The 72,089-nt window shown below is 39.4% G+C and overlaps 1 protein-coding gene across 3 annotated transcripts; it reads right to left on the reverse strand.

Annotated features, from left to right (window-relative positions):
- Positions 1 to 1,225: 1,225 nt before the first annotated feature.
- SYK (spleen associated tyrosine kinase) lies at positions 1,226 to 60,140 on the reverse strand. 3 transcript variants are annotated; one of them, XM_063320948.1, is made up of 14 exons: positions 60,010 to 60,140; positions 35,437 to 35,889; positions 33,857 to 34,017; positions 22,584 to 22,722; positions 21,056 to 21,137; positions 19,991 to 20,040; positions 16,440 to 16,508; positions 9,650 to 9,674; positions 8,810 to 8,987; positions 7,329 to 7,538; positions 6,706 to 6,895; positions 5,184 to 5,324; positions 4,839 to 4,951; positions 1,226 to 3,278 (listed from the first exon to the last, which is right to left on the reverse strand). In XM_063320948.1, the coding sequence occupies exons 2-14, from the start codon at positions 35,848 to 35,850 to the stop codon at positions 3,206 to 3,208; spliced, it is 1,845 nt and encodes a 614-aa protein (XP_063177018.1). In that variant the 5' UTR covers positions 35,851 to 35,889; positions 60,010 to 60,140; the 3' UTR covers positions 1,226 to 3,205. The 3 variants fall into 3 exon arrangements, with proteins under 3 accessions (XP_063177018.1, XP_063177017.1, XP_063177019.1); XM_063320947.1 differs by having other exon boundaries at positions 9,650 to 9,740; XM_063320949.1 differs by lacking the exon at positions 16,440 to 16,508 and having other exon boundaries at positions 9,650 to 9,740.
- Between the last annotated feature and the right edge of the window lie 11,949 nt (positions 60,141 to 72,089).

Raw genomic sequence — 72,089 nt, forward strand, 5'->3', positions numbered from 1 at the left:
TTTTAAGAAGCGCGAGTGGGTCTTTATGGGAAAAAGCGTGCTCTGTGTGTCCTCCTGTGCTCTGAAAAAAATCCATGATTTGGTAGATTTGAGCCCTAACCAAAGCTGTAATTACCTTATGTTTTCCTTCACTGAAAAACCCGTTCAATGTGTTCTCATCTGCTCCTTCTTCCCTGAGTTACTCACACCAGCCTCCCTTCCTCCATGCTGCAGTTTGCTACCCCTTAACTCTGCTGTGACAATTACTTGTTGGGCTACACTGCCAAGTGGCATTTCTGATATGAGTCAATCTAAAAATAAAGACAACAAAATCCCAACAGCTGAAAGACAAAAGCCCCTTCATATCAGTTGATTGTGCAGTCCCGCAAGTGGGAATGTGTCACAATTAGGCTAGATTTGCTACGCAGGAAAACAACCACAGCAGTACAGTGTCAGTCAGTCACCGACTGGTCCCCTCCAAGGTAAGAGTTGTCTAGGTTTCATCCTTTGTTGTTTATTATTCATATTCACATTCAGTCCCATCTAGTCTTTGCTTTCCTGAGGACCTGAGCCTGCAGCAAAAGCTAAATGAAAGACTAAGATCTCCCTGTTGTTATTTCAGAATACCTAGAACAGTTGCTTCCACCTTTGAGGGAGGCTCCATGTGGTATAATGTGACTAAAATCCTGCATAGCTGATACCTGTAGTCCAGAAATCCTTGGATAGCTGATAAGATGCACTGACTCCTGACACCTCTAACCTTCCAGATCCAGCACAGTATTGTTGAAAACCAGCATCTTGGAAAGGCTTAGGGCTAATAACAACATGCCTGCTTTGGGACATTTTCCTGCTAGTCCTGAGTAGCTCCCAAAGCAGTCCAGGCTTCAGTGGGCTAATTTGTTGTGTCAGGTACCTTTCAGTGTCAACAGGAGAATCTCAATCTTCCACAACAATTGCAGTAATTCAGTAAATATACACCCTCTGCACAGCATCAGCATTTTTTATAAAACACTTGAATATTAAGGATTCTTGTTAAAATGACATATTTTGTAAACCAGCATCTTTAATTTCAATTTTAAAACCTAATCCATTTATTTCACAATACTTTATGTTCTTATTGTAAACTTTTAGTACATAATAGTGAAGTTAAAAATAATCGAGTAACACCAGAAAGTGACATTCACTCAGAAGAGAGGGTAAGAAATATTTCTCCAGTTTTGTTGCATCAGGTAACACTTTTTTGAGAGAGAGAGAGAGAGAGAGAGAGAGAGATAAATCTCTCAGGGAAATTCAGTACTGCCACCTACTGGCTAGTAAAGATTTGTGCAATTTGTTTATTACTAATATCCCCATGAATGTACTAATTGCACACATAGAGCTAACAATTTCTCTGCAAGAGGATTAAAGCGACAAAACATCTACATATAACTATGGCTAACTTCTACACAAGATGTTTTTGTAGAAAAATGTTTCTTACAAACAGAAAATAGGTCATCTTTAATATTGGTCACATTTGAAACATGGTCTATTGCACTCAGTATCTTTCAGTAGCAAGTGGTTTCTGAAGTGTCTTGCATTGGACACCCAAGATTAAACTACCAAAAATCACCAGGTATTTTTTGAAAAATAGACCATAAGCTTAGTAAAAAGAAAAAAAAATACAGTAACTCCTACATTTGTTTATAGTCATCTCTTACGAAAATTACTTCACACTTTCTCACTGTAATTGCCCACACAGTTTCTTTGCTAGAGAAAAAAATATTACTGCACCTCTAAGAGTACCCTGTTCACACAATTAAACACATATATTCTAACCAGCTGTATGCAATAAATATATCTAACTCTAAATCTTGTTCTTTACATTCTTCTAAAATCTCTATATCTAGTAGATGCAATGTATGTAGACTCCTGAGATATATGTAAATGCCAGTAAAGTATCTGCTTGTGAGAATAAGTAATAGAAATTCAGAGCTCTATATTATTTAAAATGAGACTGGACAAACAAAGCATAAGAGTAAAACCAGAATATTTGCTATTGCTATACTTGCACATTAATGGACATCCACAGTGCATTACAGAAGAGTGACAAGACAAATAGCTTTTCCTGAGATGCTCACAGGGATTAATAACAGTACAAAACCTAGCATTTAGGAGTGGACAAGAGTGAACTCAGTGTCCATATGCCTATTTTAAAATATTTGAGATAGGGGTGAAATTTAGCTTTAGAGACGATAAGGTGTGGTGAATACTAACACTGCTTTTCAAGAAAGGTTTGAAAAAAGGTAGAAATGATTGCTGCTCAAAACACAACACAAGGAGCTTTGGTATACCCAAAGAGACACGTGGAAAAGATATCTCTCGAGAAGGCTGAAACACCACAGAGAAAGAAAGGTGCTGCTCCATCACCTTTCACTGTACAGCTGTCTTTTCAGGAATGCAGTGATGGAATTTGTGTTGAAACCAGAAGCATTGTCTTAGGTGCTGATACGTTTTGTTCCAAGATGAGAGAAAGCCCCTGAGTTCCCAGGTTTCAACAGGAAAAAAAATAACTCCCTGAGGGACAGCTGGGCTTCCACATGAGATGAGGAATGAGAGAAGTTGGTCACATTTAAAGGAGATGATGATGTTAGAAATTCACACCTCCCAGTTCCTCTCTGCCTACATTACTACTGAGAAGAATACGATTTGGTTTTAAGGGGGCTTGGGGGTAAAATCAAACATGCTGTCAGTCAAAGCGACTGACACACTTTCACAGTGAATTTCCTTCACTGTGAGAAATATTTATGCTATTCTTCCTTGGGGAGGGGGGAAGGCTGGAACAACTCTTAATGTATTTGAGGGCTAAGAATATTAATAACAAGAACCTAAATCCCAATTCAAATACTAGAGATGAAGAGGGCTGAAAGACTTTAAATCGATCTTACATGACCACAAAATGTAATGCCAATAAAGCTGTAACTAAAATGAAATGGAATGTAGCAAAAGTATAAGCATCTGCTCTGACGTCCTTGCTGCTCACTTTGGGGCCTTTCCACTTTCAACACTCTATTTTGGGGCTGGATATTGCACAGAAGGCAAGAAAAGGCAATCCTACAGACACAGAGCTTAGCTCTGAGCTTTGCAGGGTGAAAGCGGCAGTACACAAATCAAAGTCTCGGTTTCAGAAACTGAACTGCTTCTCAGAGGGTGCTGGCTGGAGTCACGCAAGCTGCTGTTCTTCATGCTGTTAGTGGGAAATGTCGTAATAGTAGTTACGTAATCTCAGCTCGACCACAACAAATCCTGGTCGGTCATCAACACTGTGAAAAGACGAAAAATATCACCGTGTAGAAAGGAGACAGCTGTAAAAGCGCGTGAGCCTTGTAATGTTTGGGAGTTTACCTCAGTGATAGTTAATTTAAAGCTGTTCACGATATTTTAAGGCTACCAAAATGATGATAGAAATTTATACCAAGTGGCAAATGTTACTACAGAGCATGCAGTCAGTGGATTTACTATCATGCCTATTACTTTGTGGTTAGTGAAGGTACTACAAGAAAGAAATGGTAAATCAGCTCAATTTCATTTTCTACTTCAGTAATAATCTAGATAAAAGAATACTTACAATACAGTGCAATATCTGCCTTATAATTGGTACTACAGGCATACAGAATCACTTAGCACCACTGAGAGGAGCCTAGGCACGCACTATAAGGCTGTCTTTCTTTCCCCTATACTTGCAACTCTGTTGATTTAGGAGAACACAATAAAACTGACAACAAGCCCTTACAATAATACATTACATACTGAGACAGTTACACTGCCACTTGAGCCTTCTTTTTAATTTTTTTTCTTTTTCCTTCCACTACTAAAGATATTTGAGTACAAATAAAAAGCAGCATGCGTTATATGTTTGTTAATCATAATTCAAAAAATGAACCCTTTCACTCTAGAACTGTTACGGCATTCTTTGAGTCAAACCAAAAGATGAAATTATTTTATGGCTCCACGTTCTTTCTAGAATACTAGGTGCAATAAAACTAACAAAGAAGCAAGTACCTAGAAGTGAAGTACCACAGCTCCTTAAATGGAATCCAGAGACCTTTGTTGGACACACATATTATTCAGATAGCGAACTGGAAGAATAAGTGACTTTGGGTGCTTTATGGAGATCTTCCTCCAGCTAAAAGTAACTTCAATGAAACAGTTTAAAATGATAAATCGTGAAACATTTTAAATATTTTTTTGCAATATCCTAATTGAAAAAGAGTTATCAGGTAGGCTTTTTTTCTTTTCTTCTCTATATTTCATAATTCTAACTTCTGATTTATTATTGATCGGAAAAAATGTTTCTGACATATTAGGTATGATCTGAAAAGATGTTTTACCTCTCATTAATAGGAAGTCAATGTAGATCCAATTGGAGTATATTTGTAAATGAGAGAAGAGAAAAACAGGTCCAAGCAAGTAATTATTGAGGAATGGAAAGAATAATTTGGCAATATGACTTTGAAATTTCAGTAAAGTCTTGAAAATGAAAATTAAATAAAATATAACCCAAAATGAAACAAAAATATTTGCTTAATTTCAAAATTTCTTTTCAAAATACATCACACTGACCTTCTTCTGGAATTACTTCTTTTTTATGATACTCTATTTTTTGTACATAACTGTTCCAGCAAAATGAGCTGCACACAATCAGCTTCTTGTAGTACACTCAATAATTTTCACTTGAAAGTGCAACTGAATCTATAGTTTGGAGGTTGTTTGTAAGCTAAAGACCAGCTGAAATGACGTATTTTGTAATACCCTTTCTGGCTATTAACTAATTAGATTAAAATATACTTATATTAAAAGAGAGAGCATCACATCACACTCACTTGTATGTCCAACACAATTTCATTAGATCGTAGACTTCTGTTGGACAGACTTCAGGACGTTCCATTCGTTCTCCTCTTTCAATCATCTGTGCAACTTCACCGCCTTTCATTCCCTGGAACAGGGTGACCAGAACAGTCATCATCAATCATCAGTTGCAAATGATTACAGCATACATGCCAGTAGAAAACAAATAGAGGCTTGGAGTTGATTTTTGGACTATCCTTTGAGTCGTTTGTTGCAACAGATGGGGTGCTAAGGCCTGCCCTTTGTAGGCAGGAAAAGACATTGGTTAAAATTTGCTCTGAATTTTTGCAGAAAAAAAAAAGCTAGATAGAAATACTCACCTTATATGGTTTTTGACCATAAGAGAAAGCTTCCCACATTAAAACCCCAAAGCTCCAGACATCACTTTTGCTAGAAAATTTGTAGAAATTCATGCATTCTGGAGCATACCACTTGACTGGCCATTTTCCATGACTTTGTGCCTAAAATAAAGTCATAACAGAAAGGAAAAAAAGCAGGCTAGAGACAGCGCTAAGTAGTAAACAACATCAGAATTGATATAAACCAAGTTAACTTAAGTCTGCACACATTTGTACTAAGTACTGTAACATTTCTTATGCAGTTGGGATTAGAGACAGAGTGGGTAGCAGCTTCTTCAAAAGCTTTACAAAATTGTTCCTAATTTTCCACTTTCAAAATAATGCACTGAAATGAGATCTATGGTAAAGCAAAGCTTAGCTAAAAGACCCGGAGTCATGTTTTTAATGTCATTTAATTTAAAGTTGCTCTTTAAAAGTAAGATTTTTTCATCTAGGCTCTCCACAGCAGGGAAGAGATACCCACCCAGCTGCACTGAGTCTCATTATTACTTGATTTCAAGGTACAGCGATGGCCTTGTGGCAAACTGCAGTTTGATTAAATTATGCCATAACACTGTGTTTCGACAATGCAAGTGTCAAGTTATCCCAGCACAGTGCTAGATGTAGTGAAAGAACCCCACTGCATTTTGTGGAGTTGTAAAGGGAATGGGCCTTTGATACCAGGTTTCACACCTCTGACAAGAAGCTCTGGCTAGCTAGTGGCAGTGATTTAAGATGTTACAGTCCTTTCTGGCAGCAGTTACTATTCCCATAGGAAGGTCATCAGAAGGGAGTATGTGCTTGCCCCTCTTCTGCAGTGTTTCATGGTCTGACTTATTAGTTTTGAACAGCCAATGAAAGGGAACAGGCAGAAAGAAGAAATAATTTGAACTGTAAAAGCAATAGATCAGAAAAAAAGCTGCAGATGTGATTAGAGCCTTTGTCTCCCATGGATGTTTTTACGTTATTAAATGTGGCAGTTATTTCAGTCCTTTTAGCTGTACAGAGATCCAATGAATTTAAAACCAAGCTAAAAAAATTCTGCTTTGATCAAATGATTATTTACCAATTATATTCTTTCAAAAAACTTCCCAAATTCCGTTCTGTTCGACAACAATACAGTGTGCCAGACTAAATTTTCCTTGGACATGGTGAAAACCATAAGTCCCCAAAAATTCCCACCTGCAACAAAGACATTTTCCCCCTTGTATATAAGGAGGTATCTCACTCCCACCATAAATTTCAACCTTCTAATGACAAGTTTATCAAAAGTAAATGAAAGAAGTAAGCAAATAAAAGAAGGGAGCTTTTTTGTGCCTACACATGTCTTGATGTTGATCACACATTTTGAAAATCAGTGACCTTACTATCAGGCTGTAAAATAATGCATGATACATACTATTTCTAATTTTCAACTTCTAAAAATAACTGCACTTCAACTGAAAAATAACCTTATTAAGCTATAATGCTACTATGCGACTTTCATGTCTTGTGCAAACCTTACCTTATAATAATTTTCATCAGCACTAAGAGCTTTAGAAAGTCCGAAGTCGCTAATTTTGGCATAATGTTGGGTGACTAATAGCACATTCCTTGCAGCCAGATCCCTATGAACAAAGTTATTTTCCTCCAGGTATTTCATCCCCATGGAAACCTGATGTACCAGCTCTGTTATATTCTTCTCTGTGACATGTCTGAAAATCATAATTGAATTTTTAAGAGGTCAAAAGTTCATTTTCATGACTTTTCATGGAGTTCAAGTACAAAACTTTACTCTGAACTTCCCCACATTGTACTAGGAACCTGACCCACTTATGTTTAGCTAAGCTTTAATTAGAACAGGCAGCATAAGAATGTGCTGAGCAAGATGATGTGTAATCATATCAACAAATGAGCAGTTGAAGGACATATGAAAATTCTTTCATTTATACAAAATGCACTTATTTACCAGAAATATTTGACAGTTAAGAGTCATGTACAAGATAATCATGTCCCAGTGAAGAGTAACTACAATCAATATTACATTAACAACATGTCAGTTTAAAATTGCCCTTAAAAAAAAAAAAAAAAAAGGACCTCTATCACCTTTGGATAAACCCTATGAAATAGAATCAAAAACTTACATACCTGTTTTTTTGCAAAAATTTGTTCAATGGCCCAAGTTCAGCCATTTCCATTACTAACATCCAGGCCTCAGCTTCACATATGCCTATCATTCGGACAATATATGGGTTATCCAGTTGCTGCATTACATTTGCTTCTCTCAGTAATTCATCCTTTATGGCTGGATCGTTACTCTCATTCTTAAGAATTTTTACAGCCACTGGCTTGGCACCCCTATAAAAAAGAATTCAGTTTTGGGATTAGTTGCTGAAAAATCTGTGTGCAAATGTACAAAATCTTCAGCTAATGTTTCTGTGCACATAGTACAAACTGTGACAAAAGACAGAATTGACACTCAGAGGGGAAAAAACACAACTGTAACAGGAACATCTCTCTATGAAACGCTCAGAAGACAACTAAGCAAAAGAGAATGGAAAGAACCTGAGAAAATTATAAATAGTCATAAAAATGTCTTCACAAGTCTGAAAACAAATGTACTAGACAAAATTTTCTTACCCATTCTGGCAAGAATGCCAAAAAGCTTTTCTGACAAGAAAAGCTATAAAGGCCTTTCTAAGCCCTGGGGCGTTTTGGGTGTAAGACTAGAATACAACATTGCAAGGCCTCACGGTAGTGCTCTGAAATCCTGAGAAACTAAGCCTACTCCTGCAACCTTCAGCTCATACAGCTGAGTGAAAGAGTGACTGATGAGATCAACAGAGCTCAAGTGTGAAACAAGATTAGCAAATACATAAGCTGGGACCAGAACCCTTTAAATCCCTGCAGACCATACTGGAAAAAGAAAAACCCTTCCCAGCTCTGAAACCCTTGGTTAAAGAAATGCCTCAAGCTTCAAGCGGTGAAAGTATACACATAATCAGCCTAGCCACTTAAATAACATACTGATAACATTTTACTGTGAAAATGCACGAACAGTCAGGTGCTCCTACTTTTGCCAGTATAAACAGGGTCTGTTCCTCTTGCAATTACATGATAAAAAAGGTCACAGCATATTCTGTGTTCTTGAAAATCAACATTGCAGCTTCATGAAACAGGTATTTGTCACACTTCTTTTAGGATAAACTCTCTTTTCTACAAGTAAACTGTCCATGGTACTATGCTATTTCTCAAAAAGAGTTTGTGCAGATGGGAAATACTGAGTGGAATGACTGCCCATACAAACTATGAAGGAAGGCAGCGGATTTCCCACTCTACTATCCCTGACAGAGAAAAAACAGCCATAAGGGGCACTTTCCCACTTTACAGACAAAAAATAACAGCTGGGAGGTGACTATGCCTGGAGGCAGAGGTGTCTGCAAACAGAGGAAAAGAAAATGATTGTATAGAAAATGAGTGTATGTACAAAGAGAGAAAACAGTGAATATTAGCCCAAATGACTTAGAGTCTGTCAACCCAAATGACATGCAAAAATTACTGCTGCTCTGAAAAATAAAGGCTAGAGTTTTTACATATTAGACTCCATGAATATAGAAGGAATCGCTTACTTTTTCATCTTATAGAACCCTTTCTTTACAGTACCAAAGTTGCCAGAGCCAAGTTCTCCTTCCTCCAAGGTTAACAATTTCCTGTCAAGAGTGACATTTTTTGGTTTCATTTCATCTGGATCAGCATATGGACTTTCATAGACCTCGGTATCCATGGGTAAGGCATCTATTTGATCACCTGCAGTTCAATCAATGAGAAAATTAGACATTATGTGAGACTTTTTTGCTGCCATAGCTACTATATTCACCCTTTCTATGTTCAGGAACATCAGTGTGTTTCACTTATGAGGGCGTTATAAAAAAACCACATGCAATCCAGCTACAGGCACTTTAGAACACCCCAAAACAGAGTGAACTCCACCTGGTGACATGCTCTAACTACTGAGCACCTGCGTAATGAGAAACCAGGAGGTTCCTTGACAGAAGGAGGGTTAAAGGCTTCTCCTTAGTTAACTCAGACAATTCTTCAACTCAGAATGCTGCCTTATATGTAGTTTATTCTTAGGCACTCGCCTTTAATTTCATTTTACAGAAAGCCCAAGCGTCAGCTTGGCACTGTGGATGCAGCAGGGCACACTTCTTTTTATGAAGTGCAAGGATGCAGCTTTTTAAGTCAAGGAAGTAATAATCTTTTACTTCAACATGGAAAAAGGGATTTCTGCTAAATGGCTTTTATTACAGATGGTGATTTCCCAGCTAACAGACTTGAGCTATGATAGTGGCTATACCAATACGCAACATGGTGTGAAATATATGCAAGAAAAAAAGAAATATGGGTTGAGGAGAAATCTCTGGCATAAAGAAGGAAATTGTTTTAACGACGTAAATTACACTGCCTACCGTTTTCTGCTCCTGTAAGACCTCTCTTCCTTTGCAGCACATAAGGATTAAAAGGTGCTTCATCAGGTGGGTGGCCAATAGATGGCTGAAGCTGTAGCACATGGAGTTTTAATATTTAACAATGAATAGATAAGTTAAAAGCACTTTTTTTCTCTGAGAATTATAGCGTAATGATTGCAAGAGACACACAGGTGAGAATCAGAAAGCAAGAAAGGGATCCAACAAAGTATTTTTATTCTGAAGGTTATTGCTTGAGTAAATATGCAGGCCAAATGAAACATACACTGCTAAAGCATAAAAAGTTATTACAAATATTTCAGAGCATTTGATCTGAGAGAATTAACTGGAATGGGTCATGCACAAATCTTATTCTGCAGATACTAATTTTACATGCTTTTTTCAAATCTGCTTTGTAACACAAGTAGTCTATAAGGATTTCTCTTTAATCTGTCCTTCCTCCCTCTGCAATTTCTCTCTCTCCATATCTAGGCCATAGAGAAATTCCTAGCACAAATGAAAACAAAAAATACTTCCCTGTTTTTCTTGTGGATGTTATAGAGTGACTCCATTTGGAAGAAACTGGGGTAAAAAGTAATTATTTTAATAGGCTTGTGTAAAGTCATAGACAAACATCATGGACCAGATACTAGGCCTGTCTGCCTGCTCTGAGGAGGGAGAAAATGACCTAATTCTTACTTGAAGATCTGGTTGAAATACAATCCCTCTGCCTTTACTTTTTGTCAGAAGAATATTATGGAGCACACAGACCACCCCAGCAGAAACATGGTGTGTTCTGGAGCTCCTTGGCTGAAGGATGAGGCTGGCACAATAAAGTATAGATGAGAGAAATTTATGATCTGCTCTCTTCTGTCTGTGAACTGTCAGGAACAGAGAATTACAGAACTTTTTTCTGCAGTTTAGTCCCCTTTTCTTTCTCAATGTAGAAATTTTTCTACTCATGAGTGACCTCAGCCTCCTGAGAGAGTGTTTTAAAACCAGAAATTCAAACATCAACATGATTCGGTCAGCTCAAATAGGAAACAAAGGTATATTGTACTTGCAAAACACTGGATAGGGCTATTTTGCAAATATTTGAGTATATAATTCTTCTTTTTAATAACTGAAGCTTTCAGTGGCATAAGTTTCTGCCTGAAACACTTGCGGTTTTTAAGTAAAGAGAAACAGCTTGAGAAATGTCCAGGAATGAATTACTGGGTGCAATAGAAGTTTTACCACTTGGGAACTGCATTTTGTAGGGCAGATGCCTGACCTGGGTGGTACAGACCTTTAAACTGTAATGAAGTGATATGCCCAGCTGGATGAAGCAGAAAAGGTTTCACTACATAGATTTTACAGCAAACCCTGACTAGGAGGCCAACACTTGTCAACATCGTGAACTAGTGGGGTGAGCATGGTGGCCTCAAGGATGGTAAGGGTAATCTTTCTGACTTGAGTCGCCCATTCTTGTGGAACAGCGTTGAAAGATCATTTGCTGTCAGGGCAAGCCACAAGAGCCCTGAGACAGTTCTGAGATAGGTCAGGGACCAAAGTGACCTGCCAATCTCAAGAACAAGGAGACAAATGTAATGACTTCAAACTGGAAGAAGGTAGAATTAGATTAGCTATTAGGAAGAAATTTTTCACTGTGAGGGTGGTGAGGCACTGGAACAGGTTGCCCAGGGAAGTTGTGGAGGCCCCATCCCTGGAAGTTTTCAAGGTCAGGTTGGATGGGGCTTTGAGCAACCTCATCTAGTGGAAGGCATCCCTGCCCATGGCAAGGGTTTGGAACTAGATGATATTTAAGGTCCCTTCCAACCTAAGCCATTCTATGATTCTATGAAATGAATGGTATAAAACAAGATCCTCAGCTCTAGTTTTGTTTTTCTAGCCTGGCACACCTTGTCAGGTCTGCAAGTTAAGAACTGTATTTCCAAGACCCATATCATTCTATTTTACACACAGGCCATTCACTAACTCAAAAAAAACCCCCACTAAGATTGGATCTCAATTCAAAACCTCTTAAGTGATGGGCTGGCAGTTTCACTGTGAACACTTATGACAGTCTTTTCCTATACTATGTCACAATGTATAGGGAAATGCTTATGTTCAGTCAACAATATTACTCATCTGTTGCAAAGCAAAAACAAATCAGATGGAATTACAGTTACTGAGACCACTGTAATTTTAGTTTTTTATATTTCACATATCTTGTATTGCTTCAGAACACATCAAGGCTTCGTAGGGTTTTTCATCTTATTGCTAGTTACTATGACCCATTAAGTATTACTGAGAATTGATTATAGTTCCACTGGATAGCTTCCTTGATGTATCCTTCCTTCCTACGTTAGGAATATTTATACTTCAAAAGGGAGATCATTTTACATTTCAGAAGGTAATTGGAATCAATTAACTGAGTGGATACAAAGCAATATGGACTGAAATTAATACCTGTTTCTAGACAGATACAAGTACAAAGGAAGCAGGTGCAAATTGCCACATTGCATGTATTTTATGGAAGTGTCTGGTTAACACTTCTTGGCAAAGGGGTCAAAAAGGAGAATGTGAAAAAAAAAGAGAAAAATATGGTGACTACGTAAGAAAGGGACTGAGATTCTGAGTCTTCGGTGGCAGTTTCCAGGATACTGGAAGGAAAGTTGTGAAATGCTTAGGAATGATAGAATCACAGTTTCAAAGGGTATCTTTTGCATACTTTCCCCTTAAAATAATCTTTCTGATAGAAATGCAAAGTGTTCAGAAAATGACACCTAGAAGAGACTGCATTGCTCTGGGGCACCTTTGCTTTTTGAAAGCTTTGATAGGATTATCAATTATCCTCTGTTCATTGTGGGGAGTACCTCAACTGTGCACCGAAAAGCGTGATGGGAGTATCTGAAACAGTCAGGTGCTGTATAGAGTTTGTGTAGTTGCTGTTACATAATGAGGTATATAAAGCCCACCAAAAGGTACATCTTCAACAGATCTTCCTCATTTTTAGATGAGTAAATAGATTGCGTTCCTCATCATAACCCAAGCTTACAAGGAATGAGATACAAGCTCTTTGTGAAAGGCCTTTGAAAATTATAAGCTAAATATTTCAAAAGAACTTGAACTTATGAACTTATGAACTTGAAGAAATGATGCTTTTTCGATGGAAATATAGCCCTGCAGGCTGAGTCATAATGATGGAAGTTACCAACTCCACCGCAACACCTTGTATAGGTCTGATAAGTAACTTCATTTGATTGCTGTTGAACAGGGCAAAACCACTTAAGAAGTACTCAGCCAGTACTGCATAACCCTGCAAATTTTAAAAAACTTGGAGGGTATAAGGTCTCCTGTGACTAGTATTAGTTGCAGACTAGACAAGTAGTTAAATACCCCTGATCCTAGGTCTCATGGTACGAACTGGCATACTTTGGACTGGCCAAACAGAACTCATGTACACCAAATTCATAAATCTTAAGAATACATTCACTAGAGCAGAACAGCTGCTAAAAATATAGCTCTGGCCATGACATAGCTGACTCCTCAAATGGGACATATAGAGACATTTCTGCTCTTTGCAATTCAAGAACAAAACAGAAGAATCAGAAAGGACTGGATGCTCTTGCTCAGGAACTGCATTAAAAAAAAAAAAAAAGAGTGCATCACTCCTGTGCTTGTGAATAAAACTCCGCAGCTGTGGAGTGACACAGTGACACCAAATCTAACAAAGCAGGTTCTCTTTCTCAGAGAGCTGCTCATGTTTAAGATGAGTGATAATGTCTTACATATGATTCGTGTTAGCTGAGTTAACTCATATGCAGGTATGCGTGGAATGATATTCCCCATTGTTGCAGTTTGATTAAAATGCTTAACAATAGTTTTTTCATTAATATTTCTGGTTGAATTGCAATTTGATTTTTCACAGGCACATTTTCAGCTCATATCAGTAATCTGGGAATATTGTGCAGCATTCAGAAAACCTTATAAGTTTTTCTTTAGTCCTGCCAGTTATGGATTTGTGGCATGTGGCAATGCCTTTGAATAGGATTTTCTAGCAGAAAGATAGAAGTTGGAAGTTTGGTTAGAGGTTTTCTCTTGAAGTCATGCGAGGCTGACTAGAAATGGTGCACGAGGCATGTACCATTGCATGTACAGTGGTCTGGGTAACAGGACAATAAAATTTCCCTTTTATTTAATTGTTGTTTAAATCCAGAGTCCTTTCTGCCTTACACTTTAAGCCCAGCAATTTTAATCTGCAGATAGTTTTCTGACAAAGGGAGGTTTATCTCAATACAACCATGGTATAGGGTAGGAGATTACTCCTTGTATTCTTACAAGATGCAGAGAATGGGCAAAATGACCATGGACCATACAAGAAAAGAGACCACTAGAGGAGCCTCTTAAAAATGGCACATACTATCTGACACCTTGTGGTATGTACGCTTGTAAACTATGGGGCAGACTGTCATTTTATGCTCTCATACTAAAAAGGTGTTGTAAGCCTGTCTTGTTTTCACATCAACTTAGTTTTTTTCTTCCGCTAGGATTTGATTTTCATTGGTTAAACTTCTCAAGTACCCATAGTTAAGCTAATCTAGATGTGCCGTTCTTCCCCTTATTAGGGACTGGCTGTACTTGTGTGGCAGTTTTATTGTAATATAGCCACATCCACAATGAGAAGAAAGCAGGAGGCAGGGAGTTTGCATTGACCCAAAGATAACTTTCTAGTAAAAGGAATACCACTTTTCTATGCATGGATAAGGCCTTAATAGGATAACTCCTAAGCAGGTTTGATAGCATCTAGTTGATGCAATGAGAACAGGACCCACTTACTGTTTGCTTTAAAATAGGAAAGAAAAGGCTATAACCTCTCTAAGTTTGATTTCTATAGTAAAGATTATAATTTTATGGTAAAGGATATATTTATGAAGGTAATTAGTACAGCAAGTGTGATTTCTTTTCAGATTAATAATTCTGATTTTCAAAAACGCAAACGTATATGTAAGACTATAAAGTCGTCTTATTTTGCTAAATCAAACTGAATAGCAAAACACTGCATGACAAAGACCTTACTAGCCAAACCCTCAATGAGCTTTGGCTAAGATATCGTAGTCTCCACTAGGTGGCAGGAGTTCATTTAAAGTGTCGTCTAAATTGCCAATTTTACATTAGTGAGTATAACAGCTTGAAAAATTTTGATTGAGTCTAAAATTACATCCAAATAACCAGTTTATGAAAATTAGAAGACCCCATAATTTTCAAGACTGAATAAATATAATAGTGTAAATTTTCTGTTTTACAGTCTGAAAGTTTTTGACGTAAGAGAAGTAACTGCCTAATTAAGCAGGTCTAAAGTAAACTCTATATGTTGGAATTAATGGATCGCAAATCTTGGAAATGTTCAGAGCAGGACTTTTGTTTAGAGTCTAACATTTGGCAGGATGATGAAATTTGTGGGTTTGAGTATTCAGTGTTAAGTATACGTAAATGGTGATCACACCAGAATTCTGAAATTATTTTGCTTAAGTGATTGGTCTTTCTCTGCCAATATGCTTCAGTCTGTACTCTGTGTATGTTCCCCAGAAGGCAGGAAACAGGTATTTGACTGCAAAAAGCAACCAGAAAGAAGCATGGGTTTTACCAAGTGAACAGACAACAGAGTGACCAAAGCCACGTCTAGAGAATTCAGACCCCACAACTCACTTTCCTGAACGAAACCAAAATACTTCTTTTGTCTAATGTGTGATAGTACGGCATTTTTTTTCAGATGGCTTTAGAACATGCCCTGACACTGTATATGTATTTGTACAAGATTATACACACTAAAAATGAGACGTGGGTCCTGTAAGGGTATACAGATGATAACAGCTATTGGTACTTCCATCTAAAAGTGAACTGAAGTTATAAAAAATGAATAATTATTATTTAACAGGATTATAAAATGCAGTATATGTCAAACACTGTTTTTCAGTCTGAACAGCAGTGTACCTCTAGGGCTTTTTATGCCTGCTCATTTTTGTTGAAGAACAACTAGAAATAAATAAATAAATGAAAAGAGAGACTCATGAGTGGAACAGGGACACACATGTTATTCTCAGCATGCAAACAAAGATCCTAACCACATGCTTCACAATACGTCAATTACTGGACAGCATAATTTCCTGGCCATGCAGCAACATTTTCATTAGTACAGGGCTGGATTCCCCTTGACACCTTGACATCTTACCCTCTTTCCCATTCAGCTTGGCCTTGTGACATCTTACATTCACCTAAATGTAATTAACGTCAATGCCTAACAAGATTTGTGCATACAGATTCCATCAGAATATATTATGTGTCTGTTTTTAACAAATTGTTCCCTAAATATGCTCAGTAATAGCATTGTGTAAGCAAGCTAATATTCTTATTAGGAATGATACTTCAGAGTAGAAATATCATTTTGTTCTGCTGTAAGTGACTGTTTTTTGAAAAACATTTTATCACAACTTATTTGCACGCATGTTGAAATCCGCACTAATATTTTAGGATGTGAGAAATTACTTAAAAATAGTCCCTCAATTTTAAAAAAATTCTTTAAAACCATTGCTTTAGTTATAAAATCAAGGCCATAATTGTGCAGATAATTAGGAAAGAAGCAGAAAGCTTATAAAATCTGCAAAATATGATTGTTAGTAGCTGAAACACACGTTTAGTAACAGCAAGCCAAAAGGGGGATGGGGTGGGGGATGGGTGGGGGAGGAGTGAAATTAGTCAAGTGTAAGTCCTTTTAATTCAGTCAATAACCTAAAAAGACTATATGAGGCACCTTTTTGCTGCCAGCCTTTGGAAAGGTGTACGATTTGAGTCTTGAGATAATTCCACCTCCTGCCCAACTCTAGAAACCACAATGTCAAAGAGGAACAGTAAATGTGTCAGAAAAATAGTTTTTTACAAAACAGATGTATACAAGAACAAAACACTCCCAACCTTTCTCTTGTGTGTGCCTGCAAGTACACATATGATGCATCAAACAAGTATCATATAGAAAATATTAGTACTAAATTTTCTTTCAACTATATTACTATCAAACCATCTTCAATCTGTAGATAGACCTTAAGACAGTTTTTAAATTCAAGCTCATTGGCCTTTCCCGAGATCTTTTACACAGTATGTTTCTCCTGCCTCAGTTGTTGAACTTCAGCCACCCCACAACATATCTAGCAATGTCAATTAGTTGATAATGTCAGTGTCTTGAAGTATGACAAATGTATCAAGCAAGATTTGAAAAACACCTTGGTCTTACAACAAACAATGTGGTTACTAAAGCAAAAAAGCACACAAACTGCTATTAATTCCAAAGAAAAATGAACAGGCTTTAGATTTTACATGTACACTTATGTTCTGTATTAAAGATACTTTAAAAAAAATGCAAATATGTTTTACAATAATATATTAATTTAATTAAATGTGACCAATTACCATTTCTAGGTGTTACTGAGAGATTACACCTGCCTAATCAAAACTGTGATGCAATACCTATTGACCAAGTGTTTAGGCTGATATTGAGGTTGAAATAATAGTCTGAGCCACGTTCTCAGGCACTTTAAAAAGTGTTTGAACTGACTTACAGTTAGATGTTCTGAACTTTTAAATAGTAACCTATTTGGATATCTTTTTTTTTTCTGAAAAGATAGCTTTTCTAATTTATAGGATTGATATTTTTCTTTTAAAAAAAAATTGATTTCACATAAAAAGGTATCTTTTGTTTTAAAATACCACAGATAGCCATGCTGTCCTTATTGCTGCTGGAAGAACAAAAAAAAAAAAAAAACAAACCCCAAAAAATTGGTCTGGATGGGAACATCAGTATTAAATTGTCCCTCAGAACAGGCCATTCCCCTCCTTTCTTCAGCTGTTAATAATGTCCTGTCCCACTACTGTCTCTCTTTTGCTTCTTTATTCTAAGCCATCTTTTCTCACAAGTCATGATCATTACTGCTGTCTTGCTCTAGATTATCTCCTGTTGGACAACATTATTTGATGCAGTGCCAGAAACTGGTGAAAGTATTCCAGCTGAGACTTTACCAGACTTGAACAAGCTGGAAACACTCTTGATGTTTCCCTTTCTTCTACCAGCATGATGGTTGCTGGTCCTTGTTCCTGTTCTGATCCATTACAGGCACCACATCCTCTGAAACTCCTCGCCATCCTGTGTTCTACAGCTGACTATTAGAAGTGCAATATCTTGCACTGATTTCTATTGAATTTCACCTTGTTCTTTCCAGGACATTTCTCCAGTTAATCACAATCATTTTGAGTCCCAATTCAAACATTCACAATCCCAATTCACATACTTAGGCAATCCATTTTTTAAAATAAAAAAGATGCAGAACTTCAGAAAAGTCAGAAACTCTTAAACTTGAATCTTAATTATGTTGGTGTAGATAATGTGAAGATACGTTACACATCTTCTACACAAGACTGTGATGGTATTTGTTCTTTTCAGGTTGCATTTTTGGTTTTGCAATCTGAATTCATTGTATTTCAGGCTTTGCGTACAAAAAAAGCTACATGAGTGGTCTTTAGTGAATTACAGCTTTTTCACAAAGATATTAATGTATGAGAACATGGCAATATTAACTAAATTCTTTGAGCTCCATAAATAGTAATATTAATTTAAAATTTTTCATTTTCAGTTTTTATGTTTATACTACAGGAAAGTAACTTAGCAGGCTTGTTTTATAAGACTCCTAAAGAAAATACAAAATTCACATTTCAGTGTTAAGAAGTTCAGAATGTCAAACATATTGTAGCTTTAAACAACATTTTAGGAGAATATTTGCAAAATATGCACTCAACGCATCTCACTCATAAGTTCAGTGCTTTTCCATCTATCCATTATGACCAGTCTTAAATGTAACTACTACTGATCAATCCTGAAAACAGTAATGGTTGTATGTAAAACGTGCAAGTGAACAACTGTCTAGCTACTTACTAGACAAGTACATGTTCAAGGGTGGAATTAATCTCATCTAACTATGGCTATCTAAAAGCAAGGCATATAGTCTTGACTAATCGCATAGGCCCCTTCTGAGAGGAAAGACATAGGCACATATTGGTGGAAAGTCATTCCACCATTTTTAGGCAGAAGTGACACGTGGATGGTATGTGTCTCTGTCTTGCTTCAAAATTCCACAAAAGTCAGCCTTTGTGATTTGCTGAATGACTGAATGACGGGCTCTTCATCTGAGTTCACTAATATTAGGCAAGATTAATCATACCCTGTTAGCATGACTGAATCTTTCACCTGTAAAGCATCATGAACAACTAGGGTGGTATTACTGCAATGCATTGACGAAAAGAGAAGAGGTGGGCCTATTTGCTTTCATTGCACAGTCCTAAACTTCAGTCATCTTAGTCAGATATATTTTTGTTTTGTTACTACTTCTTTGATAAGTTAAATACCTAAAAGTAAGATTTCTTGAATTTGCATTAATATAAACTTAAACCACAGAATCTTCTATGGATAAACTCAAACCTATGTAGTATTCCCACATTGAATGTGCTTGCTCCACCACTATAACAGTGTGTATTCCAGATAACATACAAGTGGTTTCATGTGCTTAAACTTCATGGTTGTCCTTGTAAATGGGATAGGTCCAAACTTCAGGACAACGTTTTTAAAAAACCCAATGGTACCGATTTTCATTGCATCATTTTCAATGATTTAAAAGAGAACCTGATTTTCAGAAAGTGGTGGTATGAGAATGGTTGTTCACGGACCCACAGGGACTCAACAGTACTGAAATAAATGTAATTGCCTATTTGAACAAAAATATTTTTTTCTATAACATGGGACTGCATCAAGATAATGACCTAGATGATTAGGCTCTCCAGGGAGTGGTGAAACAGCTAAATTAAACTCCCTATTTCAGATGAGATCAACTACAGCTGAATGAGATGGTGTTACGTATCACACCTCAGGTGGCTCCTCTAATCAATGGACTCTAAGAACATAGGCAATTATAATCACAGATGTGCTTGCTCACTTTTCATGGAGTTGATGAAAGAACTTCCCCTAATTTACTGCTCAAGGAATCAAACCCTTGTGCAAAGCCTGATGTTAACTGCACACACCAAATACGAAAATAAATGGAACCTCCATTTCTGCTTCAGTCAGCAGATTCTCCAAGTGGACAATGTAAATAAAGTAGTATCTCTCCTCCTAGTGTTGATACAGTCACTACAGAACATGACCATCAATGAGGCTAGAAAAATAAATTCACTGCAAATTCCAAGCATTAGAATTCCTAGACCAGTATGTGACTGTAAGCCTTCTCAAATGGATGCTACTGTTATGTCACCACCTACTCTTACCTTAGAAGGGGTTCCAGGAAGAGGAGGACGAATGTTAAAAACAACATTATCTGTAAAAGAACGAATTGTAGAAGGATACTGAGCAAGGTGAGAAGTATACTGTAAGAACACAAAATTTAACACAGGGGACCAACTTCCTAGCTTTTAAATCATATTGCGGTGTTTCTCCTGGCCCACCTTCTTTGCTTTTGTCTCTAATGTGCCTCTAATGTGGCTCTGGTACTTGCTGCCACAGAGACAAAAGTATGTGCACTGCCTAAATGATTCAAAGGAGTGGATAAAGTACAGGCATATCCTTTCACCATGGCACTGGTACACAGTTAGATTGACAGAAGGTGGCCTTAGAGAAAGAACACCACTTCTGCAATAGCACGAGTTAGACAAGGACCAGGCAGAAGCATCTCTTTTCCCCTAGCAGTCAAGGCAAGAGAGAGGACAAGGCCTCAACAGTATTTAACATGACATTAAAAAAGAAACAGGCCCAAGAGCATACTGGATCTCAGAACACTCCCCTTCCCCTGCCTTGCCTCAGGTTATCAAGGAATGCCTCTCTGACTCCCATTTTCAGCATCAGGTGTAGCAAATCCCTTGTTCTGCCCTGCTCTCCCCAAACTCCTCATCTACCAGCACCTCACCTGCTGAGTGCACCTCTTGCTACACCTCACCCGAATGCCTGTAGCAGTGCAGCTGATGTGCTGGCCTCAGCTTGGAATAAGGACCCTTGAAGGAGTGCCGGGATGACCACCTTGTCAGCAAGTGTGGGCCAGGTAACACACACTGACACTTTGAGTGGCAAAGCACATTTTTGATCTGACATTAATTTAGAGCAAGCAATAACTGGAGTTGGTAGCATCCCTTAAGCTGCAGGGTCTGCCTCCATCAAGCCTGGTCTGGCTGATCTCAACTCATTTGAAAAATTGGAAATGTAACATTTAGTCTTTTTTTTTAACCAACTTTAATCTACTGTAATCTGCACCCACCTACATGGCAGGTGGAAAAAATAGACACTTCTTTATCATCGTTAGCATGGCTATTTATAGATGCAAAATAATAGGAATAACTCACCATTTTCTGAGCCAAGTTGTGGACAGGGAATGGTAAGAACTCTTAATAGTCCATCTGGTTTGTATGAATAATGCTCAACTAACTACCAGAATAAGAGGGGGAAAAAAAAAAGGGAGAAGGAGATAAAAAGAAGAGAAAAAGATATGAAAAGGTAAGGGAGGCATAATAAAATATATTGTCTCTTTAAAATTGTGTGCATATGTACAATAACTGGTATATATTACAGCAAAGTAACAGGGTATACAGGGGATCTTTACTGCACATGTTCTTACCCCATCTTTACTTCTCTTTAGCATGTTTCTGAAGAAGCCTTGTGGATGAATCTGGAACCTGATCCAGTAGCTGGATTTGTAAGACTCAGTACCCCATGCCTGGTTCTGCTGCTAACCAGCCTTGTAACTCTGAGCAAACAACTTCTTTTTATATCTCTGAGTTCCCACCTTCTTTATTTATTTGTTTGTTTGTTTGTTTATTCAAGATGGGCATAACAGTGCACGAATTGTCCTGATACGCAATGCTTTCTTTGGACCTCAAAGCCACAGAGGGATGTTAATAAATGCATAGCACAAATAGTTGTGGCCATTTGTGTTCCTGGATTGTCCTCTCCATGCCATTTTATTACAGGTTTGTTACTGCTATTTTGGCTTTGGTGCATTTGGGTAGAAGGGCGGGGCTCTGTGAGTGAAAGGGTTGCAGACATATTAAAAAAGCTTGTAAAACAGCATAACAGCTCTTAAACTTCCAGTGGCTCCAAAAAAAAAATATGCAGGACATTTACTGGAAAGGCTCAGAATTAATATATGCAAGTAAAGACACATATTTTATATTTGTGACTCATTTTACTTGTTTTAATAGAATTTTCAGCAAGAAGACATAACAGATTTCTGCAAGGTTTTCAATTACCTTAGCATTTTCAATTTATGCAGTCATTTCTCCAGTATTCAGTTTTATTATTGACTATGGCACAGCCAACTATGCAACTATGCATTCCTTAATTGCTTAATCTTCACCAGTGTTCAGACACATTTTGGTGGTAACCCTCATCCAACTATGTTTCTTCAGTCTTGAAGGTAGAGAATTTCAAATCTAAAGAATGCAGTATGTGTACAGCATCTTAAACCATCCCCTTTGTGCTTCCTAGAATTCTGTTTATTGCTGTCATAAAGGACATCAGCAAAAGACTATATCTTGCATTGCTATTACTGAATATGGTCACTTAACAAATGCAAACAGCCTTCCATTCTAGAGAACCTTCAGCTAACTGAATAATAATTACATCAATTTTGACTTGGCGAAGCTACAACATCAACATTTAAAAATGATTAAACTGTACACTTATTTAGCTTTCTACATTAACATATGTTTTCTTGATGTATGGAAACCACATAAAAACAGAAATATATGAAAAATAATCCGCCAAAACAAGCTGCTGTTCAGCTAAAGACTGTTGTCACACAGCGAAGTAAAGCAAGCTGCCTTAGTCAGTTATATGGAAACATGATATCCAAGTGATTGAAATTTAACAGACCTGCCAGAGGGTGTCAAATCTTTTTCCTTCTGGTATGGAGAGCTTTCCTGTCTTATCTCTGTCAATACGGTAATGCAGTACTTTTCCATCATTCAGCAGACACAGGGCATAGGAACCATTGCTATCCCTTTCGCGGATACTGTAGGAATAAGAGAGATTTTCAGGGTTACTCTTTACTAGGAATGAGCATTTGGGTTGAAATTTGTTTTCAAATCAGCATTTCTTTAAGCTTTTGAATTAAAAACAAGGCAAAATCAGCACTGCATGTTCTGAAGACATTTTGTTAAACGTCTCATTTATTTCTTATTTATTTCTATTATCTTTTCAGATAGAATTCCCTCGAGTTCCTTTCCCCCCTTCTCCCCCCCCCAAAAAAGGCAACAGATAACAACAGAAAATCCACAATGTGGAGCTCTCTGCCACAGAACAGTGTGCAGTGCACAAAGTGCTCTCTGAGCAAAGAAGCGTTTGAAGGCTTGTATGCTGCAGGCCTACAAAGCCCGTGGAACTCCGAGGCCAGGATCCAGCATATACAAGCAGCTACACTTCAACCTCCTCTCCAGCTGACCTAGAATTACAAACAAAAGGTAAGTGCCTTCGTTAAAGCAAGTTTTCTCTCTTATATCTTGTATTTTGAAATAAAGAGATGACAGTAAGGACAGAAGATAAAATACTAAAAGAACGTGAAATACAAATAAAGGGAGAATCTTTGTGCACTGAAACAGATTGTTGTTTGGCTGGGAATTTAAAGTAAATAATCCATTTCTGTAATCATCAATTCTTATAATTTCTGTAAATACACTAACACTTTGTTGCAGATTTCACATACAATTTACATTAAATTTCACATGGTATTGGGGTATATATCTAGTCTTAACTTCACCAGGGAGAGAATATGGAATGTAATAAGAAACATTGTCTAAAATTCACAGGTAACCAGGATGATCTCCTCCTTCCAGGAGGTCTGCAAGCAACATCTATGATGCCTGTAAAGTGTTGCAGGGTTGTTCTACATGTATTCAAGGTAGCTCACACTGAGATCAGCATCTTCTGGTGACTGGACCCAAAGTAGATAGGAATTTGCTACTAGCTCCATCATAGCTGGTCTAGTATTTCTGAGGTTGGAAAACAGGCTTTTTCTTGTAGTTTGAGTTGCCCATGTTCACTTGCTGCTGACAATGAGACAGCAATAGAGCTACATTAAAATTTTCACAGAATCATAGAATCGCTAGGTTGGAAGGGACCTCTCAGATCATTGAGTCCAACCATCAACCTAACTCTTGACAAAAAACATCACTAAACCATATCTCTAAGCACTATGCCTACCCATCTTTTAAATACCTCCAGGGATGGTGCCTCAACCACTTCCCTGGGCAGCCCGTTCCAATGCTTAAAAGCCCTTTCAGTGTAAAAAATTTTCCAAATATCCAGTCTAAACCTCCCCTGGTGCAACTTGAGGCCATCTCCTCTTGTCCTGTCACCTGTTACTTGGGAGAAGAGACCGACCCCCACCTTGCTATAACCTCCTTTCAGGTAGCTCTAGAGAGCGATAAGGTCTCCCCTCACCCTCCTATTCTCTAGGATAAACAACCCCAGTTCCCTCAGCCGCTCCTCATATGACTTATTCTCCAGACCCCTCACCAGCTTCGTTGTCCTTCTCTGGACCCACTCCAGCACCTCAATGTCTTTTTTGTGGTGAGGGGCCCAAAACTGGACACAGTACTCGAGGTGGGGCCTCACCAGTGCTGAGTACAGGGGGACGATCACTTCCCTAGTCCTACTCACTATGCTCTTCCTGATACAGGCCAGGATGCTGTTGGCCTTCTTGGCCACCTGGGCACACTGCTGCCTCATATTCAGCTGGCAGTTGACCAATGCCCGCAGGTCCTTTTCTGCCAGGCAGCTCTCCAGCCACTCTTCCCCAATCCTGTAGTGCTGCATGGGGTTGTTGTGGCCCAAGTGCAGGACCCAGCACTTGGCCTTGTTGAACTTCATACCATTGGCCTTGGCCCATCGATCCAGCCTGTCCAGACCCCTCTGCAATGCCTTTGTACCCTCAAGCAGGTCGACACTCCCACCTAGTTTGGTGTCATCTGCAAACTTACTGAGGGTGCACTCAATCCCCTTGTCCAGATCATTGATAGAGATATTAAAGAGAACTGGCCCCAATACTGAGCCCTGGGGAACACCAGTCATGACCGGCCGCCAACTGGATTTAAATCCATTCACCACCACTCCCTGGGCCCAACCCTCCAGCCAGTTTTTAACCAAGCGTACAGTACTTCTGTCCAAGCCATGGGCAGCCAGTTTCTCCAGGAGGATGCTGTGGGAGACTGTATCAAAGCCCTTACTAAAGTTCAGGTAAACAACATCCACAGCCTTTCCCTCACCCACCAAGTGGGTCTCTTTGTCATACCAAAACCTCAAATTCAGCAACACAGAAACATTTCTTGTTCCAGTCTGCACAGAAATCTACTCAATCCCCCTTGAATTTTCCAAAAGCCCTGAAAAGAAATATAGTAGGATATGCTCACTAAGGTGTTGGGAAGCTTCACTGATGCAACACTAGTACTTGCTGTCACATCCCAGAAGATTGCAGAGGCAATTCTGCTCCTCATCTGACACACAGAAGGCTGAACTAAAACTGTTTTGTCTGGACTACTCATGCAACGATTTTTTCAAGCAGAGTGATTCTTGTTGCCTAAGATGTAAATGGGACACTGGCTAAAGGAAAAGGGAAGTAGGGTCAATTTTTTTTTCTGAAACCAAAGCAACTTGCCTAGTGTCTCTAAAGCAACTTGAAACACATTGTGGTTTTTCATGACATGCAGGTATTTTCTCAGCATGGTGATTTCCTGTGCTGACTGACCAGTGGAAAGCAACAGGTTCTGCTAAAATGAAGACTTTTCTCTTCCTCTGACTTGCTCTTAGCAAATAAGGCTTGGAAATATATTTTCAGAATAGAACACATTGTTTCTGAAACGTGAATGGTATTTCATTGCATTCAGACTTCTGTTCAGAATACAGCACAAGTAAGATTATAAAAATGCAATGGATTGTTTGCCAGTAACAAATGTCCTTCCTGTTTCACATGTGGAAATGGCAGTGCCAATGCAATTAGCTCTTCTGAAACTGATTCTCATTTGCAAGAGTTGTTTCTATCACAAAAGGCATCATAAACATTTCTTGAGAGAACAGGCATCAATGGCAGAAAAGAGTCCTGATTTCTAAGGATTTCTAAGGATCTACACAGCGCTATATCAGTATCCAGTACAGGATTTAGGCAGAGATCAGGTTTATAATGTTGTAGTTGCATTTCTGAGCTCTTCCTTCCCCCAACCCAACAGCTACGTAACTCTGAAGATATCTGCAGATCACAGTCATGGCAACTTCTGTCAGACAGCTGTATTACTGCATGTGAAAAAAATCTCCATTCTAATGTTTATGATGGACCAGGTCCAGAGGGAGACTCGTTCTCTTGGGGTTATGGTCCAGGTGTTTTAAACTGTAGCCAGTCAACTCCAGCACAATTTGTACTCCTACAAAACACAACAACAGGAAGTTCTGCTATCTTCTAAAACTTCTGAAGAGCAGAAGTATCAAGAGCATTGAAGCAACAACTAAATGATAGCCTAAGTCTTAGTTTTGGCACCCAGATCCCTTACTGGTCCAAAAAGGGCTCTCTCAGAACTTACCATCACAGTCCAAACGAAAAACTTTTACTGCCTCTGGTGACAAGGATTGTCACAGGTCATGTTTCACAATTTTGTTTTAGTTTTGTTGACTGTGGTAATGGCTGTCTACATTACGCTAAGCCTCCAGAACTCCAGCTGGGTACACAGTACCCAGTAGCTTACAGTTACTGTACAAAATGGAATCAAAGAAAAAGGCTGCTCAAACTGAAAGATTATAACCTAAAACCTCTTCAAATAGAAATCAAGGTTTTCACATCTTCTTGATGGTGATGCCTGTTCTACCTGGGGTCATCACATCAGGCTTGGGGGTTCTTTTCGTATATGTAACTTTCCTTCTATGAAAAATAACAATTTTCTGAAAGTTGAGAAAAAAATCTAAAATTCCAAATGCAATATCTGCTTCAATGTGTTCTGAAATAACTCACAACATTTACTGTTCTTCAATACAAACTGATTACAAAAAAAAAAATTTGAAAAAGCCATATTTTTTTAAAAAGCATTTTGTCAAGGAAGGAATCCAGCAGTGAAATATCACCTGGTCTTCCATTTCATACCATTGAAGAGAATTACAGATCTACAGAATAAAAACATAAAGATAATAAACACCTGTAAATAAGCAATATTGTGCTTTCATCCACTGAGATTAATCAGAAACATGAACAATAGATTTTCTACGATATACATTTTAAAATGGCAATTTTAGCAGGAACTGAGAAGCTCAAATTGTTACGTGATGCAATGTAAAGAAGGTTTAGCTATTGGTTTTAATTTTCATGTAATCTATGTTTCATGATTTTTTTATGGTTTTGTGAATTTAACCCAAATAGCAACCAATAACTATTTGGAGTATCACTACAGCCTGTGTAAATAGCTATCCATCTCCCTTTATAAAGTCTCTATTTTTGCTTGGAAGCAAAAAGAACAATGATGTCCCATTTTTTTTCTGCTTCTAAGTGAAAAGTCAAACTTCCTTTCTTTCTAAAGGAAAATGTCCCTGAAGGTAAAAAAAAAGAAATTGCTATTACAACATGCCTCATTGACTTTGTAGGAAAAGAAGAAGTCACAGTATTCTATGGTGGACAATAATGAAGGAAATAAACTAGAAAAATATTTGCTTTAGGAATGGTGTGAAATTATTCTTACTCCTAAATCCAAGGGCTTGTTAAAGTTTGTTCTTGGGCTTGCTTTGCCTTCTCAGTGATAACAGCTTCCTTGATGCCAGAGATAACAGACATTCCCCACTGCTGAGCAAGCTCCAGCCATTCCCTGATTGTCTGCCCTTATGGTCATCTCTCTTGTAATGTTATTAACAACGTGGCTATTCATTATCACTTCAAATACCTGCAGCACAGTGCGCACGTTCCAAATTTGAGGACAATAAGGAATTAACTTGGTGCTTGATTAACTGCAATCTTCATTTACATCATTTCTTCTCCTCTGTTAAGTACCATATTCAAAGCTGTTTCAGAAATGTCAGCGCACTACGGAATTTAGGAGCTAGCTCTGCCACACACTATTGCTAGTTACAATGGAACCTAAAACTTGATTTCCTGACAAGGCTATTGTGGTGTGCTGCACAGTTACGAAACACCCTTGCGAGAAGGATTGCATCAGTACAGTTTATTTTGCTGGCATTGCCCTGCCAGCAAAATATACTATGCTCCACCAAAACCCTAACAAATAGCTTTGCTGTATAACTGCACCTGCAACAGGGGGTCTTCCGAGTACAGCTCTCTCAGTCAGGAATCACATCTTCACACCTCCCTGAGATGAAGACCCACTCTGCTGCTGAAGCACACAGCGTAAAGCTAGTCTTGAGAAGCCATAGCCCTGCTGCAGTGGTCTGCAAGTGGCACGTAACTTTGCACCTAACTGAACATCAGTAAACAGCTCTCCCAAATTGCTGTGGGCATCATCCAGGCTGCTGTAGAGAATACAGCCCCTCCAGAAACACGGCTCACTGTCTGTGTATCATTTATCTTGGAAAATTTTTATGGTGATCTAAGCTGAGCAACTGCCTGGTATTTTGAAGAGGAACTTCATAATTAATTAATATCGCTGAATTAAGGTCATGTTTAGTAGTATTGTTTTCACCTTGTCTGATGTCAACAATGACCTATTCCATTTATGGATACAAACATAATACTGATAGTTTTATTTAAAGAACACTCTACAAGGTCAGATAAATCACCTAGCTTAGTATGCACTCCAGTACTTGTAAATTTCCAGAGGAAGACAGTAAAATTAATATAAATATAGGCTGCTACATGTCACAGAAACACAAATTTCTGTGTCTCTTATGAACAACTACACTTCAAAACTTGTTATTTTGAAATGGCGTTACTAGTGGTAACTATTGTGACATACAAGAGACAGTTTAGTCTCTAGATGTCATAAGATGCCATGATGGGTAGTGCTGTGAGTCATTCTAACAGTCTAAATCAGCTTTGTCCTCTTTAGTATATCTTGTTGCATATTGAAGAAATTCTTATGATACTGAAATTACTTTTTACTTTCCTTTTACACAACTGTTCACATTTTATGTGAGCTAATATGGCTATGAACCCATACAAAAGGTTTATAGAGACTAAACTGTTAATTATGCAATGCCTTCATGTTCAATTTCCTTAATGTTGCATTTTTAAGTTTAACAGTATTTCTGAATATTGTTTATCTCCCTTCAGCTTCACAGTTTCTGGTTCTTAACGAATATGCAAGATCACATGTTCGTATAACTGAAGAGGTCACTACTGGTTACAAACCAAGACGTGCTCTTGAGCTACCACACACTTACCAGAGTTGTTTCTTATGTCAAACTGCAGAGAAAACTAACATTTCTTATACTGCTGGTTTGTCACTGTTAGCAATTTTTAAATTTATTTTTCAACTGGTCCACACATGCATGCACTCACATAGATAACATTAACAATATTATCAATATTATTATATATTACCAATATGAATATTACTACAATATTAATAACAGTATTAATAATATGAATAGTATTAATAGTATTATCTCTGACCATCTACACAATATTGATCATCAATATTCTACAATTATGCCCCGTACCAAGCAAAGTCTAGTGAAAAACCAGAAGTCTGGTAAGAACCACCATCCTAATACAGCATGAAAAGTAGTGTTAATGAAGCTAATCGGGGCTTGAGACTTAAATGAAGTTCTTCATTTTCAGTTGCTCTTCAGGTCATTCTAGAGATATCATATTTTCCTTCTATTACACTAGTAATGTGTTTTACTAGTGTACACTAGTAAATTACACTAGAAAACAGTGTTTTCTCCAAATTTTGTGGCTAGAGTGGCAATCTTTCATGAGTGTTCTTCCTGGAAAAGGTGGGTACTGCTTCCTATTTCACGTCATTTCATTACATTGCTTCTATAGTTGTCTTTGAAAACAAGCTATATAGCACTCACATACATATTTGTTGCATTGACTTTTCAGTCATGACAAAAACTTCAAAAAGACCTTTGAAAATTCCCTACTAAAACACCCACAGTTATCTCAGAACTTTTCCAGCAGCTTGGATAAGTTGTGGTGTTAGATTTATTATGCTATTTGTGACATTTTGAACTGCAATTAGGAAGTTTTTCAAATATTTCCATATTTATTATATTAAAAAAAATCTAGATTTGATAATCTTGTCGTGGTGCAAAGCAGTGCTAAAGAAATCCAGGCATTAGATGTGTTCTAAAAGAGGCTGCTGTACTGGATTTTGTTTCAACGTCGGCAGTTCAGACAGTTAGCAGATTTCTAGTATAATGAAGTTTGAGAGAGCCTTGTAAAAGAATACACAGAAATATTCCAGCCTTTGAAAATTTATTATTTTCTCCATAATAAACAAGATGATTTTTGTCATATACCAGCACCTACTTGTAGACAAGCCTTGGTGTACTTCATGTCCTCAAAAATCTAGCGTCCCTCTGTGTTCCCAGGCTCCAATGCCTAACTCAACAAACAAACTCCTCTTAGACACTGAATGTTTCCAAGTTTTACCTTTCAGTCAACTATCAGGCTTCAGTGTCTTGATCAATGTAAGAAAAACAGTCTCTAAGCAGCAACATTCACAAGCACAAATTCACAGTCCACAGGGGTACAGAAGATTCTGATATGCGCTGCTGCTGAGTAAGGAAAAAGCATGCGATGCCCATGCCTGAAATGTAAAATGGTGCACCACTCTATTTTGGTGCATTGCTCAACAATTTGGCTGCTACTGTTTTAGCTGTCTACCAAATATGAATGGTTTATTTCTCAACGCCTGCTGAGCAAGCCCATGTTAGGCAAACCACTGCAGAAACCAGAAAACCTTTCTGAATTAGACAGTTCTTTTGTTATTTGGTATAAGCCTCTAGGTCCACAGATCTGAGAGCTAGAAGAGCTCTAGAAGGAAAAATAACAGATTTCTGATATATATGAACAACACGTTATTTCTCTTGCTGCTCTGGCTGCTGAATTACGGGGCAGATGAAGATCTCACCCTGTTTCTTGTCTGGGAGCAGAAGAGTAAATGGCAGATAAGTGGTTACTGAGCTTTAAACCTGCCAGATAGGCAGTCTGTGCAAGAACAATTAATGCATCGGAAAGGACCCTACAGGTGCAGATGTAAACAGTGTTGTCCTTAATAAGAGGGATGCAAGCTCAACATACTATCAGTGATATTTCCATATAATTTAAGCTCCAGTGGCACTTCTTATGGTTTAAAGACAACCTTGAAGTTAGCATTTTCCCCTCTGTAAGTTTATCTACCTGATGTGAAAGCAGCCACCTGAGTTCCAGGAGAGCTATATAAGATATGTACCCACTGACACAACTAGTCCCACAGGAGGAGGTCTGACTGCTCCCTCCACAGCTCATCACGCGTGTCACTGCAAACAGAAATGCCTCCTAGCCCGAAATGCCTCCTAGGCCATCTCCAAGGGAAACAGGAAAATACTGGGGAACTGCTTCTATTTAAAGCTGTAGGAATGCTTATAGAAGATTAAACAGAGACCAGGGTCTATAATAGAGACTGAAACTGTTAAGTCTGCTAAAAAATTGCACACCCTCACTCCAAAGCCCATCCTTGTTGTTAAGAAATGTTAGCTAAGGGATTAATTTCTTTGAAGAAAAATTAGTTTCCTTTTTTTTTTCCCCAAAGAGAAGCACTTTGACCACATAGAAACCGATGTGTGCAAGAGGCAAACTGGAAAAGCTGCAAGCTTTAAGACTCAGCTAATATAACATTGATTTAGTAAGATATTAATACAGACAGTAATAAAGTTTTAAAAAAACTTGGTCATTAAAAGAAAGGGCTGCTGCTTTATTTCAGATTACACATCCACCTGCCCCTACATCTAAAAAGCAGGAAAAGAAGCTAGCAAAGTCACAGGGCAATGAAAACGAGATGTGGTGTGGTAATCCATAATGGCTGTACTGGTAATCTACGACAATGACTACGTTCATCAAATCGATGAAACCTTTCCTGTGCTATAGGAAGCAGCATTCAGAAAACACGAATCTGTGATAAGGAAAATTTTCGGCTCCTCAGACTTTCGTAACATTTTTTAGTTACAAATGTAACAAAAATTGTAACAAATTTATAACAATTTTTTTGTTACAAATGGCAACAGAACCAACTAGGTAAATGACCCTCTAGATGTGATCCCAACAACTCTGAAAATGTGAAGACTCATGGTGACTTGTGTCAGAGTGACCATGAAACAGAAAAAATTCAATGACTGAGGGAAGGTGATCTCAAGAAATGATGTCAGTACACCTGAAGTGTTTGTAGGTAATACCTGATAAGAATTAACTCTGCTGGGAATAAAGATTTCAAGGAGTTACTGGTTCCTGATGTTTAAGATTGAAACATGGAAACATATGAAGGTTGTATCTACATTAGTGATTAGTGTGGCACAATTACGGCAAATCAGTCAAGTGTAAGAGTTGGTACTGAAGAAGCATATCCATCCCACATTCACTCCTGGGGTTTTACTTTGGACTAGCTTTAAAAAAGTCAGACAGTTGAATGTTGAAGGAGGCTATGTAGGTAGTAGTTAGACCTTTAAGCTTCATTTTCTACCATTATATCAATACTTCTATTGGGGCGTGGGGGGGGGAACAGACGGACACAAAAAACGGCTCAGTGAAAACACTGATTTTTTTTCAAATGAGGATTTTGCCAAAGAAAAACTCTTTTTTTAGAAGGCTTTGGCTAGCTCTAATCCTCACGAGATGATGGCTGTTTGTCACTATCCTAAATAACACATTTGCACGCAGAAAACAAAAGATCATGACGCCAAGTAAACACAGACAGAGGCAGGCACAAAATGGCATTACCAAGGTAAAAGCAATTCTTTCTGTTGCTTAACTGCAAAGCAAAGCACCACCACCGCCCCTGGGAAAACTGACAGTTATGGATGCCTACAGTTGTTAACACACGCAGTTTGTTTGTATTTTTACCACTTTGGTAAGTCAGATTATGGGGTGCAGGTGGCCAGATTTTGGCACTGGGGCTGCAGAGGCTCTGTGAGGAGGCCAGGGGCTGGGCACGACTGGTTCCAGCTGGCCCCAGTGGACACCTCTGCAGGGCACCAACAAGCCCCCTCCACCTCCGTGAAAACATCCTTAAGAAAGAGCAGAAAAATGCATAGTATGTGGCAGCCAAGAGAAAAAAAAAAAAACAAACACAAAACAGAAGGAGCAGCGCAAACACCAACGGAGGAAGAGGAGGTGGGGAGGAGGCGCAAGTCCCCTGCAGCCAGTCCGTGGCAGAGGCCATGTTGGAGCAGGTGTCCACACTGCACTTCTCCAAGCGGGTGGATGTTTTCCTGTAGAGAGCCCACGTTGCAGCAGGGAACAGCATAAGGAGGAAGGAGCGGCAGAGAGAAGCTGTTACGGACTGGGTCCAGCCCTCATCCCTGACTCATCCTCCCCAGCGCTTGCTACTTGGTGGGGAGAGGAGTTGGGTGTGGAGGAGTGAAGTTGAGCCTGTGGAAGCCGGGGGTGTGGGTGTGTGAGGGAAAGGTGTTTTTTGACCTTTTTGTCTTTGTTTCTTACCATCCAACTCAATTTTTGTTGAGAATAAATTAAATTACTTTTCCCTTAAGTGGAGTCTGTTTTGCCCATGAGATTTAGTGGTATGTGATCTCCCTGTCTTTGTCTTGTCCCGTGAGCTTTTCCATCCTGTTTTCTGCTCCTGTTCTGTTGAGGAGGACAAGTGTAACACTGGCTAAGGTTAGCTTACCACTGTCACTTAGTACTGCTTATAAAACATAGTTAAATGAATTTTTCTTGGTATTGAGTTTTGCTGATGCTCCCTTCAGGATTAAACCTAGTACTTGATTAAAAACCAATGACCCACACTTTTGGTGTAGTTTCCCATCTTTAGTTAAGCAGAAACCTAATCTTGGAGACACTTACTTAGTACAGGAATGATTACGTCACATACAACATGGACTGGGCTGGGCTCTCTCATTGGGAATGAGCCACCTTTTTGGGCATACTCTCATTTGAGATTCATTCAAGGGAACTGTGTAGGAACACCGGTGGCAAACAGCAATACCACAGAAAAAGCACTCACAGAAATTTTCCATTGTTTTTTGACCCAATGAGGATACGGTGTTCTGACTCTTCCCGAGAGATCCTCCCATGGAACCACGGCATCTTCTCATGGGCTGTAGTGGCAATCAACTTCTCCAGCTGAGGCTTTTGACTAATGATAGCTTGTTCAAGAGCATGCCCCTAGAGTGATAAAAACACAGCAGGATAGTCAAACTGTCTTCTGCACTAAACACATGACAGGTAGACTCACAGTATTGGATAGCTTTTGGGACATCCAAAATCTGCACATATTTATTGTATGTGAAGAAAAGATCCAGTTGCTATAAAGACATTAAACCAGAAGCTAATGTATGGTAATCCAAACACCAAAAAGCTGGGATTCTTCCTTTACCTCTGAGAAACAGAAAGAAAAATAACGAGTGAATTAAGCCCTTAATATATCAGTACTTCAACTGAAAATTACATCATACTTTTATGCTAGTGAGACATAGCTAAATATACTTATTGTCACTCTGAGATGTCATAACATACCTCCATATTACATATCCTACAGTAGTTTAATGAAATAAACTGAACACACTTTGTACTGTTGCAGCATGTCTATGTTGAAGATATCAATGCATATTTCCCCAAAGCAGACAGGACAGTCCCAGTTTTAGAGTGAACTATCTTAATATTTTAGGTATAACACAACCTATCACTTCTAAATTTGGCCCAGAATCTGAGCACAAAACCCCTTACTTTCATCACCTTTCAACTTGAGTTCAACTTCCTCCTCGATTGGGCTCAGACTCATCAAAAAAACTACAAATCTCAGCACTTGTAGTAAATAGAGTGTAAGTTTCAGGCTTTTCTAGTTTGTGCATTGCTCCACATATTTTACAGAGCAGAACACAGAAGGCTACTTGTTAGTGCCAAGAGAGATGAAAAACTTAGTTTAACTCTATGACTTCATAATGGTAATTAATGGCTTCCCAAGGTGAAATAATATTCCTGTTGCAGCCTCCTACACTAGTTTTACCATGTTAAGACTGGCTTCTTCACAGTTATTCTAAGGTAAAAATCCAGCCTATCTTCCTCAGCATGGAACATTCCTGCTTGATATGTGCAGTACCGAAGACGTATAGACAGTGGTGTGCAGTTAAGAAACCAAGTTCTGTTATGGACATAATCTAAATAAGCATCACAAAAACAAGGCCAGCTAAGAGCTGTAGAGGTAAAACAAGTCACCATGTTGTCAAGCCTGCCAGTACATCAGTCCATAAAAATTGAGAATGAAAAGCAATCAAACAAACCATTTCTGTATCATATTCATTACACCTATTAATTTTTGATGCATGTGGAAATCTGATGACACAGGTCACTGCAGTGTAACACAAGGCTATGCTAGCCCAAGACACCACAAAAGTCTTGAGTTTTGTAAACATGTATGGCCAAGTCACTGCATGTATCAGGGGTGAAAAAATCCCCACTGTTCAAAACCAGGCAGCTATGATTCCATTATGAAAAAACACCACATAGCAGCAGCAACAGATGGAAAAAAACACTGCAATCTCTTTTTCTCAAAACCACTTTATGGAAAAATCAGCCCGGATTTACCTGCAAATTCCAAGTTTGTTTGACATACTCTCTGATGAGGTTCTCTTTTAAATCTTCAAAGGGTCCTGTTTTGGGTTCAACGCCTGGTGGTCGGTTGAAAGGTTTTCTCAGTAGACAGATAAGGCCATCTGCTTCCTCTGAGTGATAGCTAATGAGTTCAGCAGGACTGGCATGCGACTTGCCTCCTGCAATAGCATATGAGCCACTCAGCTCCCTCTCAATTGTATAATGATGAACCTTCCTTCCATGGGCCAAGGATAAGGCAAAGCCACCCAGGTAATTCCGGCTTTGGCGGAGCAAGTACAGTCCATCACTCACTCCTCCTTGCATCAGATACTCTTCGGCTTCTTCACGTGTAATATTGCCAAAGAAGTATGGCAAATGGTTAGCAGGATTTGCTGTGTTGGAAGCCATGTTTTTTCTTTTCCAAGTGGCAAATTTAGTCTTCTATATCTGAAAAACAAAGACAGAGACCTGAGTATCACTTGAAAAAAAAGAGGATAAACCAGTAACATGCCAGTTCACGTGGTATGTCGGTAATACATTTTAAAAGATACTTTGGTGTGCAGATCACATTTTTGTTTTTATCTTGTTAGAAGTTGTCTTTCTAAATCCAAATAGAAAGTTTTTCCCTGTTATGCATTAATATAAAAGTTCCTGTAACTGCAAAAGTTTCTTTAACCCTTTTCTTCTCTATATGGCTCCTTTGCCTAGCCATATAGAGGTCCTGACATTTTCACTTGCCTGAATGCCTCTATCCATCCTTTTGTACTGGCCTTGAGGTGTTTCCCAATAAAAGGAAGTAGGTAGGTAAGAAAGATTCAGGGAGAACAGTTTTTCATTCCAGTTTTTTGCCACCATAATTTTGCTTATACGATTAGCTTATGCCAGTATGTGGGCTGAGTATGGACAAAAGTCTTATATTAAAACAGTCAACATTCTTCTCCACAGAGATTTCAATGGAAAAAAAAAAGAAAGTGGTAATCTATTTTTGAACAGTTTTCATTTCAAACAGCTTATATTGAAATAACACAAAGGCGCACTACCAACACCGCCACAGAGGAGAATCAAGTTCATCATCTCTGAAGGATAATAGTGAATTTAACATACATGGCTTCAATTCTTTTATTCTTAATTTAACAATAAGAATAATCTCATATATATTGAATATATATATCTTTTATATGTATGAGATTATATATTATATATTATTTTTTGATACATTTTTAAAAAATTATGCACAAGGATTCTATAGAACTCTAGCTACAGGAATACTGTTCTTCTTGTCTCCTGTGTTCGCTGAGTTATCCCAGCCTCTATCCTACATTGTCAGCCCAGAAATTTATTTTCATTAAATCCCATGTCAGTTTTATGCTGCCTGGACAGCTAAGTATTGTGCTGGAATTACTTTTGTCTCTTTGAAGTAATTGAAGAGGAGATATCAGAATGCAAATGCTGAATTTTGTTTATTATTCATATTAGTAGCAATTAAATTACTATCTAATAGGTACTGGGAAGAATACCCCAGCTACCTGCGGATAATATTTAAGTGGATAGGAAGTGAATATGTTGACACCAATGAGACCATATTCTTGCAAGAGTATTTGCAAGCTTTTTTTGTCAGAGGAAGTGGTCCACCACTGCAATTACTTATATAAAGGTAATTTCCTCCAAACGCTTCCCCAATCCAATCACTATTTAATCAGGACTGGCCATAGACTGTTACATCTACAGTTTATGGGGCATAAGGAGGAAGCAACTCCATTTAGGAACAGCTCACATCTTCTTTCAATCTAGAAAGAAAAGAAAAATCCCACTAAATATTATTGCCTGCGCATCTGTAAAATGACTTCATCATCTGAAAAATTACTTTCAGAGAACACAGAAATGCTGAATCAAACTAGCACTAGGTGCTTATGTTTGTATTATTTGTGTGTTAGATTAAGATTATTCCTTAGGAAATTTCTCACAGCTTCACTGCCAAAATTTTTATTTCCTCGTCTTTTGAGTTCAGTTGTGACAATGACAGTGAAATACTCTCAAATATACAAAATAGGTGACAGCTTCTGTCATGTGTAGTGCATTATGCGGATTTTAGGCTAACTAGATAACACTACAAGTATATCAAAGGAAAAACACTGTTGTTTCTCTGTATTTACAGTATCCCTGCACATCTTGTATTCTTTTTTTTTCAATGCATATTTTCTTAGTAAAATGTATACATACTGAATATGAAACCCATGAACCCATGAACCTACAAAATACTGTTATCTGTATTTTTTTCAGGTTACTGCAGCTCTCTTTTCCCACCTTCCACTACCTTGCCTAGAAGCAGACAAAAGGATCAGAAGTACAGTTCCTGTTTCTATTGCTGTGCAGGATATAGTGTTTAACTGTGCCCTTCACAGTTAAACAAAGAGCATGATTTTAGGGAAGTCATGTAGCAGTCTACAGAATCATCATTAATTTCAGGATGTATGTGAACGGGGGTAAATGGACCTCTCAGCTTGCAGCTAGCCAAAGTAATTAACTGAGATACATGAGCACAGGTGGAAGACCTGTGTAAGAAGGGAGGGTCCATAGTGCAAAGCTGCAACCGAGGAATGGGCATCTAAAATTAGGGCCTTTTGGCACACAGTACTTCAGGCTGACACCTCCTCTGGCAGCTCTGCAGCAGGCAGAGCTGTGGTATGCCTACTGCTTAGTTCAGATATGACCTATCAGTGGACCATAGCTGATCTGCTGCTCTTCTGCTTGGGTCAAGAAACAGTAGAGAAAATCCTCTGCTGCTCTGTAAATATGTGAAGAAGATGAAGGAGACAGGGGTGGAACACACAAGTCAAATGAACAAGGCTCATATGGTATAGAAAACTAGACAGGACACAGTCAGGACAAACCACACGTGCAGATCTTCTGGTCTCTTCCCACCTTCCCAAAGAAGGGAGACATTAAAGCTGCACAGCTATTGCAGCCCTACAAAACAGAGCTGTGTGCAGCATGTTATTTATTACTCTTGTGGTTTGCACCCCAAAGTTACTGGTTTAAGATCACATACTATAGTCAATCTTTCTGGCATTTTTGTTGACAAAATTTCCCTCTACTTTCCCATTTACATGTCTCCATTCTGAGAATTCATGTTCTTGACCCAAATGATCTACTAATATATCTTTCGGTTATTAATTGCAAAAGAAAGCTGTAACTGAAGAGACAAAAGGTGGTAGTCCTCAGTAAGTAACCACCAAACACTGATTTGCATATAAAATACTATATGCAAAAATCATATGCAAGATCATGGAGCAGATCCTTCTGGAAACTATGCTAAGGCACATGGAAAATAAGGAGGTGATTGGTGACAGTCAACATGGCTTCACCAAAAGCAAGTCATGCCTGACAAATTTGGGGGCCTTCTATGATGTTGCCACAGCATTGGTAGCTAAGGGGAGAGCAACCGACATCATCTACCCGGACTTATGCAAAGCGTTTGACACTGTCCTACCTGACAACTTGGTCTCTAAATTGGAAAGGCATGGATTTGATGGATGGACGACTCCATGGATAAGGAACTGGCTAGATGGCTGCACTCAAAGGGTTGCTGTCAACAGCTCTATGTCCAAGTGGAAACCAGTGTTGAGTAGTGTTCCTCAGGGGTCAGTACTGGGACCGGTGCTGTTTAATATTTTTGTTGGAGACATGGACAGTGGGATTGAATGCACCCTCAGCAAGTTTGCTGATGACATCAAGCTGTGTGGGGCAGTCGACATGCTGAAGGGAAGGGATGCCATCCAGAGGGACCTGGACAGGCTTGAGAGGTGGGCCCGTGCAAACCTCATGAAGTTCAACCAGGCCAAGTGCAAGGTCCTGCACCTCGGTCATGACAATCCCATGCACAAATACAGGTTGGGCAGAGAATGGCTTGAGAGCAGCCCTGAGGAGAAGGACTTGGGGTGTTGGTGGATGAGAAGCTCAACATGAGCTGGCAATGTGCGCCTGCAGCCCAGAAAGCCAACAGCATCCTGGGCTGCATCAAAAGAAGCATGGCCAGCAGGTCGAGGGAGGTGATTCTCCCCCTCTACTTGTAGAAATCTAAGTACTGTTTTTGCAAAGGAACAACTTGGCCAGCCTGCAATGATGTAGCTAGAGAATGATTAACAACACAAAGGCTGATCAAGAGACATGCAAGAATGCTCATCCCTTAGACAAAGGTGAAACTAGTCTATGCCAGATCAGTAATTTAACGGGAGGATGAACATTTAACTGAGACCAGGTACCATGGGCAATAATACCAAAAAAGGGAAGAAATAAACAGGTAAAGTAAGGGGTTTAGGAGGGGTGATGGGGAGAAGTAAACAGAGGCGGAGTGAACAGAAATAGTTTTAGGCAAATCCGATAGGCTGTAAACCCTGGAGTACCTAGCCAGTGGGGAAACAGGGGAGGGAAATTTCTGCCTGGGATAGGAAATAAAAAGAAGTTATTTCGGGACCTCAGGTGTGCCTACCTGCTAAGTCACCCATTCTTGCAAGAATGTTTAAATACAATGTGCTTCGTATTGTTCGCTGCCTGAGCCGTGGTTATTGGATACGGAGCGTTTCTCACATACTCTGCTCTGGTGAGACCCCACCTGGAATACTGCGTCCAGCTGTGGAGTCTCAGCACAAGAAGGACAAGGACCTGTTGGGATGGGTCCAGAGGAGGGCCATGAAGATGATCAGAGGGCTGGAGCACTTCTCCTATAAGGACAGGCTGAGAGACTTGGGGTTGTTCAGCCTGGAGAAGGGAAGGTTCTGGAGAGACCTTATAGCAGCCTTCCAGTATTGGAAGGGGGCCTACAGGAAAGATGGAGAGGGACTTTTTAACAGGGAGTGGAGCAATAGGACAAGGGGTAATGGTTTTTAACTTGTCCTGGTTTGAGGTAAAACAGAACCAACTTTCTGTTCAGTAATTTTATTTCTTAGCTAGGCCTCTTCTACCTCTCTGAAATTAACAGCATGTTGTGTTGAAAGTGGTTCATTCAGAGTGATAAGACAGTTTGTGCCAAGCAATGGTATGCAGCGAGGCTCTTGATTATACTTATTGCTATAACAACCAAGGCCAGCTAATTTTGTTATTTACCCTGTTAGAGGGTTGGAAGTGGAAAAGTGCAGAGGGGTCCCACCTGCAGAGAGGAGCAGACAGGACAAGAGACCCAAAACTGACCAACAGGGTATTCCATCCCATCTGCCCCAGGCTCAGTATAAAAGCTGAGGGATCAAAGGGTCAACTCTCTCTCTTCCTTCAATGGCTGATGTCCGAGGAGGACCCTGTCTGTTCATCTGCCTTTGATCCCGATCGGTCTGTTCCTGACTCCAACTCTGGAACCCAGTTCCCACCCGTCGCTAGTCCAGTCCGGGACTTCCCCAGTACCTGGCGGTGACATCATCCTGGGAGCTTAATATGGTTTTGTATATACTGTATCTGTTTCATTATTTTCCTTTTTATTTCATTATTAATATTTCATTAAAGTAGTTTAGTTTCTTCTAAACTTGTAAATCTCTCTTTATGTCTCCCCCTCCTCCCAGTGCACAAGAAGCTGGGGAGGAGCACCTGTCACTGGACATTGGCCAATTTGGCCAAAACCACGACAAAACTGAAAGAGGGGAGAATTAGATTCGATATTAGGAAGAAATTCTTTACCATGGGGGTGGTGAGGCACTGGAACAAGTTTCCCAGAGAAGCTGTGGATGCCCCATCCCTTGAAATGTTCCAGGCCAGGCTGGATGGGGCTTTGAGCAACCTGGTCTAGTGGGAGCTGTCCCTGCCCATGTCAGGGGATTAGAACTAGATGATCTTTAAGGTCCCTTCTAACTGGAACCATTCTATGATTCTATGAAAATGACAATTTCAATTGCACCAGATGAAGACAAAGACACCTTTCCTTAAACAGAATGGCATTACTTCACTAACACAATGCATTGCCAGAAGAGTGTAATCAATAGTACAAGGTCCAGTTGGAGGCCAGTTAATAGTGTTGTAACCCAGGGTCAGTACCGGGGCTGATACTCTTTAAGATGTTCATTAAGGAGGTGGACAATGGGGAGAGTGCACCCTCAGCAAGTTCACAGACAATACATAAAGGGAGTAGTGACTGAAACACCATAGGGATGTGATGCCATATCATCATCCCACCTCTGGCAAAGTGTTCGTTGAAGGTAAGCCCCAAGTCTTCAATCTTACTTTCAGGAAGAATAGAAGAAAACATTTTCTGCTAGGTTTCCAGTAAGAGCTTAAATCATGTTACACCACAACTAATAAAAAAGAACAATAGCTATAATTTCTACTCTACATAAATCTTTGTGGTCCTCAACAGCAGAGGGAGCTGGGACACAGAGGGCACAGCTGCCAAATGGTAATCCTAAAACTGCAGGAGGTTTCCATTGGCATATTGGTAGGGAGGTTACCCTGGACACAGACACATTGGATGCATGGATGGTTCAATGATCCACACTGGCTCTTCACCAGCACTGTACAGCTAACTTGGAGAAAAGGCTAAAACAATCTCATACAATTCTTATGTCAAGAATACACTACAGTACTTGTTCAAAACACCTCAGTAATGTTGTAGTGAACAAAATTCAAGTAGAAAAATGACACCACACTCTATCAGTGGGAATTTATTTTTATGGAAGTATTTAATGGAAGTTCTTTTTCTCATAACTTCAGTTTCAGACTTAAGAAAATGTTAGGAACTTCATGTCTAAAAAGAATAAAGAATTTTAGAATGAAATTAAGAGCTAATAAAAGTGGGGTGGGGTGGGAGGGGAAACTCACATTCCCTGGCTACAAAAGATCCTTATGCAATGGCTACCGAAATGAAAATTCACTTTGACTTTGATGTGTTTCAGATCAAGGTACTCCCCAGTCTTAGATGAGTCTCAGTATTAACTATATGCTCTCCAGGACAAGTTGCCCAGACACAAGTTGTCTTTGGTGGTCTGCTTTTTGTGCAATCTTTTGTGCAAGTTTTTCCACTGATGACAATTCAGTATGTTTCCAAGTATTAAAATAAATGTTGAAAAAACTCATATATATTCATGAAGAAATCACAACATACACACAAAACAGAAGTGATAGGTATGCACAGCAATCGGACCAACAGCCTCTGAATAAAATCTCACTACTCTTTCCAAAAGATATTCCAAACCACTCTCCAAAGGGGGAGCATATATAGGCATACCAAATTAAATTGGACAACTCAGCTCTTATACAGAAAGCAGAGAAGGTGGTGCATCAGGACATTCACTGGGGTTTAAATGTTGACCTGGAAATCTGACTAAATGCCCAAAAAACTAGACAGTGCTGAGCTTCATGTTGCTGTTCTGGCAGTGCTGTCACCAAACTATTAGATTTGAAAATAGTTCAAGTATAACTGCAAAAGGTGTAGCCACACCGTTGGGGTGGATCGCAGTAAGGTTGAAGCTGGAATCTGCCCAGTCGGAACTGAGATACAGTGTGTTCCCAGAGGGTCCTCACCTGCATGTTCATCATTCAGACTGTGGGACAGGAACTGGTCCTCGTTACTTCTTGCTGGAGCTTGAATTTTAGTGACCTTCATCTGTCTGACCTGCTAACACACCATGGTGTTGGCCTGGACTCTCTTACTATCCACTGGCTGCAGTTCTACACACAGTTCTTCAATTTCCTTTAAAGCCCATTATGATACATTTTACACTGGAAGGAAGTAATCTGTTGTCCTGAACAGTCAGGTTCAACTCTGCAAGTGAAAGAGTACTGGTTTTGACAAATTCAGTCTTTATACATTCCTTTCCAGTAGATGAGTTATGGATGTTATGTCTGGATTGAATTGTTAACTTTGTTAATACAGTTAGATTTTTGTGTATTTGAGTCAGAACTGCACTCTTAACTAAAGCAAGGCACTCAGAATGCCACCATCATACACAGGTATAGCACTGCTGAAATAAAATACACAAATTTAACTGCTGCTAAAGATTCTTCTTTTAAGGGTTGCTTGCTTCTATTTGAGTGACCTAGGTTAGTTGTGTTTGTTTTTTTCAAGTTGTATTTAAACATGGCAAAGGAACAGAAATAAAATATTTTTTAAAAAGGGTTTAATTAAAATTCCACAAAGATATTGGCTGCTGTAGAAGCCATTGAGATGAATTCTGTAGTTATTTAATGACATAGATTGGGTTCTGTCCTCCACTTCATACTCTTTGGCACAAAACCAAAATCTTTCATCCTGAAAAAGTATCATCCCCGTTGGTAAATGTGCAAAGCAGAGTGAGTGACTCAGCACTATGTCAACATAGGGGTAAAGACATTGGGCAAGTGGTTCAACCATTCATCACTCATCAGTTACACTGCTCCATTGGACCTATTTTTTAAAAGCAGACACTGTCTAGAAGCTTGCAAAAAAGCAAAGACTATTTTTCCTTTCGATCCTCTTTTCTTTTTCATCTCTAACTCCTACAAATGAAGACCATGCAAAGCTCTCCTTGAAACAGCAAATTGCTCTGTGAACAAGGCCTAGTTTCCTATGAATTCATACACTGCAGTCTTCAAGTAATAAGACAGGGTCCTCCTATTAGACTTGCACTTGCTCCATCTTCCAAAATTCTCACAAGCACAAACTCGAGTACCCTCAGCTTCCTTCTCATCCATTAACTACTGGACAGCAGGAAAACACATGGTGCAGCTACTGCTTGCAGGGTTATAAAAACAGGCATATGTTGAGCTTATGCTTTCATGCAATGGAGGTACTGTGTTGGCTTGCTCTCCTCTGGGCACATTTATTTATTTCCATTTATGATTGATCAGACTATCCATGAGACCCTCTCTCCTCAGAGAAATTAGGCCAAAAGTAAAAAGCTATCAGGAAGAGCCTGATGGTGACGGCATGAGCCAGTTTCTATAGAAAACCGGGAAAAATAGTTGAAATATCATCTAACAGTTCACAGGGAATTCAGAATTCTCTCAAGTACAAGAAATACCACAAAAGCCAAAGTAGACTCTGGCCCCCAGGAGGACAATGGTACAGATGGTCAGATAAAAACATTTTGAAGAAACAGTAGATATGAAGGAGTCTTGAATGGTAAAAAGTAGATGTCTGTGATAGGTCTGTATTTAGGCATCTTGGATTCCTTATTGACGCTATTGCCTCTTTTAGCAGCAGCCATGGGCAATATACTCCACAATCCCCAGTTTGTGAAGAGTCTTCATTCCAGCACAGATAACGACTTGGCTGCAGCAACTTGCATAGTTGCAGGACCAACTTGCCTATGATGTACCAGAATTGCTCAGAACAATTGTTCAAAAAGTCATCATTCTTTGGTTAATTTTAGTCACCACAAAACATTATAATACATCTCCTCTTTAAGGTGCTGGATGCTCTGAAGTAAGGGCATCATAAAGACTTCTTATAATTCTGAGATGAAGACTGTGGGCAATAATGCACTTCTGGCACCTCTATAAGGAGAGTAACATTTTCCTGATAGAAGCCTTGAACAACGCATTTAAAGAAACAGCAGTAAAAACGGCTGTTCCAGGTGCAAGATTAGTTTCTTTGACTTTCCTTACCACACCTACAAAATGACCGCCAAAAAGACCGCAACAAGCAATTATAAGAACAGTCATGCCAGCTCCTAGAAGCCTATCAACATGTTATGTGTGCTTCTCACTTGGGCCAAAATTGAGAGAAAAAGTAACACTTTGTAGGTTTAGTCATGCTGCCTATGCCCTAAATTAGAGTTACTCATATCTCAACGTCATGAGAACAATGTAAGTGCCACCTCTGGATTCCTCCCCTTCACCTGGCCACTTTAGGCATCTATCTGATGGTACCCAAGAGGACAGAAACTCTCAGGCATGCTCCATTGCTATTCCCAGGTCCTAGAATACAGGCAAATGTTCTATTGTCTTAAAAATAACCAGTAAGAGGCTTTTGGTTTATGATGATCTTGAGACACAGTGTTCATTAAAAAACTGCTCCATTTCACTGGCATTTGTTGAAGACTTATTTGGAGTTTGAGTTTACACAGATCAGAAAGTCCATGAACACAAGTCAGCTCATATGCAGGAGACTTAATCCTTATACTCCCTACAAAAGTTAAACTAAAAACATACAGCCTTCCAGAGAGAGCTAATATTTATGTATACAACTAAACAGGCAGCAAATATAGATAAAACTTCAAGTTCTTTCCCAAGTATTATCACTTCTTACAAAAAGGCAAGCGTACAGCCTTTTGACTGTTAATGAAAATATATGTCGTTACATGTCATATATAAAATTATCATATGCTACTCCTGTAAAATATCAATTAAAAGTTTGTGATTACATAATGAAAAACATCAAGGCAATATTTTGGAAGGTATGCTAGAAACTTCCACTGGCAATGCTCAGTATTGGTCTCCTCTAGCTGGGTAAGAACTGTATGGTTTCAGCTGCTGACCATTCTCACTCTGCTACTTCAACTTGAAGTTTTATCTGGAATGGGGCAAATTCAGTAGTCTGAATTTATGAAAATTTTCTTCTATAGAAATCCACATTTCACAGATCAGTCAGAACAACTCTCACATCTGATTTTGTTTTCTCATACTACTATGAGTTTATAGTCAACATCTTGGCTCAAGGCCAAGGAAAAAAAAATATATTTTCTTCACTTTTTTTAAAGGATGTTATGACACTACACCTAATGCCTTCCTCTGACAGATACATTTAAAAATGTTGTTCCTTTTTACAAGTTATAGTTCCTAAAACAGAGGAAAAAAAATCCAGTGGTTGCAATTTAGATGAAATGGCAGTGGCAGTGATGCGGGACTACCTCTTAATTCTTCAGAATGTAAAATGGAGAAGTTCAAAGCTCAAATAAATAAGAAGGCCTGCTCCACCAAGTTTATAAAATATGGAGATTTCTCAATTATCATGGAAAGAAAAACAGCAGGATCCTTATGATCTCTTAGATTGCACAAGCAGTTTATTTATAACTGCTTCAGACAACAAAGGCCTGATTTACTTGTGCAAAACAGGTTAATGTTGATGGATTTCAGGCAAGGTTTCTCCACCATGTCTAATATATGATGAATATTCAGTGTGTAGTAACATTAGGAGCTGTTTGGACTGATGAACATGTCCCATGGACATGCAAGCACAAAACATTAGATAATGATTACAAAATTCTTATCTATTTTGGAAGAATTCCTGAGTTTGAGATGGCCATTCTTTTTTGGTTGGACTTTTGAAATCTTGCCTTCCTTTTGGGAGTTTAATACCCTTCTAGGATCAGTAATAGAGTAGAAGAAAATGTATTTGGATTCACACTTTTCTTCTCCTCTATATTCCTCCAGGGACAAATAATGCTGAGCTTGTCAAGTCAGCACAGTCACAAATGTGAGGCTGTAAGATGGAAATTAAGTCCCCAAAGGGCTGAATGTAAGGGTTTACCCTTGAGAGGGCTGAAGGAAGTGCAGCTGATTACCTGAGAGATTCACTTGAGTGTCACAGTAAAAGAGGGTCTAAAGTGCAACTCTCCCCATAGCCATTAAATTTGACTTTTCAGGAAGCTACAAATGTACGCAAATATCACGGTTATCTTACATGAAATAAAAAAAATATTACGCAAATACATAGGAAAATTAGGTACCCACTTCCCCTCAGGTAGCTTCCTCATCAGTGTTGCAGACAGTGGGTGCCCCAGACATAATGCAAGAATTTAGCATCTCACACATGTCATGCATGTAGGGAAGTGGAACATTCTTACAAAACAGAGGAGTGTAACTCAGGAAAACTCATATGGGATGTGTTAGAAAGAATCTGTGCTGACCTTTCTGCTACCCTTAGCTTGCTTCTCCTTCATCTCTTATATTTAGACAACAATAAAGGTAGAATAATTGTTTTATTGAAAGGTTTGCATAGCAGTAAGCATAGTGTTATGGAGGTACTGATTTCCACTCTAACATAAAAAATTATAAATAAGAGTATGAATCTTTCTACACAGACCAAACAGGAATGTGTAAGGAGACTTCGGGATGGCTGATTGATTAGCTATTTAATGACTATTTAATGACTATTTAATGACTAAAAGGACTGAAGTGTGACAAAAGATTAAAAGCCATATAGTGATGAAACACTGTTCCAAATAAGCTCTTTATTTGAATAGTTAGTTTTTCTCCCTTCCCTTGTTTTTCAAAGTAGCATTCCATGAGGAATGTATGAAAGTAAAGGAGTAAAGTTTAGAGCAAGTGTCTTTTGCTTGCAAAAGACATAAGAAAGGCTCACTAGACAGTGCAGAATGATGAAAATATGCCAACCGTAACAATTTGTTCTACCACAGGGTGATATTTAAGCGCCCAACTTGTAACTTCAACAGTTCTCTGGTCATACACAGAAAAAAAATAATATTAAAACAATGATAATATGCACTTTTTTTCTAAAATTCTTGTTTAAATAAGAGTCTTGAATCAAGATGTGTGTCCCTGTGAACAGCACTACAATTTTTCATTCTAAGACTCTTTTCTACATTTCCACCTTATGTAACACACCTCAGAGCTGAAAGGAATTAAGCATGCATAGAATTAGAAATAAACATTTGGTGGTGACTTCCTGTAGTGTATTAAATATTTTGGTACTTTCAGGGTCTAGTATAATCTTAATGGTATACTCGAAACTCATGTAAATTCTGACCTAATTATCATCAAGGTATAAATTCATTATTATTGCCTCACATTTAATCAGATATTTACATTTTTATAGTATTTGAACACATAAAATGAATTTAAACAATTACTGTATTCTCATTTCTTGACCTTTAAAATCACCTTCCAGTCTGTCTTGGCAGCTGAATGGTGGTCTTAATTCAATTCATCAGATTACCTTTAAATGTCTTCTTTAGGTTCCTGCATAAACATGAACATTTTGTTTCTATCCCGAACTTAGGAGAAGAATTTTTATGAGAAAATTACATAGAAACAAAGGAAGAACACAGTAAATGCTTAAAAGTAAGCCATTAGGAAAGGAAACGAGGCAGAATACCACTTTCTCAAGTCAAACTAGAGCTTGATTGGGACACTAGGGCGAACCTTCTAACTGAAAGTTTTTCCTACTGAAAAAAATTTGAAATCTTGTGTAATTCAGCTGGTAACATTGAGGATTTTTACAACTTTTATAGAGAGTGACAATGTCACATTCATCATACTGAAAGAGATGTGTGTACTACCGTCTCAAAGGGAAAGGTGACATACATGGCATCACCAAGATGTCTCTTCCAGCGTGCTGATCTTCCTCAGAGAAGGGCCCTGGCTGTGTACTGATGCCAAAGGCAGCATGCTGCCAAAGGCAGCATGTCTCAGCCTCCCCCTACTGCATCTGAACCAGCTTACAGCCTACAGCAACCTTTCCATCACTCATGCTTGGTCCCCCTTCTCCGTGTGTTTTCTCTACCTTCTCCATGAGAAGTTTTCGTCATGCAATCAGTCTCTGATCTCTGCACACTTTTACCGACAATCTAAGCATTACACTGCGCTGTTTTTTTGCCTGCACTTCAGACTCTAAAACACATGTTCTTTCATCTCTAGAGGCTTTCCTGTTGTTCCACACACACCCAGGCAATGCTGATGGATACACAAAGTGTATCTGTCAGTTTTTAGACAAATTTCACTTTTATTATTTTGTCAACATTGGTCTCTCTCCTTAGCACTTTTATCAGACACACCTGTCTTGGGTGCCAAGTTCCATATTTTACTTTGTAGCAATTCAGCTTCAGAAGCATTTTCTTTCTTTCAGGTATTTCTAAGTTCTCACAATGCTTTTAGGATAAAGTGTTCCTGCTAGGATTTTTGAACACTGAGACGTATTCTTTAAGAGAACTGTCACTTAATTAAAGTCTGCCTGGGAACAAATAGGGGATGTGGTAGCTTTGGGCCCAGAAGACTTTTCTCCTGGCAAGTTCACAGCCTGGATAAATAACACCATCAGTGACCTGTGGGGCAAGTTTTGTGTATTCTTATGATTCTGAAAGTTAGTGGCCTTGCTAGCACCTTTCTCAGTTTAAGAGAGCAATATTTCATAGAATCATAGAATCTTCATGGTTGGAAAGGGCCTTTGAGATCATCGAGTCCACCCATACACACATAAAAACAAACAAACAAAAAAACCAAACCAAAACAAAAACCCCTACAATCTCTGTCACTAGAGCATGCCCTGAAGTGCCAAATCTAGATGTTTCTTAAATACCTCTAGGGATGGTGACTCAACCACCTCCCTGGGCAGGCTGTTCCAGTGCTTGACCACTCTTTCAGTAGAGTAATTCTTCCTAATATCTCATCTAAACCTCCCCTGCCGCAGCTTCAGACCATTTCCTCTGGTCCTGTCATTATTCACCTGGGAGAAGAGGCCAACACCCCCCTCTCTACAACCTCCTTTCAGGTAGTTGTAGAGGGCCATGAGGTCTCCCCTCAGCCTCCTCTTGTGCAAGCTAAACATGCCCAGCTGACTTGGTCTCCAGACCCCTCACCAGCCTGGTAGCTCTCCTCTGGACACGCTCCAGCACCTCAATGTCCCTCTTGTACAGAGGGGCCCAGAACTGAACACAGCACTCGAGGTGAGGTCTCACCAGTGCCGAGTACAGAGGCACGATCACTTCCCTACTCCTGTTGGCCACGCTATTCCTGATACAAGCCAGAATGCTGTTGGCCTTCTTGGCCACCTGGGGACACTGCTGCCTCATGTTAAGCTGGCCATCCACCAGCACCCCCAGGTCCTTTTCTGCCGGGCAGCTTTCCAGCCACTCTTCCCCAAGCCTGTAGCGTTGCTTGGGGTTGTTGTGACCAAAATGCAGGACCCAGCACTTGGCCTTATTAAACCTCATACAGTTGGCCTTGGCCCGTCAATCCAGCCTGTCCAGGTCCCTCTGTAGAGCCTTCCTACCCTCAAGCAGATCAACACTCCCACCTAGTTTGGTGTCATCTGCAAACTTACTGAGGGTGCACTCAATCCCCTTATCCAGATCATTGATAAAGATATTAAACAAAACTGGCTCCAAAACTGAGCCCTGAGGGACACCACTGGTGACCGGCTGCCAAGAGGATTTCACCCCATTAATCACAACTCTCTGGACACGGCCATCCAGCCAGTTTTTAACCCAGTGAAGAGTACACTTGTCTATGCCATGATTCGCCAGCTTCTCCAGGAGAATGCTGTGGGAGACGGTGTCAAAGGCCTTACCAAAGTCCAGACAGACAATGTCCACAGCCTTCCCCACGTCCAGAAGGCGGGTCACATGGTCACAGAAAGAGATCAGGTTGATTAAGCAGGACCTCCCTTTCCTAAACCCATGCTGGCTGGCCCTGATCCCTTGGCTGCCCTGCACTTGCCGTGAGAGCTCACTCAAGATGATCCTCTCCATGATCTTTCCTGGTATCGAGGTCAGGCTGACGGGCCTGTAGTTCCCCAGATCCTCCCTCCGACCCTTCTTGTAGATGTGCATCACATTAGCCATCCTCCAGTCATCTGGTACCTCCCCTGTTGACCAAGACCATTGATAAATGATGGAGAGAGGCTTGGTGAGCTCTCCCGCCAGCTCCCTGAGTACTCTTGGGTGAATCCCATCCAGCCCCATAGACTTATGTGCATCTAGGTGCAGAAGCAGATCATTGACTACTTTGTCCTGGATTATGGGTGGGTTGTTCTGCTCTCCATCCTTATCTTCCAGCTCAGGAGGCTGAGCACCCTGGGGATAGCTGGTGTGACTATTGAAGATGGAGGCAAAGAAGGCATTAAATATCTCAGCCTTCTCCTCGTCCTTGGTTGCAACTTTCCCCCCCACATCCAGTAAGGGATGGAGATTCTCCCTGGCTCTCTTTTTGTTGATGTATTTATAAAAGCTTTTTTTGTTGTCCTTAATGTTGGTGGCCAAATTGAGCTCCAGCTGGGCTTTTGCCTTCCTAATTTTCTCTCTGTATAACCTAACAAGATCTCTGTACTCCTCCTGAGTTGCCTGTCCCTTCTTCCAAAGGTGGTAAACCCTCCTTTTATTCCTAAGTCCCATCAGAAGTTCCTTATTCATCCAGACTGGCTGTTTTCCCCACCCTTTAGACTTGCGAAACTTGGGGACAACCTACTCCTGGGCCTTTAAGATTTCCTTCTTGAAGAGTGTCCAGCCTTCCTGGACCCCTTTGCCCTTCAGGACTATCTTCCAAGGGACTCTCTCAACCAGTGTTCTGAACAAGCCAAAGTCCGCCCTCCGGAAGTCCAAGGTGGAGGTTTTGCTAACCCCCCTCCTTACATCACTACGAATTGAAAATGTGACCATTTCATGATCACTAAACCCAAGACGACCTTTGACCACCACATCTCCCACTAGTCCTTCACCGTTTGTGAACAGTAGGTCTAGCAAGGCACTTCCCCTGGTAGGCTCACCTACCAGTTGTGTCAGGAAGTTATCTTCCATGCACTCGAGGAACCTCCTAGCCTGCCTGCTCTCTGCTGTGTTGTATTTCCAGCAGATACCCAGTAGGTTGAAGTCCTCAACCAGAACAAGGGCTGGCGATTGCAAGACTTCAGCCAGCCGCTTATAGAATACTTCATCTGTCTCCTCATCCTGGTTGGGTGGTCTATAGCACACTCCCAGCACAAGATCTCCCTTATTTGCCTTCCCCTTTCATCCTCACCCATAAGCACTCGACTTTATCATCACTGGAATCTAGCTCTATACAATCAAAACATCCCCTAATGTACAGAGCGACACCCCTGCCTCTCCTTCCTTGCCTATCCCTTCTGAAGAGCTTATAGCCATTCATTGCAGCATTCCAGTCATGACAGTCATCCCACCACGTTTCCGTGATGGTGACTACATCATAGTTGTCCTGATGCATTTGCCCTTGTTCATGTAAATTCTCAGCATTTTGGCCACATTAGAAGAAAAATCTGCCTGCTGAACAGGTGGTATTGATGCTTCATCTACTAGGTTTAGGGAAAACACCATTTATCTCCCCTCTTGCATCAGAGTTATTCATCCAGTGAACTGAAAAAAAATCACAAGCACACCTAAAATTATTATTAGCTTCAAAAAATTGTGATTTTATAAATATTCTTCTTTGGATTTGCTTTCCAGAGTCATTTTTATCTATACTGAAGACAGTTAGATAGATGTTTTTATCTCCACTGAAACATGCCAGAAATGCCCTCATTTATTCTAAATTGCATCTGACATTCTGATATCATCAGGCTACTCTAGGCACTCTAGCTATTGAAATATTTCCTGAGGAAATACTACTTGACTTGGCAACACTATTACTGACCTATTATAAGGCAAACAGATGCTTAGAAAAAGCAGCACAGTGTTCACATGTTATTCAGGAGTTTCCTGTATAAGCTTCCATACTAAGGTCATGGAGGGATATCGATCACTAAAAAACCATTCTTCACTGATGCTAGGAATCTATTGTCTCTCTTCCACAACACCTTCCTTTTGGGACTCTTCTGTCTTTGGTAACCTTTCCACATGTCATAGTTTTCCTCTAAAAAGGTTTTTCTGCTCTGATCTTTTAAAAAGCTCAGAATGCTACTGAAAAAAAAAAAAAAAAAAAAAAAAAGGTCAAGCATCTGTGGATTAGAATTATTCCTTCCCTGGCAGTAGAAACCCTATGATTTTCACATATGTTTAAGAAAAACAAGAAAAAATTTGTTTCTTCTTTTCCCTTTAGAAAAAGAAATAAAAGCCCCATCAACACAAAAATATCAACACTTCCTTACACACCCTCACAATGCTCTGCTAGTAATTCCTGTGCCTCCTTTTCCAGGGAACTCTTACACTGTCAAAAATGCAACCATTGCCTCTGGCTAAAGATGCCTCTTGTCAAAGCAAGCATTTCTGCCTTAAAACAGATGGCACCATTTGTATGGAAGCCTGCTCCCTTTTGGGCAAAGTACTTTACTGTGATTGGTACCTATTAAACCACAATACAAAAAGTGGAACCACTGGGGATGCGCTAACATCCGAAGGAAAGCATTCAAGATACTACTGGCAGACTCTTCTCTAATCTCCCATTTTCCCTGCTGTGACAAGGTGTTGACAAGGTTGCTGAATGGATGACTCAATGGACCGGCCTCATTGTGACTTGGAGTGGCAAAATTAGGCAGGTTCCTCTTTCAGACCAAGGTTATCTGACATCTGAAATAGCCTGCGGTATCCTGCTTTATATAAAGTAATTATTGCAGGAACAAAAATAACTCGCTTTTCATACTCCTAGAATAGGCAAGTTTCTACAAAACTTATCAAGACTTCTCAGGGCCACTTTTAGTGTCTATAAAAACTGTGCCACATTATTCTTTAAAAAGCTTCTGGTAGGAGGATATAGCAAGGTTAATGTTCTGTTATAGAGGCACTATAACTGACAATGGCTCATCTCTTGCTGGCAATTACATTCAAAAAGAGTTCACAGCCATAGAGGTATGAAAGAAAGGACAAGCATTTTTATTTTACTTTTTGAAAGCAAGATGTGATACTAGCTCACACAGCCAGACTCCCAACATTAAGGATCATTTTCTTAAAATCTATGCAATAGTTTTCTAATTAGAAGCCAAATCAAAGGAAGGCATCTCTCCAAAAATAGTATCCTCCAGCAATGGAGCCAGCTCTTCCTGCCTAGCTTTTGTGAGGACATGTACATCAGAAAGGTGGACTGCATGGCAAAAAAGCTCCTAATACCAATTAGTGCATCAGTAAATCCATAGTCCAGAAAAGAGTAAGTCAGTGTCCTCTCCCCATACCACCCTGCATCCTCAGAACAAGCAGCACAGCTAAAACTTACTTCTCATTGCTGTAAAGAGAGGATCAAATAGTCTCTCACTGGGCAGGAATCCCTTTTAGCCAGCAAACGACCATCTGGATTAACTGTAACCTCACCTCTCATGTAAAACATGAGAATGTTCCAGAAATGCTACACAAAGAGAGGTATGAGCCTTCTCCACTCCCATGGAGGAAGCCTATTTGCTGCACCTGGACCAGTGAAATACTCTTGACAAGACCCGTTTATCACTCTGGGTGCAGAGAGGATGCACCTGGCCTCAGCGCGTTCTGGGCCAACAGGCAGTATTTCCCTAGCTCTTGCATGACAAACTGCCAGCTGAAAAAAAATAGCTCGTAGTCAGGCTTCTTTTCTCATGTTGTGTCACTCTCTGCATGGCATCAAGGGTTACATTGCTAAATGGTCCAGTGGGAGTTGTCACTACAGATAGTTGCTATACCAGGATACCAAAAAGCTGCCTCCATTTGATGAAACTTCTCCCCGGGAGTCAGCTGCAACTGGATTTCACACTAGCAACATCACTTCCTCAACACACCACTGCTTCCAAGTGAACACTGTTCTGCATCCTTTGTAGAAAGCAGGCTCCAGTGTGTTTGAATTCACTCTTCCCTTACTGGATTTTTTCCTGCACTTTTGTGCATAGCAGTACCTGTGGACCAGATCTTTGTTACATCCACTGGATGAAGACTGTCACAGAGTTGTTCAGCTCACCAGAGGCAGCATGAGATTTCATACTAACTGCACGTGACAACTGAGGACAGAATAGTCACTCAAAGCCTCCCTGGATCCCCACTTCAATCCTGGGATGTCCTGCTGTGTGCATTACCAGAACTGTTCAGAGAAGCACTCTTCCTCTTGACACTTGTTTTAAATACGTCATCATTCTCAGAAACTTGCAAGATGGTCCACTGATTCAAAAGATATCTAATCCCATTATCTGTTTTACAAAAATAATCCTTACTTAAGCACCCTGCTTGCTTTACTAACTTTTGAGCACAATACTGTGCAAAGATGTGTCAAAGATGACAGAAGTACTGTGCTTCCCTTACTTACATTTCCTATATTTTAGATATTGAATATTTTCACCTTGCCAAAATCTTAGTTTGGGGTGGGTTTTTTTGTTGTGGGTTTTTCATTTTCCTTTTTTTTTTTTTTTTTTTGCGCGGAGTGAACTTCTTTTCTTTATTCAAGTTATCAAATTTGGTCTGACTTTCCCAGAGTAGGAACTTCTCTATAAACAAGTGTTTTGTACACTTACTAGCTTCATTTTCTGTGTTCTCTCCAAAACAAAATGACAAAAAGGATTTTTTTGGTTAAAGTTTTCTGGAAACATATTTTTAAATTGTTTGTGGGGGAAGGGATTGTCTTTGTAACAGGTTTCTAATCTCAGTTTTCCAATCTAGACTAAGAAATGAATTTTTCAGGCAACCCCACAAAAATTGAAGAAAAGTAGTTTCTAAACAACATTAAGACATTCTTTTAAACTGAGTGAAATTCCTCTGAAATTTGTAGACCCAATTTTGAAATGAGCACTAGAATTTTTAAAAGCGGACCTACCCACTCCATGTGTAGCAGCAACACATATTTTAACATTTTAGCTCTAGCATCCCACATATGCTCTCAGTCACACTGGCTTTAGCTAAGAAAGAAACAGCACACTGGCTTCTGCGTGTCATAGAGGCTGTGGTCTCAAAAGTTTTGTGGTTCTTTCCTTTTCTTTTCTCACTTACTTCATTATTTTATCCAAATAGGGGAGAAAAATAAGCAAAAGACTATCCAAGAGAGTAGGGGCAGGCTGCGGCTCTGGTGTATTTAATGATGACCCCTGGTCCTTTTACTCATTTTACTGAATCTGTCGCACAAGATAGGGATTTTTAAGCCTCTAAAAAAAAAAAAAAAAAAAAAAAGAGTCTCTATTTTGTTTTACTTTATGATGTTAAAATATTCAGGCAATTGTATGCCCATTTCCTTGGTACATATTCTACTCTAACACTTCCTGCCTGTGTTTTCTCTAGCTAACTCCAACCACACTTGTGATTTTATCCCCAGCCTAGGAGTTGCCTCATGGATTTACGTGTCTGGATTTACATACTCCAGTGCCAGCAGCCCTACTTCTTTACAAAAGCTTTTAGCATCTCACATCTTACCTCTACTGAGGGCCAGTGATAAACGACTGGAGTTGTCTCCTTGCATTTTGAAAGGAAGATAAGTTGTCAGACATATTGCCGGACATATTGTCCATTCAGGACAGCTGTTCCAAAGCAAATTAGGACAAAGCTGGAGAAATGACAGGGTAGTCGTAGGTGGTCAAATCGATACATTCCAACATCAACTAATTACAAACCCAGTGACAGTGAAACTGCACAAACTATCTGTATCATACTTCTGTACAATGGTTATTTAGGTTCTAATACTTGTTAATTTATTATTATTTGCTCTGGTACCTGTTACAAAGGGAAGGCTTGTGGTATTTTGCATATACTGGAGTCTCCTTAGAACATTAGGATCCCTGCAAGTCTCAAAAATATTTTTTGCCTTTCTTTCCTTTTTACAACAACCACATTTGAAGAAGTGGTCATTTAGTCATTTTATGTACAGGGACAGGAAGTTATGACCTAATTTAACTTTGGAATGTAAAGACAAACTACAACATTTTGCTCTATTTCTTTGAGGCAGGTGATATTTTGTGTCAAACATTTGAATATTTATCAATTATCCTTTCCTACAGCAAATCCTGGAATCATTTCTTTTGATGCAGAAGCATACAGGCTTCTTCACACTGCTTGCACTTGCAATGCTGATGTTTCCCCATCACCCTGACAAGCAATGCAGAAGTCAGCAGCAAAAGGTTTTCTTCTGCCTAATTGTAAGCCTCCACATTACCCTGTGTCATGAAATTAAAAGCTGGACAACATCAACAATGTAGCATTGCTGCTGAAACCTTAAAGAAAAGGAGGACAATGCAAATACTAAGAACTTTGTGATCAAATTATTTTTACCATGCCCCAAATAAATATTAATAATTGTCTACTGTATTATTCTCTACTGCATATAAGAACAAGGGAATGATCCTGCAAAGCCCAGGGCTTCTTTTTGTCACAGGAGTGATCAATGGGCATAAATTAGACTGCAGGAATAAATAACATTTTTCTGTGAAAATGGAGCAAATATTAGTAATGTTTCTCTATAAATGTGTTTCTAGAAATTCCAGCTGAGACACAAAGTGAGCTATCATCACCTCCTCCCCCAAGATTTTCTTCTTTTGTCAAATGCAAGCAAAATTACTGATAAATTGGATTACAAAACTGTTTCCCTGTAATAAAATGCTATTTTTTTCCTAAATTAGAAATTAAGAAGCTGATCCTGCAAATCCTTGCAAGGTGATAAGTTTTCATTCTTATGACTGTAGATTACTACTCCCGCTCACAAACTCCTGCGAAACCATCTTCAGCTTTTAAATAGGCACCTTGAATGGTCCAAGTACTCAAGCCCCAGTGGAGTAACTCATTTAAGCACATGTTTACCTTTAACTAAAAAAGAAGTAATTTTAAACAGCTCTTAGAACAATCTTTTTGTAACTATGACTCACATTTGAATATAAGTGTTGTATTGTAATTCTGACATAAAAAGAGACAAGTTCCCCTTTTCAGCTGTGTTATTATGGAACTAAATACATGCAATTGAAAGATGATTCTGGCACAGCCTGTGTAATATGCACACAACACATCTTGAGGTACTCATCCAAAAAAGCTGGAAAAAGGGTGACACTGCCTAGTTTCTTCGGTGGATGCTGATGCAAATACAATTTCTTACAGTCATGACATTCAAACCAGCAATGACGACTGACTCATTGCTTTCTGATAAATACTGTGTGTTGGAAAAGCATTAGGAAGGAAAAAAGAAGTGTAGTTTGCAACAAATAATTATGATTCTCATGACCATGACCTCTGAACACAACACACATTTTGGAAGTGACTTCTACTTCCAAAGCCTCTGGTATAACAACCAAAAGGAAGGATGGCAGACTAAGGAAATGCCCCTTCATAGTTACTTTTTTTGATCATCAGTATCTTCAAAAGTGCTTAAGTCCAGCTTATAATCTTACCATCAATCTTCTAAACTGTTATTTTGTGCTCCACTTTACCCGCTAGCCACTTCTAAAAATAAATTTCACTGTTTGTCTTCCTGCGACTTCAGATCAAATTCTGCTCTTACCAGAATCACACCATCATGCAAATGGAGAGCTACACCTTTGCTTTGACAGACTGTTAATATTTTTAAGAGAAGTAAAACAAGAACACTCCAATCATAGTTTTGCAATTTTTGCAGTCATTTCAAGTGAATGTGAAAACTGAAGCAATTATTTACATTAATCTTTATCTATTATCAAAAATAGCCATTTTTGAGCATCCTAACTGATTCCAAGCCCTTTAGTTCAAATTATTTTGTCTTCATCAGACTATAATCTTTCTCCCCCACAGGATAACTGTCAGAATATAAAGAACATTCAAACTTCCTTATTTGTCTGTTTATCACTCAATGCTCAACAGCGGGTTGAAAAAAAAAAGAAGTCACAGTTCCTCTTAGTGGACGGCCTCAATGTATGCTACGCTGCTACAGTTTATGGCGTCCATGCCTGTAAAAAGGCACAGCTTTGCATGCTGATACTAGCTCTACCGGATGGCTGTGCCCATGGATTAAGCTGCAGATTCAACCCAAGGACTCAGGAGACCTAAACTTCTGTAGACAAAAAGCGCATTAAGGAAGCCTAACAGAAGAGAACATTAAAACAAAATTATGAACAGTTAATTCCTTTAAAAGGAATAATTTTGTTTTAAAATGGAAGTACTTTACAATACACGATGTAATTTGGCCAGTCTGGGATACCACTTGCCACTCTTCTACTCCAGCCTGTGTCACCTAACAAAAGTATTGCTTTTGTTTGTCCAAAGTAACACCATTTCAAACTAATCCAGCCAACTACAACACAAAGTTTATGCAGTACATTGCTAAAGAAGAAAACAGAATAATTCTGGCAGAACACATGAAATTAAGAGAAATGACTCTGGCATGAGCCTCGTAGTATTAAACTACTTTCAGCACCTCTAGTAATTCACTACCGTTGATTTATCAGAATCAAAATAGGCAAGTTTGATACGAAAGAAGCACATTTTTAAAGACATTTTGTCAGGCATCAAATCTTTGACATATTATGCACCATTCAGACAAAAGCCTTACTTGCGTGTACACTTTGCTTTTTTTAAAACCTATTACCACAATAACGTACCAAGATATAATAAAATATCATCTTTCTTTTTTTATTTTTTATTTAAGTTCTATATTTAAGTTCCTCAAACGCTGGCCTAGTGGTATTTACTTTCAGAAACACTGTAATACAGGGAGGTTTCACACTTGCTTTTCAAGCTGCTGCGTTTTTAACTGGCCGCTCCGGACCCTCCCCGACCGCTGCCCCTTTCCCGCTGCCGCTGCCGCTGCCCGCGCCCCCCCCCGGCCCTTCCCTCCCTCCGGATCCTCCGCTGCTGCGCGCCGCGCACTGCCAGGCACCCACCGCGGCCGCCCACCTCTTCTTTCCGCCGGTCCCTCCGCGCTCCCCGGCAGCCGCGGACCCCGCGGGAGCCAGCAGCAGGGTCCCCCCCTCCACCCAGCTCCGGCCGCGGCCCCGCCGCCGCCCGGCGCAGCGCTGGCGGGGAAGGGGCGATGGCGTGGGGCCAGCCGCCGGCGGGGCCCCGATGCGGGCGGACCCGCGCCGCTACTCACCGGTCCCCGCGGGTCGCTTGTCACCCACGCCGCCGCCTCCTCCCGCTGACCGACGACTCCTGCCGCTGCCGCCGGGAGAGAGCCGGCGGGGAGGCAGCCCTCGGGCGGGCGGCTCCGCCGAGCCGGGCCGGGCCGGGCCGCGTCGAGGTACGGCCGGGAGCGGGACCGCTTAGATCCGCGCTTAGAGCCGCCGGTGCTGCCGCTTCCTCGTATTCTCTCGCAGCCGCGGCTACTTCCTCATCGGGGTGTCGGTGCGCACTCCCTCCTCCTCGGCGGGCGCAGCCGCCGTACCCCCGGCCCCTCTTTGGGGCGGCAGCCGCGGCGGGAGGGCGGCGGGCCCCGGCGGCGCGGCACGGAGCGCTCCTGCGGGGAAGCGTCCGACTCCAACGCACCCGGCGGCGTGGGGCTGCTCGGGACCCTGCGGGTGGGTCCCCTCGGTGCCGCCTGATGTGGCCGTCGGTGGGACCCCCCATGGTGTGGGTCTCCTTGGTGCCCTGCGTTTTGGGTCCCTATGGTGGCCGTGTTGCCTTGCAAGGCAGCTGGCTTTATACGATGGACATGCCGCTTGCTCAGCGCCACTCTCGTGATGGAGGATCAAAGTGTATCGAATGTGGGCTTCTCTTAAGGAGAAATGGAGTATGCACCCTTTGGTGAATGTTGAAGTTGTGTGTCTTCTGGTATGTCTAGGTACTTTGGTGAGAAAATGACTCTTGGAGGGTTTCGTTTTGAAGCAACACAAGGGCCTACCATAGCACAGTATCTTCCCTTCCTGTTATATATCACACCAAACCCCTCCATATTTCAATCAAAAATAGTGGAGGAGACTCCAGTGTACCTACGTGTTGAGCTGAAGAATCATCCCTCTTCAAGGTCTCCTCAGCACCCTGTGTGACAAGGAATTACTTCCTGCTGCAGATGCCCCCACACAGCCAAAAGGTGGCAACTATCCTTTTCCAGGGACTGCCCAAGAACAAAGTGCTCCTGCTGTGATCATACAGGGCTGATGAGTGGCACGAGGGGCCTCAGCTGGGGCCTGAGTGGGCAGGTCTCCTTCAGCTGTGACTGTGCTGCATGACACACCATCATATCCCGTGATGGGCAGTGCGAGTGGGAGGGAAAGTCCACTTCCTTCTTCCCTATAATAAACCAGCGCTAGCACTAGTGTGGGACACAAGATTTATTTTCAGTGGCGAAAATAAAGCTTGTGTTTCCTCATTGCAAAATGGACCATACACCCTTTGCAGTTAATAGAGCTGCCAAAGTACAAAACTGTCATGTTTCATACCAGTTAAAAGGGTCTCTAGTTTTGGTCCGTTTCAGTGAGACTTTTGGTAATTGCAGTAGTGGCAATGCCTTATTGGCACTGCCTACATGGTAGAGAAAAGAGAAGAACTTAGAAAACCTAATTCTTGGATGTATTTTGATGGCACAGTTCTCTTCCTGTCAACATCCAAGTGTGAACAGAGCATCATCCGCAGGAAATAGCTTTTCGAAAATCATTATTGACTATGAACTGGTTTTTAAGAAGTCTCATCTTAAATCAGTGAAAAAATCATCAGTACTGCCTGGCTTCAAATCATACATGAGCAGTTGTACTGGACCTGGCTGGGATGGAATTGACTTTCTTCGTAGGAGCCGATATGGTCCTGTGTCTTGGATTTTGGTTAGAACAATATTGATAACGCACTAATAATTTGTCTATTTCTGGACACTGCTTGCACAACATTGAGGCTTTATCCATTTCCCACTCTGCCTCTGTTCCCAGCATGTAAGCTAGAGGTGGACAAGAGGTTGGGAAGGCACAAGGCTAGAACAGCTGTCCCCATCTGACCAAAGGGATATTCCATACCATACTCGGCAATCAAAACTGGGGGTAGATGAAGAAGGGTGGAGGGGTGGGCCACCACTCAGGCACTTGCTGGGCATCACTGTGCTTGTGGGAGGCGGTGAGTGACCACCTGTGCATCACTTGGTTTTTAGGGTTTTTTTCCTTTCCTTCACCTATTGAAGACACCTATGTGTTTTTTTCTTGACACATGACTTTTCTTGCTTTTGATCTTCTTATTCTGTCCTCAGTCCTGCTGGGCAGGGGGAATTGAGCAATTGGTTGCGTGAGTGCTTGGCTGCTGGCCTGGATCAGCCCATAATAGCAGCAAAGGGTAAATCTAGTAAGGGAAGTAAATGTTTTTTGATGCCATCCATGCTTTCCTTTTTATTTCATTTCATCTGAGATTTAATACAAATAATTGTGTTATGGGGTTCTGCTATAGTGATTTTCGGTAAGGGACTCACAACAGTGGCATGTACTATTTAAAGTGTTACATGAAATATTACGTGTTATCATAACATACATGTTAGCATTCTGAAGCTTTTCTGTGACAAGTGGCTGACAAGTAGTCGGTAAAGTGAAATAATTCCTCGTTTTCTCTGGCAAAATTTGATCAGAGTATATTTGGGATTTCTGGAAAGATTCAGTGTATTTGTGGAATCTCCTGCTCAATATGAATGCATTCAGTAGAAACCAATAGTTTGTACATAGCCTCCCACTAGTTGTGCTGTATAGTAACTACAATAATTAACTTTTTAATCCTCCCTACTTCTGTGGAGTATCTGAGGGAATTTCAATGCTTTCATTATTGCAATATGATTTGAAAGACCTCTGCTTTAAGGAGCATGACAGTTTGCTTAAGGCCAGGGTACATCTATTGTGGTGGGAGGCTTTACAACCACATGACTACCTGCCACCCCAATCAATGCTAGTAGAAGAGGAGAGAGATGGAGCCTGGGTGAAATGCTGTGTCTCTTCTGATAAAACTTCAGCCCTGAAGTTGACTTAAATTTTACTGTAGATCAAGTCCAGGTTTCTCCCAATATCAAAAAACTGAATAATTTGTTACATACCATGAGACTAATACAATCATCAACTGCTCCGGTGGTTCCACATGTGATCTGCTAGTTTTTTCTGCATAGTGAAAGCAATTTGGACGACCCCTTGAACTCACAGGACCTAACACATAGAAACAGAGGGGTATTGTTGTTGGTAATGATGAAATTTAAACCACTGGTTTATTTCAAATCTATTTTTTATCCTATTGATGTACTTTAATGTACATTGTGACAACATTATCATGAAACACAATAGAGTTGATTAAATGATATATAAGAATATTCCCAAATTGAATTTCTTTACTATACTGACTCTAGGACCGATATAATTTCTAAAAAATTATTATGTAACTAAGCCTCTTCAAAATTCAGAAATTTGGAGTTATGAAGAGTCTATTCTGTTGCCTTCCCACTATCTGTCTTCATTGTTACAGGGAATAGATGGTTAACAGAAAGTAGAAGTATGTATGTTGAAATAGACCTTTTTTCAGCTAAGCTACCATACTGAAGCATTATTATTTTTTTCATTCTTCAGAGGGAATTTTTAGGTTCGTTTGTGGTTTACAGGTGTAGTGGAATTTACAGAAGTGTTTTTGCAGACGTAGTTTGCCCTGCGCAAAGGGTACTACTGCGGTTTACTCTCAAAGTAATTACAGGCTGAAACTGAGCATTTTATAAAATCCTGTCTCTCTTTCTGTAGTAGGGAATGCTGTAAGCTAAGCTGATGCTTTGTTGTCTGATTGAATGTTAAATTCTCTAAAATACATAGCAACAAAATATACAACCCCACAGACAGATAATCTCATTTGAGGTTCAAATTCTTGACACTTGACCACACCTATGCTAAAAGTCCAGGGTCTCTGTGATAGAACCAATTGTGTCAGTAAGATGGGACTCTACATCTATGCAAAGGGAAGAATACAGAAGTGACTCATTCTGCCTAAGGACTATAAAATTTGTTCACAGATCATTGAATTTGGTCGTGATTTGAACAAAAATACATGCTATTTGAGAGTTATTTATTATCTACTTCATTTTAATTTGTCAGTGATTCAGTGTTAGCACAATAGTCATAAACAGCATTTAGAGAAAATCAAAAGCCAATAGCCTGAAAGCAGTGTTGTGACACAAAAGCAAACGTCCTGTATTACAGTTGGGAAAAATGGAGCTGGATCAGAAGCTTCAAAAAGTAAGGACCATAATCTCATATCCTTCGGCCTCTTTCTGTTATCCAAGGCGTAGCAAATACTCCTATTTTACATAAGAACCAGGCCTGAAGATGTTTCATACATTGTAAATACCAGCTATTTTTGTTTCTGTAAGTATTTCACTTATAACTGAATTTAAGTGGAAAACAGTAGTGGTGATCTCTAGGGAAAAGAGAGTACAATTACACAGAAATAAACTGGGGGACATGTGCAGCAAATTAATTGATCTGCTTGTTCTTTGTGAGAATCTACAAATTATGACTATTTTTGTTATATACTGATTTACTGCTTTGTCTAGAAATGTCAGTAGGAATATTCTTTGCTTTATGAAGTTAAGAGTAATAATTAGAAAATTCAGAGTCATCAAGGTATTTTCTTTATCAATGTAGGCTAAATGTAATATCTGCATTATTTTTTGTATATATAACAATTTAAATACCATAATTTTGCATGCAATAGCCACATTTCTCACTTTCCCCCTATATTTTTACCTTAAAACAAAAAATGGATCACACTCATTTGTCTGTTACAAAACTGTTGATCTGCTCACTAGTGATTAAGAGTAGTCTCAGGATGTATTCATTACATGTGAAAGATCATGATCTGAGGAGGTATGATATCTATGTTTTTAAATTTATGTGGGACAATGCAGACTAAGATTGTAGATTAGTTTAGAAAAGACATTTTCTGAATTTATATCACTTTAAAAAATACATTAAAGTGAAGATGTAGGCTTAGGCTAGTCCAGTCTTTATGACTTCATATACCACACACCCAAGGCTAATTATCAGTTCTAGCTTTTGTTTTTATAGCAACTATATGTCTGTTTAAACCAGTATTAAAGAATGGCACATTATTTGAGAGCAATGGCTGAAAAAAGCAAAAGCATATACAATAGCAAGTCATGACAGGATAAAAAGCAGGGCTTCTTAAAAATTGTTTTTAAAAATAATTGCCTAATCGTAGCACAGAAAATAAACAAGGAAGTGGGTAACAAGGAGATGATAATCAGATTTAAGAAGTGTTGGGCAAAACTCTTAAGAAGAATTTAGGAAGAATTTGTTAGCAAAAGAATGGGTAAGCTCTGCTTTGGATGAGAACTAGCATAAAGCTAAAAAAAAATAAAATAAATCAATTGATCACGTAATCACATAATCAGTTTTAGCTGTCAGAAGATTGAGCAACTATGAGGGAACATTCTGTTTCAGCACCATTTCCAGAAGCATTTCAATCAGTAAAATGCTGGATCTGTAGTTTTCTGAGAGCCGTCTTGGACTGTCTCAGCAAACAAGAACAGTGTTGGAAGCCAGTATGTCAGAGATAGGGGTTGCATTGACATTAAGTCATACCACCTATGGAAGACTTTTTTTGATCATTGGTTGTGTACTGGCATGCTAGAGAATGCAGAGCACAGTTTCTTGGTCCTGTTCCTTTTGGGATTCCCCCTGGTTGGGGGATCAGTTAATGGATAGGGTAATCCACCTTTCCACCTCTTGTATACTGTAATGATTAGTGCCTTGATAGGCATTCCTGTGTGGTCATCCTAGGAATATAAGAGCAGAGAGCACTACTGGATGGCTACATACTGTTAAGAGGGACTCCATTGGGTGAGACATCGGGTATTATTAGCTTCCGTGCCTCCTGATCATATGCATTGGTATTTAAGCACCTAAAATTTCTTTCTAAGACTGTTACATATTCATGTGGATAATGAAAGCAGTCACACTTGTACTTAATCTAGGGCATCAGTGAATAGAGACAAATTGACAAAAACTACAGATCCTTAAAAGTATGTAGAAATGGAAATAGAATAAAATGTTCCAAGTGTAAGCCTACCAGTGGCATACAAAACTCCTATTTTTTTATTTTCAACTGAAACATCTTTGTACTTAATATAATCTATAAAAAGTACAAAGTATTTAAATAGTTATGTATTTATATACATACTTACAAATAGTATGAAGCTAATTCAGTATAAACCAAGCTTATAGGACATTTCTGCAGTATTTCTCCCAAATTCCATGCTGCAGAGAGACTTTTATTAGTTGGGTGTCTTATGTCATGTCTTTGTTAATGAGGCCTTCTCTAATCTCAAGGACTGGGGAGCAGACATGAGAGAGGGAGAGAGAGCATGAGCAAGAGTCAGCTTGAATCCAGCTGTAGTTTTATTCTGTCTGTAACATTTGTCAGCTCTTCCCTATCGAGCCAGTCACTATCTTTGCACTGTGGTCTAGGACCTTGTATTTGCTTAGATGCAGTGCTGGCACAGTCTGCATCTATGCATTTATGCTTAATCAATTAAACACTTCTAGAAGCTGAATTAGCTGTCATCCATGGTGCTCAGAGCTGGACCCACAGTGCTTTCTGAGAAAGCAGAAAGAGTGTTCTCAATAGCGACAAGTACTCCTTTTAGTGAGAACAGGTTGTGGAGTCACGCAGTCTGTCTCTTCATGTTTATAAATGTCACAGACTCTGATCAATGCACAAAAAGCAGATGTACTGGTTCTGGATTAGTGTGAGCCCTGGAAGAGGTGTGATGCATTCACACATCACTGCACCTGAATTAATGTGTCCTGTCAAATCTCAGCCTACCTTGCATCCCAATCATAGATATTCTTCCAACCATAGGCACCTCTAAGTCAGGATTCACTGTAAACGAATCAGGCTATAAAATATTATAAAATACTTTTTATAATGCAAAATGTTAACTATCTGTTCTCATAACCTACTTTCCTGCATTACAGTCAGAGTAAACACTTCCTTAGCATCAGAGTCCTCATGCGTAATTTAGTTTTAGTTTGTTTGCAGCTGCAAGGTAGCTGGGGCATTCATGCTGAAGTGGTATACCTGACATGTTGTAATCCAAGGAATATCTTAAAGCTGCACAAGTAGCACTTTTCATTTTTCCATCATATTTTGTTTTCTAAGACTTGATTTATCACTGATGTAACTTTTCCACAGCCTGTCTCTGAATAAAAAAACCTAAAGTTAAAAAATAAATATCTGAATTGTCCCGAATGATTTGAACACCACTGTCTTTTCCGTGGTAGAACTGATTTGGGAATCCTTTCCTCACTGGATTGCAAGAATGTTAACGTGCCTTCTAGTTTATAGAGAGAACAGAAGTATGGCTCTTCAAATGAGTATGCCATTTATACTGGTACTCATTTCCTACTTTTGGACATACAGTAAGATTTTACCAGAAAGAAACTGTCCTTCTAACAGCTACAATAATGCATGTCATCAAGAAGACAAATTTGTGCCAAAAAGCAGAAGGATTTCACAATCAGAGGTTACTAACCCTGAAATTTTAAGCTGATTTTCTTCTTTTTCGTTTAATCCATACTGTAAGAAAAATATAAAACATATGCAAAATTTGGTAGAGTCTAATAACATTTTTTTCTCTGTACGTGTATATATTTACACACACGTACATGTTTTAAATATCTTTACAACAGTCTTTAATGGTCTATCTTGAACTAAGCCAGTTTGAACTCAAGCATGCCTTTAAAAACATCCTTGCCTTTAGAATTATGCAAAGCCATGATAGAGAATTAAATCAGCATCATAATAGTTTTTTTTTCATCTGTGACGCTACAGATAAGGTCCAGCTGGTCTGTGCAAGAATGGAAGCAGCACATGGCCATACAAAACCTTTAGAGTTCTAGGGGACAACCCAGGATCAACATCCACTTTAAATTAAAAATGAGGCTTCAGAAAGCAAAACAATTAAAAAATGCGTAGCATGAATCATGAATATGGGACAGCCGAAAGATCTTTTTTATCTTCCCTTCAGAATGTGAGCATGGGAAAAATTTTCTCAACCACATTTCTGCCAAAGACGATGCAAATGCACATATAAAAACATTTGTAACTTCTTGAGAACTGAAACTGCTGGGGATCTCGTAGCTTTAAAACAGAAAGCAGAAGTTAACTTGATTTTAATCTTATTTACATTGATTTTATACAACAATGACTTCTCTATGTCTAGTAGATGTCTTGATTAATGCTGTCAAAATTATCCTTTATGCATATAATATATGTTGTTTCTAGACATGTTCATAGTGAAATAAAACTCTTAAGAAGCTGCAATGAGAAGCTGAATGGATGAGCTTTATATGAAAAATGAATATTTATCTAGATTATTTTTAAAATGTGGAAATGATGCTTGAGTGAAAAAGAAAAAAGCACTAGTTAAAGGGTAGCAGCACTGGAGGATCTTAGACACTGTACTGCAGGCAGCCTGCATTAGGGGTGGAAGTAGAAGTATGTCCACAACCTTAACCACACATGAATAACGACTTTTCAGATGTGTCATGACCACAGCACTTCTAATAGCATGTGAGTGGTAAAGAACTAAAGCATGCTTTATCCTAATTGTCGAAAGCTTGTTCTTTACTTGTTAGCCTCTTTCTTTTTTTTTTTTTTTTTTTTAATATTCTAAATGTGTGATGCATCAGGCATGGGAAATCAAAATCAAACAGTTTGAAATTTGGAGTTATTTGAAAGAACCAGGTTTCTTCAGCCTCTGCTGTGTAGCAAGATGGGGTGGTATTGATGGGGTGTTGAGCAAAAGCTACTTTTCTTTATTTAACATTTTTCAAGCACAAATCTTGAAGGCCCAAGTGTGAATGCTATACTTATGTTCTTAATGTTAAAAAGGGGGAAACCAAACTTTAAGACTGGAGACAGTTGTGCAATAGAAAAAGTTTAAAGGCAGATGCATGCAAAAGACTTCCAGTAGCTCCAAATACCCAAATAACACTCAGATTTGGGCTGGGGTGTTGGAGTCTCACTGAAACACCCAGAGAGCTTGATGCTTGGTCCCTAGTCCCTAGTCTGATTCATCTCTTGCAAGTCATACAGCAGTGTAGAGCCCAGGTTGCCAAAGCAAAGTCTGTATCTGACCTCCAAATTACATGGTTGCAAGGGTGGAAGACATGGACCATGGAAAACAGAAATCATTGAATCTCACCAGGTTTTTACAAAAACTCTATAAACAGATACCATTGCCCTTGATTGTATTCAGTTACTCTTCCATCTTGCAGTTTTTCAAAGAAATTAAAGACAGCTCCATTGTGGTTTCTCCCTTTATCAATCTCACCAGCCAGAAAATAAAAGGTTTATAAAGAGATGCTGATGGATGAAGGAGACTGTGATTGCAAGATTAAAGGTTTGAGAAATGTTTATGCTGTATCAGATGTCCTTGAACTCTATTTTAAAGAGGTAGTATTTTCATTGCATTTGTGAGATGTAATGTATTCTCACTGGGCACTGTATTTTTATTCAGACCTCACATCCAGGCCTTTAGAAATCCAGCTAGAAGAACATTCTGGTTACTTTTTCCCTTACTTTTTTGAAACATACCACTTTATTTTGTCTTGATGAATTATTCTTTCTACCTGCACTGCAGCAGTTACAACCAAATGGATATTGCTTTCCCAACCTAATTCACGCACCTTTTAAAGCTTGAAAAATGGATGAATAGGGAACTGAGAGAGGTACTCCTAGGTGGGCTGTGGAGCTAAGGAGCCACACATGTTGCTGACACCACCAGTTGGGTATTTCAGGAGGATACCAGACAACTGATCAGGAGAGAAAATGGGAGATCAGGATTCAGGACATCCCAAAGATACCTCCAGGTTTCTTCATAAAACGTGTTCAAAGACACAGTAGAATTTTGCGGTGATTTTGATTGCATGGAGTCAGCATTTTTTATGAGAGATTTTGGTCAACTTTGAGGCTAACCATGTGTTAATATTTTTTAAAACTCCAAATGCTTTAGTTTACAACATGTATATAGTTTGTAGTTGTTTCCATTAAGTCATCTCAGCTCATTCATATTTTAACACTTAGAAATCTGTGATGATCATTGTTTTGAACACACTAAGAGTTCATCTGTACGTATATATATTGATATAAGGCAGTGGTAGAGTCTATGCTTCTAGGCAGAGCTGATTTTCTTTTTATGTCTTCCTACATACAAACACACATGTCGACATTTGGAGTTCCCAGCATTGTCTTCTTGCTTGTGGTCTCTCTCTTTATATGTAGCCACAATATATATATTCTTCTTTTGTCATAACTGTAACTATTGTAAAAAGAAAAAATGAGCTTGCATCTTTTTCAGTAGGGTAAATGTCAGTGAAAGGACAGCATGGCATTTTGAACAACTGTGCACTACACTAACACATGCTACAAGTGTTACTACTTCTGAACTTCTGTCTCCTTAGTAGCACCATGTGCTGCATTAAACCAACTCGGGAGAAGAATTTATTTTGTATTGAATACAATAAAGTAAGATAAATGTTATGACAGAGCATCAATTTTTATTGTACCAAATTACAAATTTTATTGTACCAAATTACCAAATATTACAATTTTTCATTGTACCAAATTAATAAACATCTCATTTAGAAGTGCTGCAAAACATCATAATGTGAGTGCACAAAATAGGCTTCTGATTTATTTTTTCTATTTATTATTATGATGATTATTTATGTAACACCACAGAGGTCTATGGCATTTCAGGGATTTATATGGCAAATCCCCAGCCCTGTGTGTGTAAAACCAAAGATGAAAAATAATAATTTTGAGATGTGTGGATAGGAATAAAGTGAAAATAAAAACTAAAAAGAAAAAAGGCAAGAAATGTTACCTAAGGAATCAGTATGTAAGAAAATGTATCTAGTATGCATTGACACACATATAAAAATAATTCAATAAAAGAACACTGAGGTCACAAAGTTAAATAATTGGAGTTATGAAATGCTCAAATTTCAGGTCATGTGCAGAGTTTTATTTCATCCTTCTTGACTGTGCCTGTCTTCTGAAATTATATGGCCCGTAAGTCATCTTTTCTAGGAACCCTGACTCATGGCATAGACAGGGTAGACATGCTCTGGCAATGAATCAGGTTGTGTAGAGAAGAATTCTGCTGATGGGATTCCTGTGTTATTTTTATATGGACTGGACATTATTTCATGAACAAGAGTTTGGCAGTGAAAGGAGTGCAGTACCTTATACACACGTGGTTGTTTAAAGTACAGTAATTCTATAGTGAGCCTCCTCTGTGGATACTCTCCACTGCAACTGAGAAGGCCTTTCTGTGTGTTAGCTTCACGTATTTGCAGAGAGAAAGGCCCGCCCTCTCATCTCCCTCCCTCCTCCCTCCCCGTACTGGGCAGGTGGTTGTGAGTGCCTGCACAGGGAGGTTGGGAGAACAGCTGGTGCCCTGCCAGCCTGGATTATAGTTTACTGCAATGAACATTTTGATTGTAGACGGGCATTAAGCAAAAATTAAATATTAATGAGTCACTTATTAAAAAACTGCCAACCCCCTTATGAACTACATGAAGCAGGGTTCTTGTGGAAAACTAGTTTGTGTTGTTTATACAATTAGCAATTGTGTACTGTACAGCATACACACAGTGGAGTATATTATAGTTACACATGACTTCAGTCCTGATTTTTAAGTTTTGGGAGCCTAACTTTGCAACTGTTACACAGAACTTAGCCAGACTAAGATGAGAAAACAAGTATCTTTCTCACAAAATAACCCATGCCATATATCAAATGTTTCACTGCACAGAGGTACTAAAATTCATCACTGAATGGCTTAAAAAGTTTTTTATCATAAGCAAATATTTCTTTGTTCTAGCATTTTGAGGTAAAAAGGCAAGCTGTTTCTGATAAAGTGATGTGAAATTACGAAAGATTCTGTTTTATGCAGACAAGGGACAGCACAAAAAATCACTCTTAGAGGTCACGGTCTGATGAAGTTATAAGCAACTGACGTCAGAGCCTTCTGGAAAGGTTGTGAAACTCATGTTTATATAGTGCTACAACTCCATCTACAGCACTTGCCTTCTATTTTTTGATTATATTCCTGTTTCCCAAAGGCTGAAAATATTCAGAGATGATTTCTGGAATAGAAAGTGAGAAAGGGGAAAAGCTAAGCAAGTGTTTAATATTATTTTCTTTTAT

The sequence above is a fragment of the Chroicocephalus ridibundus genome, chromosome Z, assembly GCF_963924245.1.
Source record: "Chroicocephalus ridibundus chromosome Z, bChrRid1.1, whole genome shotgun sequence".
Lineage (NCBI taxonomy): Eukaryota > Metazoa > Chordata > Aves > Charadriiformes > Laridae > Chroicocephalus > Chroicocephalus ridibundus.

Bases quoted from the DNA above. Each gene is read 5' to 3' on its own strand.
- SYK (XM_063320947.1), bottom strand. From the start codon at position 35,850: ATGGCTTCCAACACAGCAAATCCTGCTAACCATTTGCCATACTTCTTT. The intron at 20,041-21,055 runs GTGAGTTATTCC...GTTCTTTTACAG, and splicing joins ACAACTTGGCTCAGAAAATG to ATAATGTTGTTTTTAACATT. The intron at 9,741-16,439 runs GTGCCTCATATA...CATGTGCTACAG, and splicing joins CAAAGGCTGGCAGCAAAAAG to CTTCAGCCATCTATTGGCCA.